This window comes from Vicia villosa, unplaced genomic scaffold (assembly GCF_029867415.1).
Source record: "Vicia villosa cultivar HV-30 ecotype Madison, WI unplaced genomic scaffold, Vvil1.0 ctg.000349F_1_1, whole genome shotgun sequence".
Classification (NCBI taxonomy): domain Eukaryota; kingdom Viridiplantae; phylum Streptophyta; class Magnoliopsida; order Fabales; family Fabaceae; genus Vicia; species Vicia villosa.
In genome coordinates this window covers 108,348-169,295 of record NW_026705156.1, presented here as the reverse complement: position 1 = coordinate 169,295, position 60,948 = coordinate 108,348, and the positions used below count along the sequence as shown (strand labels likewise).

Below are 60,948 nucleotides of genomic sequence, written 5' to 3'. Positions count from 1 at the left end.
GTCCTTGAAGTGCTTAAAAGGTTTAGGTAATGAGCTTAGCAAGAGTAAAGTCTTATCTTCATCATTAATATTCACCTTAATATTCTCCAGATCATCAATGATCTTATGAAATTATGTCAAATGCTCCATAATGTATTTGTTCTTCCGTTCGAAACGAGTAGAATATTGGTCATATATAATGATTTAATTTTTTCCCACATCAAAGTCACAATCTTTTCCCTAATTACTTCCTTTAGAACTTTATCCTTATTCATAAGATAATAGAATTTATGGACTTCTCCATAATCTTGGCCTTCTCTGCTTCTATTACACGTGAAAGTATTGATGTCTTACCCTTAAATTCTTCAATACACTTTTATGTTATGCTTTCTTGTATGTACTTTTCAAAATCCAAAATAGTTGTGTCAATTATCGATATCCTATTTACCAATGGTGCTCACTTGTAAACTAAATCCCTTTGCTCCACGGTGGGCGCCATTTACAGTGAAAACTCTAACAATAATAGTGAAAAAATTTATAAATTCAAACACAAAGATCTCGTTAAATTTAACCTTGATATTAAAATTTTCAAGAGAAAATATGTGTGATACAAAGAACAACGAAAACCAATATAAATGACCTGAAGAAAATAATCTACAATAGTGATAACAAATCCACATAAAGAAAGAGGAAGATAAAAGAGAAGAACGCAAAAAATAAATTGTTCACCCAATTTGATCAAATTGGTCTACTCTATGGGAGATAGCATCTCCATGATTCGTTATAATTCTAATAATTGTTATAAGAGACTACAAAAAAAGTTAGAAGAAAATAGGCACATAGGTTTCCAAGAACAAACTCTATTTTTCACTCCAAGTGTCTCTCAATCTCTCCAACTCTCTATATATGAATCATACAAGGCCAAAATGTTTAGAAGTATTTCACAATCCTCTTAGATACCACCAAATATTTTTCAAATTCTAAGAACACAACATTATAAATTTTTACCCTTGCCGCCTCAAAATATCTTTCAGACTACATTATGAATGTTGTTATAAAAAGAATGATAAAGACACATAGTTATAACTGTTAAAATGCAATAGAACCATAACAAACCAAAAACATGATGTTAGAATATTCAAAATATCTTATAATATTTTTATATTAATTTAGAGTATCTTACCGTGTCTCTTAGAGTCCGTTTGGTTGGAGGTAGATGGAGGGGAGGGGAGGGGAAGGGAGGGGATTTTCATAAAAATGGGTTAAATAAGTTTTTGGTCCCTATAAATATTGCAGTTTCATTTTTAGTCCCTCCCTACCTTTAGGCAACGGTTTTAGCTGGTTTTGGCAACAATTTTCTTGTAAAAATCGTTGCCTAAAGGCATGGAGGGACTAAAAATGAAAACTGGAATATTTATAGGGACCAAAAACTTATTTAACCCTTCATAAATATATGTGTTTGGTTCAATCTTTATAAGGTGGGGGGAGGGGAGCAAAATCCCTCGTAGACTCATTTTTTGCTCCCCCTCAAAGTGGGGGAATTTGGAGGGGAGGGGATATTCACTTATTAGAATTTTATTGTAATATCTAATTTATCCTCAATTATTTTTTTAATTTCAAAATTATCCTTATTGAATTATTAAAACTAGATTTTTTATTTGATGTTTCACGTTTCACAGTGTGCTGCTGCTATTTGCTTGCTCTTATTTCCGGTGAGTTTTTCTCTTTTATTTTGTTGAATTTTTCTTTTTGATTATAATTTATTTATTCATTCTCATAGATTAAGATATTAATATTGAAAAAGAGAGATGATCACATTTTAAAAGTTTACCGTTCCGTCAACAGCAGTACCGCCACCATTATTATTTGCATGTATAATTGGTGTTTGTTTGCTTTTTATTTGCATATCCAACCAGATGGCTCAACGGTCCCTCATGAAATTTCAAGTAGTTATAGATTCTACCCATATTTTAAGATAAAATTTGTTATTGATAAATTATATTCCCTACACAAAAATACTAAAATTAGTAGTCATAGATTTTATTGATAAAAGAATATTATATTGTGTTAGGATTGTGTTGGTGCAATAGATGGAACACATATACGTGTCAAAGTATCCGCAAAAGATGCTCCTAGATATCGCGGTAGAAAAGACTACCCGACACAAAATGTTTTAGCAGCGTGTACTTTTGATTTAAAATTTACTTATGTGCTCGCGGGATGGAAAGGTTCTGCCTCTGACTCGAGAATAATAAAGAATGCATTAACACGTGAAGATAAACTTAAAATTCCTCAAGGTAATACAAGAATAACCTAGACTTATAGTTATTTATATTATATATTTTAAACTATCACATTTATTATTTACCTTTACTTTTGGAAAATATTATCTTGTTGATGCTGGATTCATGTTGACAAGTGGATTAATTACACCTTATAGAGGAGTTCGGTATCACCTGAAAGAATATTCAGCTAGAAATCCACCACAAATTTCTAAAGAGTTGTTTAATCTTCGACATTCATCTTTACACACTGCAATTGAAAGAGCTTTTGGTGTATTGAAAAAAAGATTTGAGATTTTATCTAATTCAACAGAGCCAAATTATGGAGTCAAAGCTCAAAAATTAATCATTTTTGTATGTTGCATTCTTCACAATTATCTAATGAGTTTAGACCCGGATGAAGACCTTATAGCAGAAGTAGATACTGAACTTACAAATCAAAATGTATCTCATGACAATCATCAAGGTTCAAGAAGTGATAGAAATGAACTTGCTATGGGCGGGGTTATAAAAGATAGTGTAGCACATCAAATGTGGTTAAATTATCAAAATAATAACTTAACTTAAAGAGTTTGACTTGTATTTTATATTTATTACTTTTATGTTTGTTGTTCCTTGATGAAGCAGTACCAAATTTATTATGATATTGCGAAGTTTTCGTTAATTATATTTATTAATTTTGTTGTGTTATAATTGCTCATTTTTATAGTTTATGGCATCGAATAAGAAATTACCAATTAATAATGGTAATTCCGGAACGTTGACTTGGAATAGAGTCATGGATGATGCTCTTGTTGATGCTTTTATGCATGAATATGAAAAGGGGAACAAAGTCAACGGTACATTCACTACATCGGCATATAAAAATATTGCAGCTGAACTTCGTGCATTGTTTGGAAACAAAGTTGACAAGGTGGAGATTAAAACCCGTTGGAAAACTTTAAAAAAAATTTCACTGAATATTATGACATTTTTAAAGGTGGTATGAGCGGCTTTTCTTGGAACTCAACTACACAATTATGGGATGCCGAGTCAGAAGTATGAGATGCTTTAATTGAGGTAAATTTTGATGAACTTTTTGTATTTTAAAATATTTTATTAAAAAATAATTGTATAATTTTTATTAATCTTATATCTTTTATTTATCATACTTTTTCAGTCAAAACCAAAAGCATCAAATTGGAGAAATGTACCACTTCCAAATTATGAGAAGATGTTGATACTTTATGGACCTAACCGAGCTGATGGAGAGGAATCTGGAACTTTAAAAGAGACAAGAAAACAAAAGTCATCAGTCACCAAAGAAGACTTTGCTGAAACTATTCAAGATATTGATGACCATGTTGCTCGAAATGAGGTGAATTTGGAAAGCTTTGATGCTACTTCCGATTTTTCTGTACCTGAAACACAATCACCAGATCCTGTAAGTGGTAGTAAAAGGAAGAAAATGAAAGTAGTTAAAAACAAAGATACAAACAACGATATTACTGAACTCCAAGAATCAATTGTCTTGGTTGCAAATGCACTAATAGAAGGAAATGCGGCAATACGAGAAGGAAATGAAATAATGAAAGAGCGTCAGAAATATGAGCTGCCTCCAATTTCAGGGGAAAAAACATGGAATTTAATAAAGGAGTGTGGATGTGATGCAAAGTCATTGCCTCAGATATATTGCACTATCATGAAAGATTCTGACAAACTTATTAGGATGATTCTCCAGTGTCCACTTGAAGCACGCAAAGCAGTGATAATGCAAATGGTCTTTGGCTCATCTGATTGATGATCTTATAATAGCCTTACGATTTTTATGAATATTTTATTTACAATTTAATATGTTTCTGAATAATTTGTTTAAATTTAATATGTTTCTAGATATTTTGTTTAAATTTGTGTGGTTGATAAATTATCAAGTTTTTATTTGGTGAAATTTACTCAAATATTTTTATTTAGAATTATTTTTACTAAGTACAAATGAAAATATTTATAAGGATAAAAATGTAATTTAATTTTAAATTCCATCCCCTCCCCTTCTGAACCAAACATATATGTTGTTAAAAACCCCTCCCCTCCCCTTCCCTCCTCTTAGTTGAACCAAACATATATTTATTTAAATTCCCTTCCCTCCCTTCCCCTCCCCTCTCCTCAGTTGAACCCCTTAGTATCTCACATGAAATTAGTAGATATTTAAATTTTCTAACACACGGTCCATCAATGAACTGATCGGCTATCTAAAACGACCATGTTCGATTCTCGTGAATCACCTAAACCAAACCCGATGCTCGAGGATCGTCTGCTGCCCATACCCGACTGCCGCCTCCACCGGTCGGACTTTGGGGGGACCAATGTCGCATTGTGGACCATCGGCGCTAGCTACTGTGACTTTGTCGCTGCTACCGGAGTTCTCACGTCCTTCGTCGACCTTTCTGATGCTTTTTTGCTTTCTGCAACTTTGATTTCTGATAGTCTCAAAATACGAATTTGAGAGTTTTGTAAGATCCTTGAGTAGAACAAAGGATCAAATAAGGAACCAATAGAGTCAAGTAAAGACAATTGTGAAATGGAAGCTTGAAGTAGAACTTTGGGTCTAGCAAGACATTTGGTCAAGATCAAGTGAAAAACTTGTGAATTCAGTTGTTTTAAGTATTTTGTTACAACAAAAGAGACATCCAAATTAGACCTATATTGGATTAAGCATTAATTGACTTGAAGTGTTTAGTGTTGTCGTGATTACCCGTTGTAACAAAAACTTTATATCTTAATTCGCCAACTAGTGGAAGACCAAAAAATTTTAAGTGGTTTCGCCATTGAAGACTAGACTAAGTGTAAAGCGATGAAGAACACATTGAATCAGTATAAATTTACACATACATGCATTGACATAAATCTCGACCCATATTATCACCTCAGATGGACCAGAGCCTAAGCCTAGGAGCTCTACTTTTCTTACTCTCCAACATCTGTTTGGATGTATGCATTCAAAAAAAACATTATCATCAAACTTGTGCAGCATTCTAAACCTATACCTTCCGGTGAACATGGGTTCATGTGTTCATAATAATAGTACGATGAAGCAACAAATGCACGACACATTAGGATTCAGAACCTATCTAGATTCTTCACAATCTACCTATATGGACGGTTTACATCATAATTTGAAAGCCCAATAATATTAGCTAGCACCAAAACACGTATAACTTGAACTATATTGATATTGAATACAGCTCACAAACACAAAATGATTATGAAAACCAACAGCAAACAATGGAGTCAAATCACACGAACTTTAGCTACAAAATTTAGAGATCTCTCAGTTCTTTTGTCTAATCTCTTAGCTATAATGTTTTCTGTCGCTTATGATTGAGACTTTTATGCATATATGTAATCTTCCTCTTACAACAAACCACATTACCGACAAAAACAAAAGGTAATATTTCGAATCACAAAATGTGACATGTGTTTTTTGTTCCAAGTCTCCAACTAGAATCGACCAAAAAGTGCACAACATGAATGGGAACAAGAGAGACCCAGGTGGTGTGTCAATACACCTTGTTTTGTCTCTCGTCTACAATAAGATATGAATAGTTGAAAACCAATTCGGCCTGCAGATTAATTTGCTTTTTTTGTGCCAAACACTATAATGGTTTACACATTATAGCATACTACAAAAGAAAAGGGGGCATACTATATATAGGTCCAAAATTGGATCAACTTTTAGTTACTATAATTTTCTGAAATAAATTAACTAATGATTAATTCTTCATTTGTGAATAGACCCTTATATTCAAAAACACTTGAATGAAATGATAAAAATCTCTTCCAGTTTAATCAGAGTTCTCGAGCCTAAATTCAACCGTGTTAAATTTTATGAAGGAGGGTTTTACCTCCTATTGTGGTATTCTCTTACTCAATAGATTAATCTATACAACTGCATACAGAGGATTCTCAATTTATAAAAAAAACATAAAAATTATGGATATGCATAGAAAATCTTTTATCAGAATCAGTTACGATGGTTCGATTGTGGGGGCATATCAACATATTAATGCTTTGATTGAAGTTAGTATAATGATTGGACCAATATATGTTTTACGCAAAAAATATTCGCTAAACAGGTCAACTATTATTAAATTTGTATTTACATATTAAAAATATTATTATGGCGTCCTAGTTATGCTGTCGACAATACCAAATTCGAAAGTAAAGTTCCCCGATTATAATACTTAAATTGTAGCCTCAAAGTAATGCTATAAACTTTGTTCCTACTATATAATAGTAGTAATCAAATATTGTTTTTCACTTCTCCATAGGATTATTTCTCCGATTAGAAGAAAAACATATTTAAAAGAATTTTTTTTAGTTCACATTTTTTTCGAAAATCTAAATCTGAGTAGCAAACCACTTCAAGAAATTATAGTATAATTTTGGTGTTGTGTAAGTACTAAAGGACTTTCTCTATAACTTTTTCACTAAATCATTTAGAAGTTAGATTGATATAGACCCAACATTCTATTATTAAATATGATTTGTCATGATTCAATTCGATATAAATGAGAATCCTAATTCGCAATCACCGTATATATAGGCTATGATCCTCAATATCCTAGACATAATCATATTATTTGTTCTCTCTATTTGAAGAGCGTTCAAGATATTAAAAGTATCAGTTAAAAAAAAACCCACAAGCCAAAGTTGTTTTTTTATAAAGAATCGAACCCATAACTTTTAAACAACATCTTAAGTTTTTACCACTAGGTCAATGTACATCTATGACAAATAATTTTTATTATTTCTAGTAATATTAAATGATTCTGAATTTAAAATATAAAATATAAAATTTGTATCAATAGATCTCGAACCTAAGTCTGGTAGTAAATGAAAATCACTTTACAACTAGAGAAATCAATTTTTATGGTTAATATTCTTAATGATAAATATTTAACTTAATAATTTAAAACAAACATTTATTTATTTTAAATAACACACAAATAAATATTTACTAATTTTAAATAATACATAAATTTAAAAATAAAATTAATAAAATGTAGATCCTCAATATATTTAAAGAAATAGATATAAATTAAATGATATTTAATTGAAATTAAATAACATACAAATAAATATTTACTTATTTCAAACTAATTCAAATTAAATCATAATTAATTAATTCAATAGTAATTTAATTAATTGTAAAATATTTAATTAATTTAAATTAAATAATCAATTAATTTTTAAAATTATTTAGTTAATTCGAAATAAATAGAAATCAATTTTTTTAATAGTAATTCAATTAAATATTAATTTATTTATTTCTAATTGATTAATTATATTTAAGATTTACATTTTATTAATTTTATTTTTAAATTTATGTATTATTTGAAATCAGTAAATATTTATTTGTATGTTATATGAAATAAATAAATGTTTGTTTTGAATTATTAAGTTAATTATTCATCATTAGTATTAATGTTAACAATAGAAATTATTTATTTGTATAGTTGTAAAGTGATTATCATTTAACCTAAACGGATTTGGGTTCAAGACTTCATTGCTATAAATTTTGTACTTTATGTTTTAAATTTATAATTATTTAATATTACCATAAATCATGAGAATTATTTATCTTGAATGTACATTTAATATTTTGTTTGGATGTCTTCGGTTCAATTCCTTTTAAGAAACAATTCTAGTTTTTTTATATTATTAATTCATAATTATTTAAAAATAAAATTAAAAATCTATTTAGTATTTAAAAATAAAAAATAAAATTCAACGGGGCAGTTTAGTCACTGTTTAAAAGTAGGAAAAAGAAACAGGTTTGAAAAAAATATTAACAGAAGGACTAATATAGTCCAGTTAAATTTTATAAGGGATAAAATCGGACCCTTTATTTTGTAAGGAATTAAAATAATTTGTGTAATTTTTGTGAAGGACTAAAATGAGTCCTCACTCTCTAATTTATATGTCTAATTTATATGATCATAGTTATATCTACGTGACTTTGTGTGACTGAATGTGATTAAAAACTTTTGGTGTTTTAATGTTGTTAATATTTAACAATTTTATTTTAAAAATTTTGGTATTTTTAATGTTGTTATTATTTAACAATTTTATTTGAAAACTTTTGGTATATGTTTAGACGTACATCAAGCTCCCAAATCCTTCTATAAATTTTGAATCAGATCTATGGCTTCACTATAGTGTAATTACTCATGTGTCGCACATTATACAAATATTCATTTAGATCGAAACCATAGAAAGAAATGAATAATTACATATATGAGAATACATTGAGTTATAAGTATCATTTAAGAGGAAATTTGTGTCATATAAAAGTTAGAAACATTGTCTATATTTCTTATGAATACAATAAAGGTAAACAAAGTTGTTTTAACAATCATATTATTACTTAAATTTGATTATTTAGTTTAGGTCAACATAATCTCACCCCTAATAAACTCCCATCAATTTTACAATTCAAGTATACAAAACAAAATATACTTCCTTATACTCCCTTCTTCTTCAATATATTGAATGCAACAACAAACATGAGAGATATCCAAGTATCATGCAAAATTTTAGTTTCTAAAAAAATTTTGATCATTGGATCTAGTGTAAATTATATAACCCTTTGTTAAAGTCTTTGACGGATGTGTGACCTAAAGGTAATTCACATTTTGATATATTTTTCTTTTAGTTGGAGGAGGGATATCATTGAAGAATAAAAACAATTTTATTACAACTCTCTGGCCGGTGCTTCTTGGCTTGAAGCGCAACTTAATCTGTTGTTCGTTGGGCCCATCGGTCCTATATTAATTAGATATTTAGAATAATTTTCCCCCTTAGTAGCGGTAGTGGAGTATGTCTTTCCTATTATTTGATTTTATTTCTTAGTTCTAACATTATCTTATTTATACACGACAACATGATATGTGTAGTATTAAATCCACTCAAGTCCACCCTAATTTTAAATAGGGGGTGATAAACGTACATGGCCGTCAAATTTAGTATCATCCCTCAAAAACTTGTAAAATTTACGGGAGATTTATTTAAAGTCATAGCAGAATTTTACATGAATTTGGTCCAACATAAAATTTATGTACACCTAATAGGATTCAATCTAAAATTTTAAAAGGAGTACATTTTTATAATTTAAGTCTACGCCACTAAACCAATCTTGGGGTTACAAAGTATAGGGCTTAAAAAAATCATATGTTAAATATTTTGATTATTGAACTCATACTTTGTTCTATTTCACTTTTTAATATAGTGGCATATGTTAAATATTTTGATGATTGAATCTATACCTATTCTATCACTTTTTGATAGTGGTTAATTGTATGTTTTATTTAGGGAATATTATTTAGTATAACGGGTCCTTGGCTTATAAAACAAGGGAACTAAAGAGTAAAAGAAAGGTCTATTTGTGTTGTCATTTTTCCAGTAAATAGGACACATGGGATGGGAAAGGAGAAGACAAGAGTGGAGAAACCAGACTAGAAAGCCAAAGCCAATCAATTTTATTTTGGCTTCACATAGCATGCTTGACTCAAAAGTTATTTTCACATGAACATATATGCGAGTCTATGCACTTTTAACCCTACATGAAAAAATATGTTTTCTTTTTGGAGGAGTAGGGTCTTATAATTGAGATAAAGTGCACACTCATGGTTGTTTTTGTCGTGTATCAATATGCGTATTGTTTGGTAATTTGAAGTTTAAATTATCATCCAAAATATATAAACTAATCATTAGATGATGGTGGATTGCTATGTTGTCGTACGGAAACAATTGCTTATTCTCTCAATCATAGAAAACAATTGCTCATCATCAATTAATATAAAAAAAAGGATACCAAATTATTCAAATAATTTTTATTGTTGTGGTAGCCTTACATCCACATAACAAAAAATTAGAATTAAGTAAGCAGGGCAATATATGAGACATTATTGCATTGGTTGTGTAAGATTCCAAACAGATTGGTTGCACTATTTCAATTAAACTAATCGACAATAGATTCTTGAAAAGGTGGAGTCGTGACCATGAAGTCAAGAGTGGACCATAAAAAGAATTAGATTGAGAAGTTATAATGGTATTGTGTTCCAGGCGATTTTGAAGACTAATGAATAAAGACTCAATCACGGGATTCAATACTAAAATATAGACAAGTAGAAATCTCACCCAAGTATGAAGTATGTGATCCTGAGTTCCGTCTACGACCTATCATCCACCGTCAGATTCAATCGAACAATGATCTGCACAGCATATGTTGAGTTGAACGGAACAGTTGTAATTTTTAACCGCTCACTCTATATAAATTTTATATCAGTCAATTGCATATATCTTTTCACTTTAACTAAGAGTGTGTTTGGATGAGGTGATTGGGAATTTTTAAGAAATTTAAATTATAAGCAATTCAAATGATTTAATTGAAATCCATTCAATTTTAAATTATTTTGTTTGAATGGAGTATTAAAAGGATTCATTGTTAAATTTTTGGGTTCATATTCATAAATTTTAAAAATTTTGGGCCAAATTTAAAATATGAAAAGTATGGACCAATTTGCAATTTTTGCAAATTTCAAAAGACCAATTTTTAAAATTTGAAAATTATTAGAACTTATTTGCAAATTTTTGGAATAAATTTGTAATTTTCATAAAATATAAGTACTATCTTGTAAAATTTGAAAAACTAATAATAAACAATTTAACATTCAAATTATGGAGCAATATCAAATTATTTACTTTTTGGTTGTCATTTAAAATTTCTTAAATTTAACTTAAATAAAATACTTTATAAATTTACATCACTGACTTTGGCGTTAAAGTGTTAACCTTACATCCACCATGTTCTACCATATCAAAAACATCCTTCATTGCATCAAAAGATCTCGCCATGATCTTGCTCCCTATTCCTGATTTCATAACAGAACAATATGAATTTAAGACGCTTACAACATTTTTATTAAAATAATCTTAGGGTTAATAATTTTTTAAAGGCACCATGTAGAAAAACACAAATCTCCTCCATTTTATTTGAAGATTACCTCACTATAACCATTTAGTAAAATTAACCAGCAAAAATGATGATTTGGCATTACCATGTCTTTTTTTTTAATTTTTAATTTTTTTAAAGTTATGTGATTGCAACTTGGCTTTCAATTTTTTTTATTTTGATTTTTTTAAAACATTGAGAGATTACTGCATAAAATGATGTTGCAAATTTCAACAAAGAACAAATAGAAATGTTACATAAAATAATGCAACAAACACTAATACTTCTTCTTTCATTGTTATTCTTGTCCAAAAGGTAAATTTTCTATTGCCTTTCATGTTAATCACTAGAAACCAAACCATTAAATTGTTGATTATGGCACATCGAATCACATAACTAGGGACATAATGTATTTACTATTTACCAGATACATTCTTTATCATGACGAATCTTTTGTGCAGATGGTTCTACCTTCAAAGTGGTTGGTGAAGGTTTAGAGATTATCTCCAAAGATATTACTTTTGATTCAATTTAACATGTTCCAAAATTAAATTGATGCTTGCTATTTATCTATAAATTAACCGAAAATTTGGGATGTATTGCTAAGTTTTTACTATATTTGGGTGAATTTTAGGATATGAATTTGGAGAACATGATCGACGATGCTTTGAATAATGCAGAACTTTACTACTTTAGAGTTGAAGAACAAAATAAGAGATCATACATGGTTTCCCTTATGTGTGCATCAAAGAGTGAGAATGATGTAATGTTATGGCATTATCGCCTAGGAAACCCAAATTTTATATATTTGAAAAATATGTTTCCATCAATCCTTAATAAAGATTATGGTTTTTTCTAATGTAAAGTGTGTGAACTAGCCAAACACACCAAATCTCATTATTCCATACAACCTAATAAGTCATTTACACCTTTCACCCTTATTCATAGTAATGTATGGGGATCTTCACGAGTGAGCAATATTATCGGGTCAAGGTAGTTTGTCACATTTATTAATGACCATACAAGAGTCAGTTGGGTGTTTCTTATGATATAAAAAGTCAGAGGTATAAAGTATATTTGAGAACTTACATAAAATGGTTCAAACTCAATTTCAAAGGCAACATTCAAATTTTAATAACTATTAATGGGGGGAGTACTTCCACCATACCCTTAGTACATACCTTGCCAAAAATGGAATCATACACCAAGCTTTATGTCCATATTCTATCCAGAAAAATGGAACAACATAGAGAATAAATACAATTTCAAAGACACCTATTAGAAGTCACTCGAACTCTCATGTTGTCCATTAATGTACCTAGCCATTTTGGAGAGATGCAATTATTTTTTCATTATCGATAATAAACCGTCCAAAACATTCAACCTAAACACACCTCACAAAATACTCTTGTTCTTTTATCCTTCGACCAAAACTTCCCACAAATCTCCTACCAAATATTTTTGGAAGTATTGCATTTTTACATGATCAAAAGCCAAATTACAACAAGCCAAATTTGATTTTTAAGTTGAGATTTTCATTACTTTTATCATTATTTTTTAAAATTTTAAAAATTCATATTTAATTCTTGTCATTTTAAAAAATTCTAAAATTTAACAAATAAATATTTTACAGTATTCTAAATATGTATAAAAAAATTATTCAAAAATTTAAAAATTAAAGGGTAATTAAACAGTTTTTAAAATTTTAAAAAATAGCAGGGACTAAAAATGCATGAAAAAAAATTAGAAGGACCATTCATTGAAGAAAAATTTTTTAGGGACTAAAATTAAATGTTTGTTTATTTATAGGGACGAAAAACTTATTTAACCCAATGCTATTTCCCTTAGTAAAAACCAATCTATCACGCTATAAATTTCACATTTTATGAAGGCAATACCTTTTATTCCAAGGATGACATTTAGGAGAGGAAGGGACAATTGATGAATATCAACCTTAGGAAATTACTATACCAAATACGTCCCAGGATCTATTCCGAAATATATCTTAAAAACTGTACCAGAATCTATCCCGCAAGAATTTGTCCCAAAATGTGTCTCAACGGTAACTGGCTCAACCACTAAAATTTTAGAATATGCCCAAATAGTACTTGAACCTGAAATAGACCAACAAGTAGCCACTCTTGAGTTTACCAAGCCAACAAACGAAGGAAAATAACTATATGTATACACAAGGAAGAAAAACAAGCATCAAACTCTTAAGAAAGTATAAACATGCACTCTTCCATAGTAGACCCAATGTTTTTTCCATGATTCATATTTTAAACCTACTCACAAAAATTACCATGCATTAACTCATCTTCTAATTTATTGGATAATGACACTTATGACCAAAACTTAAAATTATATATTTCCATAAGAATGGGAGTAGGGTCTTATACCAATTGAAAACCATGTTTCTAGTGAAAAATTGTCGCAAAATGCAAGAATTTCAACAACTCAATGGACAACAACCACATTCCTTAAATCTTCCATGAAGTTATCCTAGTTCCAAAGTGGATGGTTGCAATTGTCGAAGAAATCAAGGCACTAAAGAAGAATGGTAAATGAAATACATGTCACCTACTAGAGGGAAAGAAGTGAGTTGGATGAAAATGGATATTCTTAGTGAAGTATAGTGTTGAAGGGATTGTGAACAAATATACAGCCCAATTTGTGGAAAAAGGATTTACCCAGTCCCATTAGGTGGACTATGAAGAGACCTTTGTGCATGTATCAAAATTAAACTCAATTTGTGTTCTCTTTCCCTTGGGAGTAAATTTGAATTGGCCACTTCACCAGCTAGATATGAAAAATGCTTTCTTAAATGGTAAACTCAGAGAAGATGTTTACAAGAGAATACCACCTGGACTTGAGACCTCAGAAAACTAAGGCAATGTATGTAAGCTCAAAAAATCACTATATGGACTTGGTTTAATAGGATTACATGAGTGGTTAAGATGCATTATTTCTCTCAATGCCAAATAGACCATACAATATTCTTAAAGCATTCAGAGGCAGGGTAACCATATTTATTATATACGTAGCCAACATTATTACTATAGGTGATGACTATACAAGAACTGGGGGGCTAAAACTGTTACTAAATAAGGAATTTAAAGTCAAAGACGCTAGTCAGTCATGATTTTTTTGAATGGAAGTGGCACAATCAAATTTTGGAATTTATTTCTCTCAAAGGAAATATACTCTTGATTTACTTCAAGAAACGAGGATGTTAGGATGTCGGTCAACAGACACTCTAGAATCTAATGTGAAAATAGAAAAGGAAAAGAGAGTCCACCAAGTGATAAAGAGATGTATCAAAGGTTGGTTAGGATACTTATCTACCTAACCCATACACGACCAAATATTTGCTTCTCTGTCAGCATGGTTAGCCGATACATGAACGCCTCCAAAGAGGCTCACATGAAAGCAGTTAACCGTATTATGTAATATCTCAAAAAGGCACTAGGAAAGGAGTTGCATTTCAAAAAGGACACAATAAGAAATATTTACAAATGCAAATTGGTTTGGCTCAGTAACTAACAGAAGACCAACCAATGGGTATTGCTCATTTGCATGAGGCAACTTAATGACAAGGAGAAGCAAGGAAACAATTTATGATTGTAAGAAGCAATGCTTAAGTGGAATTTAGGTCAATGGCTCATGTGATTTACAAAGGTATGTGGCTTTAAAGGATGCTTGTAGAACTACAAGTTCATGTTTACGATGAAGTAAGTTGCCTTATGTATTGCCAAATATCATGTGCGACGCAAAAGGACAAACCGTGTAGAAATTTATAGATATTTCATCAAGGAGGAGGTTAACAATAAATTAATTTCTCTTTAGCACACACCCTCAAGTCATCAAACAACTTATATCTTAACTTAACAAAGACACTTCCTAGAACCAACTACGAAAACTTAATATTCAAATTAGGTATGATAGACATCTATGACCCAACATGAAAAAGAGTGTTGGTTGTTGATCTGCAGCCAATAAGAAGACACATCAATATAAAATTTTATTATCGTATTATATGAATACATTTATTTTTATTCACACAACCATATAGAATATTTCATTTTTTTTAAATTGAAATTAATTTGAGTTAATTAGAATTTAATTAGTTTTTTTAGTTAGTTATCACTAGAACTGATAAAACAGGTTATGCCTGCCCTTTTATTCCTTCATTTTAGATGGACTGAACTAAGATTTATAGCACTCAAAGCTACCACTTGTGATAATTAAAAAATATATAATTAAAATTATAAAAACAATTAAAACCCAAACCATACACAAAGGTTATAATTATTAAAAAAAAAAAGTTCAAATATTTATTTTCAATTAAGTGCTTCTTAACATCACCACAAAGACACTATATAACCTGTCCCCAAACCATACACAAGACCAGGTGCAAACCAAAGAAAGAAACCTCAAAACCCAAGTATGGCCTACATCACCAAGCTTGACGTTGGCACCACCATGACCTCAGTAAATTGCCAGAAACAAGTTCGTTCATGGAGGCTTCTTCGTTCACTCATTCAACTACTAATCCCCACTTGCAACTGCACCTTAGTAGAACAAGAACAAGAACAAAACTACAACAACAATTCAATAAACCGTCACAAAAAATATCCATCATCATCACATTCACTCATTCCCTCTACAACAATCACCGGCACAATCTTCGGATACCGTAAAGGAAAAGTAAGTTTTTGCATCCAATCCAACCCCAACTCCACCAACCCAATTCTCCTCCTAGAACTAGCTATCCCAACAAGTGTTTTAGCAAAGGAAATGAGAGGAGGAACTCTAAGAATTGTGCTAGAAAGTGTCACTTCAGGCTCTTGCAGTAACAGTAACAATCTGTTTTCAACTCCTCTTTGGATTATGTACTGTAATGGACGAAAAGTTGGGTATGCTGTTAAGCGTAAGCCTTCGAGAAGTGACATCGAAGCGTTGAGTTTGATGCGTTGCGTTTCTGTGGGTACTGGTGTGATAAACGGAAAGGAGGGTTGTAAAGAAGATGATCAGCTTATGTTTCTTAGAGCTAACTTTCAAAGGGTTAGTGGTTCATCTAAAAATGATTGTGAATCTTTTCATTTGATTGATCCTGAAGGAAGCATTGGCCAAGAACTTAGTATTTTCTTTTTTCAATCAAGGTGAAGAAATCATGGCTAGTACTTGTTTTTCTTTTTGTAAGTAGATAAGCTTCAATCATTCAACATGATTAATTTTGTATACCTTTTTGAGCTGTGCCAAGCTATTGTGGTTAACCATAGCAGTGGCATTGCTTTATAGTACTTGTTTAATAAGTTTAGTTTATTGTTGTTTTTGAAAATTAATTCCATGTGAATTTTACTTTTTTTTTGGTTATGTACCTATTTTCCATGGATGCCATCTCCAGTCAAATATACTTCAATTCATCTTTGATAACTATTGCCAAAAGATTAATATTGATTGCTCAGTGTTCTCATTGACGAATGGTTTCTCGAACCAAAACGAAGAAACCCAAAAAGACTTGAGCCCCGATGAACCGAACCATCCACCAGAACCAAACTCACTGTCACACCGCCGACAGCGACTCAATCTCTTAACTGATTTCTCTTTCTTTCTTTTTTTTTTCTTTTTTTTTTTGCAATGTCAAAACATGTTTTATTTCTATTCATCACTTAAGATTTAGGATATACTTCAAGATACTTTAAGAAAACACCTTGGTTAATCTTTCCCATGTGTCTTTCCAAGAGTATGGTCATACTGGCTGTCTTATTTCCGGAGCTTCTCAATCCACTTCTAAAATCCTGAATTTATGGTAAGCATCTCTCTAGTAGTACAGTTTAGCATTCTAAAGTATATTGGAGGCGAATTGAAAACTCCATATTTTTTATCGGAAGTTTATTACTTCTTTCATTCTCTTACACATATCAATGCAACGAATAAATTTTAGTAGGCTTTAGATTGTCTTAAAGAAACAGCCATGGCACGAGTTATTTCAGACTCCTCATGTTGCATGAATTTCTATGTAGAATGATCCTCTAGTCTTATTTGAATAGACCACATGTAATAATGACTTTGAATATCAACCAAACTTCTAAGTTTCATTTGAGTGTGTATGCATAAAAAATGGTACACAACCTATACTGTTGCATTCTTCAACTTCAGTTTTCCTGCAATGTGTACCAGATGCCTCAAATATGCTATTAATCCAGGTAAAATTTGAATCACAAGAAGTGAAGACAAAACCAGGTGAAAGCCAATCCAAACAATCCCAGAGTGTATATGTTTTGTTTTCTGGGGGAGTTACCTGCCAAACAAACAGCCATTTTGTTAAAAATATCATAAATATATCCGCAACCGCAAATATATGCTTCTTACCAAATTGAAGATAGTTCTTCCTAATGTTCCATTCAAAATCCCAGTGCTCCCTATCATTCTTTATAGTCCAATAACACCAACCAAACGACACTGCATTATACACATCTAACTGCGCCTTTCCAAACTCCAGATAATCTGTTTGGGATCCGCTCACCACATTCCACTCATTCACCCACTCTCCTGAAACCACGATTATCGATTTGAGGTTAAAAGTTGTGAATCATCTAATGCATTTAACAACTATTATGAAGTTGATTGAGATTTAAAATTGTGAAGCGTCTAGTGCAACTTCAGGCAAACAGAAAGGAGAATTGTCGTACCTATAAAAACGAGTGGGCCGTTTGAATTGTTGAAGGCCTGCAACATATCTTCCCTACTTTTGTATATGTATTGTATATTATCCCGGGCACTCATATTAACAAAGAATGCGTCAAAAAGATTGTAGAAATGCAAATCCAAAACTAAATTGGTAGATCCTATGTTGGCTTCATAAAGCTCCAAAGGATCTGCGTTGCCGATTCTCTGGCACATTATCGCATAAGCCGACGACGAGTATTTCCGAACAATTTGATAGCCTTGCTTGTAGTAGGAAAGTAAAATATCTAAGGAAACTGTGCCAGCAGATGGTTCATTCAAAAGTTCAATTCCAAGCAAGGCAGGATGCTTCGCATATCTGCAAATGAGAAAGTCTATTCAGTAAAGGTCGATTCATAGGTTTGCGAAGCATATATGAATCTATATTCAGTAAAGGTCAACATATTTACTGATTCTATATTCTAACACGAGTTATGTTCAATGGATGAAATAGTTAAAAGGAAACAACTTTACCGAGAAATTAAAAACTCAATAACATGTAACGACTTTGAAATGTAATCGGGAGAAGTTGGCCATCCTGTAAATCCATCTCTGCTTGCACTATGTTCCATCCCATTTTGTGAACCAGGAGCAGCATGAAGGTCAATTATGCATTTTATATCATATTCTCTGAAACATAATATTTAGGCATACTGTTACGGAAAAACGAAGTTTCAATTGCGACAAAAACAATGAAGATACACAAGGAGAAATTAAGACCTACTGTGCCCATGAAAATGCATTATCTAGAGCTTCAAGACTTCCTCCAATAAATGGACTTGGAGGATCAGGATCAAAAGCAATCCACCACCCAACAGGTATCCTCACTGTATTTATTCCATGTTCATATAGAAATTTGAAATCCTCTATTGTAATGAAGCTATTTCTATGTCTCTGCAGTTACAGAAAGCTCAACAATTAAATAGTAAACAAAATAACATTGTGTATGGCTCTCACTGAGAGAAAATATATTGCATAATTATATAGAGAAATATTTACAATATAAAATTTTACCCTAAGAACATCCTCTGCGCTATCATGTCCATAGCCATTTGCTAGCTGATAATCTCCATGAAGGTTATTTGATACAATGGTCATTTCAAATGTGGCTGAGTTATCATCCCATCCCGGTGCGCCAGGATAGTTTGCTGTGAGCTGGTTTCCAGTTGTAACCTATAAAGATAATGGCATAAGCATACGGTTTGCCATACTAAAGCAGCTTCTTATGACATCTTACAAATTCTTAAGAGAATGTTAAATGATTTGTAGAGAGACCAACATGGTGGAAAACACAATTACTATACTTTTTCATTTTATTCTTGTTATGACAAGAATTCGGCACAAAAACATCATCACATTTTTTATAGACCTAATCGAATTTCAAGTTAGTAGAAAGCAAAAGGACAAATACCTGCAGATAGGGCCCGTTCTTTATCTTGATGTGAATCCTATTTTTCTCATTACGCTGAACTTCAAATGTCTCTGATGTTGAAGGCGATTTTGCTGTTGCAGAGACAATGCAGCCTCCTCCATCACATGTAAGAAACTGGCCTTGTACGGTACGGAATTGAAATTCAGATTGTGACACTCTCCACAACTGCATCAGAAAAAATATATAATCTTTTTATAAAACTTCAAGTTCTTTATGCATCACTCTAACAACTTCAAATTAGAATGATATTCAAGTTCACAATCAAAAAGGATTATGCAACCATTCCTTCAAAGCGTAATTAGAATTGTTGCATAATATAATGCTGAAGAGAAAATGAAAACGAGACAATAGACATCTTACCCTGAATGTTTCCCATGAAGACGGAACATCCCTATCAACTGTCACATTCATTCCTCCCCCATTGTCTGCAGATACATATTTCTGTAATGTCACCGACTTAAACTGCACCTCAGTCCCATCCTACAATTTTTACATATCATCAACACACCGATCATCCAAATAAGTCATTTTACTCTCTCAATGTATGAGGCACATTCAAAACATCCTTGAATGTGTCTTCTGTTAGTAATTTTGTGAGCCAGAACGGCTAACAGAAGACACATACGAGGATCAAATTAACCAACGAAAGACACATTCAAAGATCAAACTGAGTAACAAAGAGAACATGAAGCTGTGCTTTTGTAATTTTGATACATTCAAGTTCTAGAGTAGAGGATCAATATTGCTATTTACTCAAATGAGGAAACAAAAGTAAGGTAACTCACAAGCATGTCTCCATTGGCAATGCCATCAAACAACGAAGGCTTGATCCAGCCTTCAATAACTAACCACCCTCCTAAGTTCACTCCTCTAACTTTAGAATCTCCAAGTAACCCCTCCACTTGGAATAAACAAGAACAATCAATTCAATACAAGAAACAAGAAATTGGGATTGTAATGAAAACTTTGAAGTTAACAGAATTTACAGTACCTGAATATCCTCTAGAAGTGATGAGAAAACAACAGAGTAAGAATGTGCATGACCATTTGGTAAAAGCAAGTTCCATCAAGAATGCGGGCTTCAAAAGCACCCAGAAAGCAAAAATGCATAATCCATCTTTGCAATTCTTTCCTTATCAGTCAGGTAATACTCTAGGTAGTTGTGCTTGGGAATTGGTTCACTCAATTCATCAGTTACTGTTTCGGTTATGTTTATGTTGAAAACCGCAGCCAATGAGGATGGAAGAGAAAAGAACCTTGAAGAGTATAAGATAAGCATAAAGTGTCTCAAAAGGGAAATTTTACTTCTGGGTTATGAAAAAATGTTGAATATTTTAATTAATAAGAAATACTTATTTTAAAAAATTAAATATATTTGTAGTATTCCTATATATTAATCGTTTCACTTTGATCACTCAAAAAAATTTTAAAACATACCTTTAAGACTCAAGCACTCTTTCACTAGACCAACCTTCTTGGGTAGGTGGCTTTTTTTTTCAATGTTTCTTTTCAGGGTGAATTTAATTGGATGAACAATATATATTCAATATGGTAATTTCAATATCATCTTCAAAGACAAATTCACCAAAAGCAGCGTCCATGTCATCCACATCAGTAAAAACTTGAGCTAGACATTTGTGTGATTGTCATAGTTGTATGATTTCATATCAATGCAAGAAATGACTCAATAAAAGAAGACTTTTTTGGAGATGTCTATTTTAAATGAGTGATAACATATGTGATTTGTTCATATGGGAGCTAAAGCTGAAAATAAAATGGGACCAATATGAATGAGTTAGAAGTTGTTTGTTATTTGAAGGAGTTATACGAAGATTCAATTAGAAGAACAAGAATAGCTCCAAAATAAAAGAAGAATAAAAATTTGAAGAACAAACTGAAATTTTTTTGAAGGAATAAAAGTAAAATGGTCAATATTTAGGGCGACTAAAACATATTTAAGCCTTATTTTTATATATAAGAATTTAATTGAGACATTTAATAGTTGATTTATTTGAAATATTAGATTTTTTACATTAACTACATTTAATATAATACATTTGAATGGTTTTGAAGCATTGATGGTATTAAAAAGTTTATCCACATTAAAAAATTTATCCATATTGTGTGTCAATATGCTCAAGAGTTTGTGTATCAATTATGCGTTGATCAATAATTAGATTCAAATCAAAAATCAAATCAAGTAATATCTCAAATTTGCTAAACACAAAAAAGGGAAACTAAAATTGCGATGTCAGTAACAATGTTATCCTCTCTTTTTTTTATATGATTTTTGTAGTATTTTTTGATTTGTTGTAATTTGATTTATTGATTTGATTAAATTTTGGTTGTATTTTGATCATTTGTTGTAAATTGTACCTTGTGTCTCTCCTTACATTCAATAAATTATATTTGACCCATTTCAATGTGTTTTTTTATCATGAGTAAGTTATTTAAAAGTCAACATATATGTGTCTTAAATCATAAGTCAGAAACTTAAAACATAGTGTTTTTAATGTTATGATTTGAATCAAGCTTGAAGTTGATTCGAATCAAAAATGCATTTGAAAATCAGGATTTTGGCTCTGTATTTGTGATTCGAATCAAGAAAATCACTGACTCGAATCAGAAGACACAATGACTTAAGTCATGATTCTCTTTAACTTGAATCATGACCAAACAAACTTTCAAAAGTTAACCATTCGAATCAAGTAGCTTCTTGACTCGAATCACATATATTGTATCATGATTTGAATCAAAGCTTGCCATTTCCATATTTTATCACCTTGATTCAAGTCATTCTTTCCTCTAATTTAAATCATAACTGTATAATTTAACTTAACCCGGTGTTCATTTCCTCTCACTTTTGTGCCTAACCTCTAGCACCTATATAAATTATTTTTTGTCATTTTCCCAACAAGAAAATAAAGAACTAATCATTCTTAACAAAACTCCATACTTTTTACATATCTTGAGAAAGACCCATGTGTGTTCTTCTTTTCACAAACACATCTTCTCCTTGTTTCAACCTTGTGAAAAACTTCCTAGAACGCATCTTTTCAATATATATATATATATATATATATATATATATATATATATATATATATATATATATATATATATATATATATATATATATATATATATATATATAGGGCATATCATATGAGAATGTCTTTTTTATATGAGAATGTGAGAATGAATCTGAACCATTAGATTTTAAAATAAATGGTGGAGATTATGTGTGAATACTTTTTTATCTCTCCTCCATTATTAAAATAAAAGATTTAGGAGAGAGAAAAAAAGATTCACACATAATCTCCACCATTTCTTTGATAAATGGCAGATTTGCGCATGTCAATAGGATTGAAGAATCAAAAGAAGTCTTGGCAAGATAAAATAGGGTTATTCATGCTCTTGTTCTTGATCATGTTGGTCCATTATCTGACCCTTCTCTTTTGTTTGATGGTTTGTTGGTTGTTGCTGCTAAAGCCTACTTTGATGGATGGTTTAGAAATATTATGGCTGACTCCCAGGCTAGAGAGACCCGTATTCACGCTCACATTAATTTTGTAGCAAGTGAAGCCAAGGAAATGGAAGAGAAGACAAGAGATGAAGCGAATGAAGCAGAGATTTTGGCTGAGCTCATTGTTGTGAAATGTGCCATAGATCACCCTCAAAGTTACACTCTTCTGTTTAACCTTGACATTGATGGTGTTGCTGCTCCTAATCCTCCCTCGTTTAATTTACCATAGTTTTTCATGCAACATTACATATAATCATTTGCATTTTATTTTGTTTTTATAAATAGGCTACAGATATTATCTTCTATTACTCAAAATATTGTTGTTGGTAATATATATTTTGTGACATAGGTTTGGCCTTTTTTTATATTTTGATATGTTGTTTGTTATTCTTATTATTATCTCTTATCTCTCATATTTTCTAAAACTGCGTCTATTGCTTGGTATCATGCTTGCAAGCAATTTTCTGGTGATTAATTAATTCGAGTGTATGAAATTGTGTTTTAGGCTTTTGTTTATCATGGTTATCTATTTGCATTTTTTATCTCTTTTTGATAATTGTCAAAGTGGAAGAAGTTTTTTTCCGAGCTAGTATTGATATTTACATGCATTAAGTGTTTAGTGTTGGGGGCGTGAGTGGTCAAGTCTCAAAGTGTTGTACTACGATTTGTTGTGTGTTGCTGATCAACAATAAAAGTGGACTCGCGGATTTACATGATGGACTCTTGAGTTTATATAGGTCCATATCACAAGTTTGTTAGAGAAAAAGCTTTAAGAAAATAGCCCAAATATCTTACTAAGAACAAACTAAAATACATGCCAATAACAAATCATAATTAGCTAGTAAAAATTAAATAACAAATTATAATGTAACAATTCTTAGAAGTGTAGTAAACAAGTGAATTATTTTCTCCCTCTGAATAGACTAGTTTGATCGAATTGAATAAACAAATTCTTTATGTTCTTACCCTTTATATTCTTCTTACTTGTTGTAGATTTGTTTACATTTAGCAAGAAGTATTGGACCTACAAACACAAATAGAAAGAAAAAAAAAAGACAAATTCTATTAATTTGCTTGAAATTTACAGGATGGACTCTTGAGTTTATATAGGTCCATATCACAAGTTTAAAAATTTAACCAGCCACCCCAGCTTATATTTGGCACCCCATATTGTGTGAATATAGATTATTATATTATCCTTCACAACTTTAAAATTATTATTATTCTAAATCCGCGCAAAACTCGTGTATGTCACAAAATTTGTTTGGCGATACCATAAATCTTGAAGATCATATCGACAATTTTATCAAAAGTAAAATTTTTTTCCAACTTTGATGCTTTCTTACCGGCAATGTTAAAATATCTTGTAAAAAATCATAACTTTTATAAGTTTTTACTGAAATTTTTTGAAATTTTCGGTAAAACTCATGTATTTAAACCATAAATTTTAAAAATGTCAATATAAATATATGAGTTCTTATCAGGGATTATAACATTGTCGATATTTACTCATACATATATTTATACCAGGCATTTTGAAAATTCTGGTAGTTCAAATTTTTAATATAGTATCGGGTATATTGAAATTCACTATATAAATCCAATATGCGCGAAAGTTTGTTTAAGAAACCGGTATAATTTATCACCAACAATTTTAAAACGATCTACCAGAATTTTGTCCATGAACAATTTTAAAATTAATGAAATATTTTAGTCCAATTTTGTCCATGAACCATTTTAAAATTAATGAAATATTTTAATCCAATTTTGTCCATGAACAATTTTAAAATTAATGAAATATGTGAGGTTTCAAATATAATCTCGAGAGTGGCGGGTCAAATTCCCCATTAATTTATCAAAAGAAAAACTCTAACAGAATAGCCCAAATCCTTTATCAAGAACAAACTAAAGAAAATTTCTTTACCCATCTTCCTATCTTCTTGGTCACCTTTGGTGAAAAACCTAAAATACCCTCAATTCGGAAATGCATTTCCTAAAAGTTTTTTTTTTTCAAAATTTATCTTATTTCGGAAATGCACTTCCGAAAATACGAAAAAAAGTGTTTTCGGATATGCATTTCCGAAAACACCCCTTTTATGGGTTTTCGGAGATGCATTTCCGAAAACACCTTTTTTTGGGAGGGGGTGTCTTCGGAGATGCATATCCGAAATATTCCAAGATTAAATTGGTCGTTTCGGATATACACTTCCGAAAGAATTCAATAATTATTAAAAAATTAAAATCAAGGTGAATCAATACAATTAATAGGTATAAAATGAAGGTGAATCAATAAAATTAATGTGAATCAAAATTTCCTAAACAATTTTAAAGTTAAAAATTATTTTACTAACTTATATAAATCAAATATATTTTAATTCCATAAGTAAATTTTGAATTATATAGAATTAAATATAAAATTTGTTCATTAAATAAAATCAAGACAAAATCTTTTTTTAATTTTTTTAAACTAAATAAAAAATTATAACTAATTTTTAATTATGAATCAGAATAGAAATATATAAATATATAATAATAATTATTAATTTTGTAAGTGAAATATATTAATATATAATATATAAATATATAATAATTAATATATAAATATATAAATATATAATAATTATTATAAATTAAAACACTCATTTTTTTTAATTTTTATAATTATTATATAAATATATAAGTATATTTATAATTAATATATAATAATTATTATATAAATATATAAATATATAAATATATAATAATTTTTATAAATATATAATAATTATTATAATTATTATATAAATATATAAATTAAAACACTCATTTTTTTAATTTTTTTGTAAATACATAATAATTATTTTAAATATATAAATACATAAATAAAAAATTATAACTCATTTTATAAGTGAAATTATTTTAGTTTTTTTAATTAAAATTATTTTAAATTTTAAAATATGAATTAGAATAGAAATATATAATAATTATTATTCATAACTCATAAATTATATCAAAATATATAATTATTATTATTTATTACTCATAAATTATATCAAATTTATGATATATGAATTAATTAATATCCTAAAATTAGTTTTTGGGATTTTTAGATTTTTTTTTTGTTTTTTCGGAGATGCATCTCCGAATTAATCAAAATCCCAATTTTTAGGATTTTTTCGGAAATGCACTTCCGAAGTCTGGAAAAATTTAAAAAAAAAAATATTTCGGAAATGCATTTCCGAAGAGGGGGTAAAGTGGGATTTTTGCTGGGGTGGCCCCTATAGAGAGTTGGGTAAAGAAAAACATTACAGTAAATACATGCCTATAACAAATTCTAGTAAAAATTTAATAACAAATTATATTGTAACAGAACTCTTAAGTCACACATATATAGTATAATTATGTGAGATTATTAAAATAATTTTTACGTGATACTTAGTTTTTTTTTTATTGGAAACTAACTTAATTTTTACGTGATACTTAGTTTAAATAAATAAGATTGAATATATAGATCATCAAAATTAAAAAATATTAATATTGCATAGTCTAATTAAATAAAATTTAACATCTAGGATGTGTTTGTTTCATGGCTTAATATTATATTTCTTGGAATACTATTCCAAGGATTATTATTCCCGGGAATATTGTTCCAATCTACGTGTTTGGTAGAAATTTAGATTCCTAGGCATAATAATAAAATTTGTTTAATTTTAAATTATAAAAAAATAAAAACAATAATAATCATGTATCAGGGGCGGAGCCAAGGCCCAGCTAGCCCGTGCAGGCGCCCGGGCTCAACCTTTATTTTCTTTGTACACTCCTTAATTTAATAGTCGATTTTTAGACCGAATCATGGGCTAAATTAGGGGCAAAATTAGTAAAAATAGGATGTGAAAATTAAAATGGATGAATAATCAATGGTGTTAAGTTTTTGCCTAGGCTATCTAAAATTTCTGGCTCCGCCACTGTCATGTATGATAGTTGGAAGTTAGAGTTGGTTTAAGTTATTCCCATGGAAATATTTTATTCTCACCCTTTATGTCTTGGAATAAGAATTGAAAAACTATGTGTAAATAATATTCCTTGGAATAAAAAATTCCTTGGAATAACTTTTTAAAACTTGAATCAAACATGAGAATATTACATTCTCATACTCATATTCCCAGGAATAATTTTGGTAACCTTGAAACAAACACACTCCTAGATCATCTAAATCAAAAAATTTAAGTTGATTAATAAGATTCGACATTTGGATAATCGAAAATATAATTACATTTTATTTAGTTTTATAAGACATTTGTATCATTGAAGATATAAAATTAAAAATCTTAAATCGTATTTAATTCACTCAATCGGTATCTTCCAAAACGGAAAACATTTCGCCTTTATCAAGTACCATACTCTCTGCAGTATTTTCACAAACAGGTGAAGTGCAATCAGGATAATCCTAAAATCCAACTTGGGCGTCAACAACTTCAAATGGAAACAGAAACCGGAAAGAGGAATGATCAGGGATCACGTTTTCAGCACCTAAAATCCGGGTATGAAAAACAACAATTTTTATTATTCGAATAAAAGAAAATTCAACAAAGCACCTGTGGCCTAATGGATAAGGCGTTTGACTTCTAATCAAGCGATTGTGGGTTCGAGTCCCACCAGGTGTGTTCTTTTGTTTTTTAGCATTTCACCATTGATTTTTTTTTTCAATCAATAAATATTTTTCTCTCTTTTCGTCACAAACCGGTTGGAAATTGGAATAGCCACCACCGGAGTTTTTCATTCTCATTCGTATTCAATCCCAATGCGATTTTCGGCCGTCGCAACAAAAAGCAACGTACCAGCGATTCAGTTCCGTCGAACCACTATCCCCGATTGACAGCATAGGTATAGCGTTAATTTCAATTCCCCTCTTCAGGTTCGAAACCAATTCGATTCAACTTTTGTTTTCAAGCTTTCATTCAATTTACTTCTATAACTTTGTTGACTCACTCCAGCAGAAATCTCACACAACAATACTGAACAATGCTGGGATTTTCTTATGGAGAAATATTTCTATTGCTGGGAGCCACTGCTGCTCTGATTGGTTGGTTCATGCTATTCATACTTATGTTATCATATCGAAAATTTAATACTAATAGATGTGGATTGTTTAACCGCAAAATCCATGCGCAATAGGTCCAAAGGATTTGCCAATCATATCCAGAACAGCTGGGAGGATAGCCGGCCGGGCTGTTGCATATGTACAATTGGCCCGAGGACAGGTTCAATCTGTTATGCAGCAATCTCAAGCTAACCAGGTACTCTCTCTTTCTTCGATCAAACTTGTCTTTCAATTTTTAGAATAACATCAAGGATCGTCTGTATGTACTAAAACGCGGTAAAGTCATCATTGCGTTATGAGAAAATTGCATTCTAGTTAATGACATAACTTTTCTCTTTTAGCTTCATAAGGAACTTCACGGACTGATGTCACAAGTAGATGCTATTAAACATGAAGTTCGAAGTCTATCATTCATAAATCCTGGCCCTTTAACTCGGAGCCTTGATAATCGCGACCAGCCATCTATCTTAAATGGTATTGTTTACATCGATGCACAATTTAGTCGAAGCATTGCTGATATTTTGTATAACCGTGTTATCCTCTGTTGTTGCATATACAGACCACAGGAAACCGGAAGGTGCTGGGGTGAATCTCTCAATATCGTCTCTTACCAAGGTTTAATGACCAGATACAGAAACTGAAAATTCTATAGAATGTACTCCTCTAGGAACCGTGTTTTCTTACACATCTAATTGTTTATAGGATTCGACTCCATTGCCGTCCAATTCATTCAATATGCAAAGCCAAGCAACTACATATGCCAGGTTGGCCGAGGCTCCTTCCGTAAAGAATGGTCCATTGGCAAGTAGCGCTGAAGTTGAGAAGATTAAAGATGGTCTGCAGCTTATTGTCTTGCCAGTTTCCGCTGAAAGTACTGGATTCTTACCAAATCGCAGGGGTAATAATAATTAATGTTGTGTAGTTGGTATACCTTATCATGATTGTCTGTTATCTGCATTGCATACTATGTTATAGAGATTTTTATGCAGATTTTTTATACTTACAGTTCTCATGTATTATTGATGGGTTTCTATTTGCTCTAGAATGATATCTGAATTTAAACAAACTTTTGTTGTATTAGGAGCTGATGTGAAAGGTTCTGACATAGTCCAAGAAGCAATTTTGGAAGCAGAGGTAGCTCATAAAGCAAAGGAGTTCTTTTCTCAGCCCGAGAATCAGCCTGAAAATCAAAGATGATCGATATAGTAATCCTATATAATACCTTAACTTTTTCAGATGTTAGCATTTGTAGATTCACAATGATACATATTTAGTCTATATTTTATCTTGAAGGTATTGGTTGATGCATTGTCATTTCTTTAAGTTTCTAGGTCTTGTTCCTCAGGGCAGAAAATCTAAAGGATTGTTTGTGCTTTAACAATTTGAAGTTACTAGATCTTCTATTGATGCCATTTCTTAATAACTTCCACCACCATGCTTGACACCATGGTTATCATTCAGATTTTTTAATGTAAAGAAATATTTTTCAAATTGTGAAGTGAATCTTATTATGAACCATAAAGATATATAATCAATAAAAATGTGATACTTTTTTAAAATGAGAAACGGTGTTGCTCCATGTCATTTTTTATCTTGACTGTAAAGTATTTGCTTATCAATCCCTTTGCCTGTATTGTGTCTGATTATTAATGAAATGTGCTGATTTACTCGCTTATCAGGAAAAAATAGTACTAAGGAAAAAGCCCAAGTTGATAGAATGTTGAATAATTCAAAATTTAAGTCATAAATCTAGATGGAAAAGGTGGTTGCCTAGACAATGTTTATGGGCAAGTTGTAGTTCACCAGAGTTAACTAGGATTCATACATTTATTATCCAAAAAAGATATGCATAGTGATTTATATTGATTATGTTTAATTTTGTTTTGAATTGAGATACATTTGCATGTATTTTAATATGTTCATAACCATGCTTGATGCTATTTGTCACGACTAAGCACTTTCCCTTTGTATTACTATAGTCAAAATTGATTACAACCATTAAGGTGTATACTTGTCCAATCAACAATACCTTAGATTTACATCACAAAAAATATGACTTAAACAAGTCTCATTGTCTTCTCAAGGATACATGCTTCAGCTAAACTCTTTGAGGAATTACATCTTTGGAATTAAAGTGTTTGAATGCATGCAAAATAACTCTGAAAAGTGAGGTTTGAAATAAGTTCAATACACATTTTTAAATTTCGAAAGGAAGTATTTGAAATAAGTTTCACTTGATCATAAATGTATATGAGAACTTTCTCTTTTAATTTATTTCTTCTCAAATATTGCAAATAATGACTTGTGAATTTGCAATTTGATTTGTAGTCTTGAGTAGTATACATATATGATCTTGATTATATTATAGAAGGAGGCATTCTTTTGAATTTGAGCTATCGAAGGACATGTATATAGTGTATGGAATGTCACACACAACTTATATTATTATACCATTGTACTATTGCCTTTTGTCCCAATTTGAGTCCATGAAGGTTTATGCTCTTGTAAAAAAGGACTCAAACTCAACTTTGGAGACAAAACAATCAAATGAAGCATATCCAAAGGAAACACTTGAAGCAAGGGAAGGAATAAAGTCCCCAGGCCTTGAATAGAGAAATATTCAAATGAAGAATTTCTACAGTTTCTTGAAATGTTAAAGGAAACACTTTAGCTTCAATAGGAGTTACCTCGAGAATTGGTTCCTCATAAGAAGGGTACTCATTGGGAGCATTAGAGAAGAACTTTATGTTTTGAGCATTGTTGTCCTCCTTCAGATTTTGGGCCCAAAGGAAGAGGGTTTCCACTGTCTGTTGGAAGGCTAGAGTGTTTCACTCAGCCATGTTCAAACCTTGCACTTTTTTTCTCTTCAATACAAACATGATAACTGTTGAGCTAAGAAAGCTGTTAAGACAGTTGGTTTAGTGGTTATGGTTAGTTAAAGTTATGGTTAGAGTAGTTACTAACTTGAGATGTGAGTTAGTTTGTTATGTTTGAACTTGAATGATGAAATGCCTCGTCTTTGAATTGTTTTCATTTGGTGTTGATGCAAGCTTGAAACTGGATATTTGAATGTGTTGATGATGCATTGTTTCTAAATGTCTTCACTTGGCTACGAATTCTGACTTTGATCCGTGCATGTGTATTGTGACCGAACTGAACACGTGCTTACTTTGATGTGAACGTAAGTGCATTTTGTGAGAACTTTGTGTATGTATGTTGTCATGATAAGTCTGCTTTGATCCACATCACCTGCAGTACCTTCCCTTATGTCATTCCCCTGTTAGTGTGTGTGCTGGCTACTGTGGACCTGTACTGGTGCATACTGTTTGAACACTTGGATGATTACTTTGCTTCGAATGTTCGTACGATGGCTGTATATTGCTGCATGTTTTGAATTCATGTTGAATTGAGTGGGTTTATGGTACATACAGGACTTCGCATGATTTGCATGGAATGGACATGTTTAAGATGAATTTGACATTTTCTCTTTGCATTGTTTTTGGATGCTGCAGGCCTAATGTAATGAATGGTATATGCATTCAACTGATTTTCTTAGTGCATGATTAAGATTTGAGCTTATTTTCTGAGTTTTTTTACCTGAATTGGATGCATGTTTCTGCATTTTCCTCGACAGTGTTGCCTTGATGAAAGCCATGATTGGTGTGCTTCGTTTGAATATGGGTCTATTGCAAAGCATGTACGTTGAAATGTTTTTTTTTTTTTGAATGAATGTGAATGAATTTTGGAAATTGGATGTTGTGTATTGCTGGAATTTGAATGGCTTGGTATTGAATGTGATGAATTTCTTATTTTTTGTGATATGTTGCAGCATGATATGTGTATATATGAATTATGGTATAGGTTTTGCAGCAAGCTTGGCATGGCACTGTATTGAATTGTTTTGTTGGTTTGTAAATGGAATTATCAGGGCTGTACTGAAATTGCTTTGACATCAAATGTTTTGGCAGGTTGGTAGCATGGTTATGGACACGGCATACTATTGGTTTGTGAATGCACTTGAAGCTAGGACTTGATTACTTGAAGAAGCAGCAACATGGTTATGTAAAGAGGAAGTGAAAAGGAAATGGAAGCTTTGAAGTGGAGCTGAGCTGGAACAGGTCTTAGGTAGTCAGAAAAGTCAATGGTCAACAGTTAACCAAAGTCAACTGTTTCACAAAAGTGTGTTTTTTCATGTACTTCAAATTTTGTTATGTAAATTCCATTTTTGCAATGTATCCTTGAATTTGACCTTGACCTTTGTATGTTTAACTTCTCTCTTGTTTCTTGTAGTTGATGTAATTAATTTAAATGAACAATGATAGTCTTGCTTCTTGAATAAACCTTGAGCCAAAAAAGATGCTTAACCAAATAATATGGTCAAAAAGTCAACCTCTCATGGTTGATTTTGATCAAATGTCAAAAGTTTTGCAAACTGACTTCTAATTGTATCCTTTCTCATCAAATATGCCTCAATAATCAAATTCCAAAAAGAAATTTTCAAAGTCTTGGTCAAAAGTCCACTATAAGGTTTACTTTGACCCAAAAGTCAAACATGTCCCTGAATCAATTTTATTCCAAGCAATCACACCAAGAAACCCTAATATCTTATCTAATAGTATTTAGTTGAGTGACCATGTTGTACCATAAGTGACCAAGAGAGAACCAATTATAATCACCTGACTAGATCATCAATACCTTAAGTGTGGAGACATCAAATTACACAGTTGAAATCCAAACATTATGAATCCTTCGAACCAATAATTGTTACATACAGATAAATAGAAAAAACGGATGATTGAAATGCATATGAGATGATCTAATGGAAAGTTATGCAGATGAAATGAGAAGCATAAGTCATATGGATTGAAAAAGGTAGGACAAATTTGGGATATGACACACTCTCCCCCCACCCATTTTTCTTATTTCCAAAATACCCCTTTTCAAAAAAAGAATAACATTTTCAAACTAAATTGTCGGTACATTGATCAAAATTTCTATTATCTACTACATTTCCGATAGTTCATTTGAAAGTTTCAGCATGTTACAAATTTTTTTAAAAATTTCAAAATTGACCAGTCTGTACCGGAAATTTAGTTGATACCTAAAATTTTCAGTAGTGTATTTTGACAACAAAAAATTACGCTCAGGATTTTGCCTTTAGTTTTGTAGGGTTATGATATCTCCGACAATTTTGTGTGGTCTAGAATGAATCAAAATTTTATAAATAAGGGCATATGTTATAGGAAAAGACATCTAAAAAAAATTATCTTCCTCAATTTTTGATTAAGGAAGAAGTGTATTTCAACCGAAACAATTCTCCTGTTGAGTTCAACTTTCTAGATGGAGCCTCATCTCTCGGCAGCTTGACAGATAAGTTGAATGAATTGTTGCAAGATACCGAGAACAAAAGGGTAAGAAAGATCAAGTTTTGTAAAGATTGGGTTAATAATAATGGAAGAGTGAAATACAACCTTATTGAGTTGAAGACTGACGAAGATATGACGTGAAGGAAAATCACGATAAAATACGCACTAGAAATTAAAATATTCCTTTAGTGATCCTTACGAATGGGCATAATCAGTGATAGAAACGGTTACTTCTTGTGGCGATTGAAACCTTTGATGCTGAATCGAATGAGTGATCACGAGCGTTAATGAAGAACAACGCCTTTACTCAGTCCACGCGAACAGATCCCTTCAGTCTCAGTGCTAGCTGATATGAATGAATGCTTTGAGTGAGAGAGAAGAAAATACGCCTAGAATTTCTCAGACCAAATTTTCATCAAATCAAATGCTTCAGCACAAGGGTTCTATTTATAGAACCACTTGTGTGGGCTACAAGCTAAAAGCCCAATTAAGGTTACAAGCTAAAAGCCCAATTAAACCTTATATCACTTAAGCGCGTGGTACCTTACCACATTCCGAATTCACTTAAGTGTACCGTACCTTACGGTGTTCCTTATTTACTATATCTCTCATCAACCTGTCCTTATGTGTGTTGTAACTGTTGAAAGAGTATTGTGGTGTACTTTTCGTTATTATCGTATCCACAGGGATTATTGCGATATCACCGCCGTTCTATAGCCTATTTTGTCTTGAGTTAATGTTACTTTAGTTTTAGGTTTGCAAAAGATCATTCAATTCTTTTAGTAGCAAAGAGTAAATTAATGAAAGTTCTAAGTTAAAGAAAATGTATCAAGATTCGATTTCATCGACCTAAATTTGTATGTCTCCTTATAAATATACGTATATGAACATGGTAACGATCAACATAATTACGTATCGACGCCTATATCATCCGTGTCCGCAATGATATAGTTAGATTTACCGTATTGTTTAACCGACGATTTCTCCATCCTTTAAACAATACAAATAACGTTTTAAAACCGATACTAAGTAAACATCAAACGCTAAATCCATGTCTGCAATTTATAGTTTGATAGATGATAAAGTTAGATCTAGATACAAATATTGATGTCTCAAACACTTATACCAAAGAAAAAGCTTTAATAAACAAACTAAACCATCTATATTGATCATCACTTGTTCATACATAATATATTCACAAGAACACATACAAAAAGCTAGGAAGATTACATCTTATCTTGATACAAAAGAGATTTAGCTATCCATGAGAATGGTAGCTTGCTCAAGAAGTAAAGGATGAAGATCAACAAGCATCAAAGGCGATTAATCGACGATCAAAGCTTCCAATCTTCAACTATTAGTTTGCTACAGTGATTAGGGTTTATGAGCTCTTAAGAATAATTGTCCACCTTCCAAAAATCAGAATTACTCTTTATATAGTAAAACCATTTTCTGTCCAGGGCGCGTCGCGCCCTCCAGCGCGCTTCGCGCCATTACACTTAAGAAATTTAAACCGCCCATGCGCGTGACGCGCGCAACTCTCTGTTTTGAAGCTCCAAAATATCTTGCCCAGGGCGCGACGCGCCCACATCTCCGCGCGACGCGCGCTAACTTCTGCCAGGCACTCTCTTGTCAAGCTCAAAACAAGCTCCAAACTTCCCCAAAATTGGCTAAAACCTACAAAATCATAACTAAAACACAGTATTAACATAAAATGAAAGCTTAATATTATAAACTATAAATAATTATCTAAAACTTCAGGGAATTGTACGAATATCCGATAAAAACGGTCGAAAGGTGCCATTAATTAAACTAAATATAAACACATTTTGGCACCTAACAACTCTCCCCAACTTAAACTCTTGTTTGTCCTCAAACAAAACAATGATAAATTACCGGGAACACAAAATATCACAAATGAAACAACAAGGTAGAAACAAGAACAATTGAATGGTTCAAATTCCAAAAGTACACAAAGATCAATCCTTACCAGTTTTCATCAAAGTACCATGATAACAATGCTAATCCTATATACAAATTCTATGTCAGAAATTCCACAAAACAAAAGAAGTTCAAGAATGAATCACACCTACGTATTTCTCTACTGAGAGAACAAAAATGGAGGATCCTAACACTCACCAGACAATGACGCAAACATACCGAATTAATTATAAACTCATCTAAGCACAAGACATATAAAAAGTATATAAGCATGAATCACTAAGGACTTTCGGGTTGTAGCTTGGCTTGGTTAACAAGGAAGTGTCTCATATCTCACGGCCATTGAATCGAAAGTGTCAAAACCTAAGAGAGCATTCAAATTCAATTATCACAACCTAAACAACCAAGTTTACCACATTATTCATTACTTGCTCAAGGGTCACAACTTTTTTCTTTCTTTCTTTTTCCTTTTTTTTTTATATATATTTTTTTTTTCTACTCTTGGTCTTTTCTTTATTATAAACATAAATATATACCCCTTGAGCACTATCTTTTGATTTATCCTCACCAATGTACACCTTTATTTCATTCTCCCCAACTTGTATATTACCAAGACATCACTAAGAATGCTCCCTATTCTAAGGCAAAAAGGAATCAATCCTTACCATATCAAATGGCAACAGTTCAAGGTAGAAAGAAAAGAAAGTCATCAAGATTCTATCAAAAATCGGTATAGAGATCTATATACAACATAAGCTTAACCGATAAGAATCTTGGAAAACGGCTCAAAGTGGTTAGCAAATACTCACACACTCACCGGGTAGGTTACATTTGGATTGGAAGTTTTTCTCATAGTGCAGAACAAAACGCCTTGATCACTTTCATGCTTAACACAATTTAATAACAATGCAAGATTAATCATAATAAAAACGAGTTAAAACGCACATTGCTGGTATCCAGCACAATTTATATATATACACAGTGGAAAGTCTCCTCACAACTACAGCTAGGCTAAAGTGATTCACAATTGAACTAATTTTATCCACAGAAATTAATGACACCTAATTTGTACAATTAAAAGCATCACAATCAAAGGTACTTGATAAATAAAACGATAAAGGATGTACCTTGCGCGTACAGTTTTCAACTTATATCATCACCACTCAAATTGTGTTGCATCATCCAAATTCATCGTGGCAACAAAAATTCGTGTTCCAGCTAATTAATCATCAGGACAACTTATCAAACCATTATTTCTAAAATATAAACACTAAACTAAAATAAACTACTTAAAAATAAATAAATGCAAAAATAAAATAAACTGAACTTATATAAAATAAAAACCACACCAAACGGTGTTAATTATCCAAAGGCGTAAACTTAGCCTTTTCAAAGTACCTCATCCAAAAGGATGGAACAAAATTATAAACATTAAAAACAAAGTAACTAAAACATTGTTCTAACATAAAACTAAAAACAATAAAAATAAAACAGTAAAAATAAAGCAGAAAAACTACTCCTCATCGGAAGTAACCTCTTCATCATCAGCCATCCCCTCCTCAGGATCTGGCCTGCCCTCAGGCCATGAAGCATAAGCAGATAGATCATCCCGGGTACCAACAGGCTGCTGCAGAGAAAGCTGCCGGATAGAATCCTGCAAAAACATAAACGCTCTCTGATGCGCCATATGCATCTGATAGTTCCAATCACTTGCATCACCATACTGTGGACCAGCAGGCGGTGCAGCAGCAACCGGAACAGCTTGAGAAGCATCGGGAAGGTCAGATGCACCAGCAGCAACACCAAAAGGACGACCTCCAGGCAAACAGTACCTGTTAGCAAAAATATCATCTATAACACCATCCATGGGAATCCTACCACCAGGTGGAAACCGGACATCAGCCTTCCTGCACAAACCCATTATTAAACCAGGAAAAATCAACCTACATTTCACCCCATCTCCATGAAGAGTCCCATTCAGGGCGACTCTTTTCAGCTCGTTCGCCACAATCCTGGACACATCAATGTTATCACCATTCAAAATACCCTGAACCAAACCTGCCGTATCAATGGTGAGGGAGGAAGTGTGACTCCGTGGCCTAATGTTGTAAAGGACCACCGAAGTCACCAACTGAGCCTCCTCCGTCAACTGACTACGAGTAAAAGTCTTTGGCAGCCCAGCTTTAGTCAGAGTATAGGTGAAACCAGTCCTGCAAATCCTCTCCCTAATACTCTCCACGTCCCAGTTTCCTCTATTCAACCTGGGATGGTACTGGCATTCTTCTACCAAAGCAAGAGGGTTATCCAGAAAATCAAAAATAGCCTCTTTGCTAAAATCAATGGCCTTACCTCTCACCCATGTTTTAAACGGGTAAGCTTCAGTACCTGACCAACCGCTCGGAGGCAAGGCGTTTGCGTAGAATTCTCTGACAATCTCCACCTGATAGAATTTTGGTGGAGCGAACAACTTGTCCCAGTATGTTTCAGACAAAGCAGTCCACGCCCTTTGGAAAAGGCCGTGGTCAAGTTGGAACCACAGTGTGTTCACTCCACACAACTCGGCTTTCAAGCTCATGGTACCTCGCCTCTTGCTCCGGACCTAGAAACTTCGTCCGATCAAACCTGCCAGCTTGTGAGGAAGATCCCTCACCAGAACCAGTCTTCTTTCTCTTCAAAAAGGGTGCCATTCCTGCACAAATTCAAATCAAACCAAAACACACAAAATTGAAACAAAGTTAGCATATGCTCAAAATTAACAGCACAATTCAAGCCACAGTCATCATCAAAAGGATGTCTTCTACCCTAGTTTTTCAAAATCTATCAAAAATTCCTAAATCTAAAAACCTAAACTTCTAAAACTTAAACTAATGGAAATAGAAGGGAAGAGAGAACATACCTTTGATGATGATAACAATAAAGCAACGAAAATAGTGAGGGAATGCAGTATAATGCAAGAACAAGGTGGTGTTTTGTTTGAACTTTCTTGACACAAAGAGGAAAAAGGGTTTGAATGGAGGCAAAGACCTCCAAAAACCCTACTAACTCTTCTGCCAACGAAACCGGGTCGGGCCCAGCATGGGTGGGCCCAAATCAAAATTATTTTTTTTTCAAAAATATACACAGCGCGCGACGCGCGCAGAATTGGCGCGACGCGCCCTCATCTCTGCCAGGAAGGGGTTCTTGAATTCACCCAGCGCGCGACGCGCGCATATGGGTGCGGCGCGCGCTACACCAGAAACAGCAGAAAAACTGCATTGTTTCAGCACGCCCAAAAATACCGGTAGATCGTTTCTGGCTCGACGACAACTCAAAAATCCCACCTGCACAAAGAACACAAATACAAGTGAATATATACAACTTGGGGTGCCTCCCAAGAGCGCTTTGTTTAACGTCGGTCAGCTCGACGGTCAAAGGCAATCAAGGATCGCCAAACGATAAAACGCAAGTTTCACGATTAAAATCGCTTCCTCGATAAACCTTCAACCTCTGACCATTTACTACCCACTCTTGGTTTGATTTTTGGTCCTCTATCACAATAGCCCCTTGGCTTCTCACTTCTTTGACCAAAAACGGTCCGGACCATTTAGATTTCAACTTTCTCGGAAAAAGTCTTAACCGGGAATTGAAGAGTAAAACTAATTGCCCTACCTTAAAGTCCTTCATTCTAACCTTACTATCATGATAGAATTTGGTTTTTTCTTTGTAAATTGAATTAGACTTATAGGCATGCAATCTCATCTCTTCCAACTCATTTAATTGGATTTTTCTTCTCTCTCCACACAACTTGTGGTCAAAATTCAAAAGCTTCAAGGCCCAATATGCCTTATGTTCTAGTTCTACGGGAAGGTGGCAACTTTTACCATACACCATTTGGAATGGTGTAAGACCGATCGGTGCTTTGAAAGCGGTCCGATACGCCCACAAGGTTTCATCTAACTTCATTGACCAATCCTTCCTAGAGCTAGACACAGTTTTCTCAAGAATTCTCTTAATCTCTCTATTGGTCCTCTCAACTTGCCCATTAGTTTGTGGATGATATGGAGTAGCTACCTTGTGCTTTACTCCATATTGCTCCAACACTTTTTCAAGCGGAGCATTACAGAAATGAGATCCACCATCACTAATTATCACTCTTGGCGAGCCAAACCGCGAAAATATATTTTTCTTCAAAAACTTTATCACGGTCTTACCATCCGCTTTGGGTGAAGCAATCGCTTCCACCCACTTAGACACGTAATCCACAGCTACCAAGATGTATTCATTTGACATTGAGGAAGGGAATGGTCCAACAAAATCAATGCCCCAACAATCAAATACTTCTACTTCTACAATACTTTGGATGGGCATTTCCTCTCTTTTCCCTATTCCACCAGTTCGTTGACAACTGTCGCATGAGGCAACATGGTGGTAAGCATCTTTGAACAAAGTAGGCCACCAAAATCCCGATTGAAGGACTTTTGTGGCCGTACGCAAACCATTAAAATGACCACCATAAGGCGAATTGTGGCAATGCCACAAAATGCTTTTTGCCTCCTCATCCGCGACACATCTTCTCAAAAGATTGTCACTACTCAACTTAAACAAGTGAGGATCATCCCAAACATAAAAATTAGCATCGTTTAAAAACTTTTTTCTTTGATTCCAAGTTAGATCCTCCGGTATCCAGCCAGATGCTTTGTGATTAGCCATATCTGCGAACCAGGGTCTAACTTCTTGTACCATGTACAGTTTTTCATCGGGGAATTCTTCCCTCACTTCTTTTTCATTGTTTGTCACCTCGGTATTCACTAACCGAGACAAATGATCCGCAATCAAATTTTCTGTACCTTTCTTATCTTTCACTTCAAGATCAAATTCTTGAAGCAAAAGAATCCACCGAATAAGCCTCTGTTTTGAATCAGGCTTGGTGAGAAGATATTTGATTGCGGCATGATCAGTGTAACACACCACTTTAGAACCAATGAGGTAAGAGCGAAACTTTTCCAATGCAAATACAATTGCGAGCAATTCTTTTTCGGTAGTGGCATAGTTAATCTGTGCCTCATTTAAAACTTTGCTCGCATAATGTATAGCATGGAATTGTTTGTTCTTCCTTTGGCCTAAGACCGCACCAACCGCATAGTCACTCGCATCGCACATGAGTTCAAACTCAAGCGACCAATTAGGAGCGACAATTATGGGTGTGGTGGTCAAATTTGCTTTAAGTTCTAGGAAAGCTTTTAGACATGATTCATCAAAATTAAATTCCATACCTTTGTTGAGCAAATTACTCAAAGGCTTTGCGACCTTGGAGAAATCCTTGATGAATCTTCTATAGAACCCAGCATGTCCCAAGAAGCTCCTTATGCCTTTCACATTCACCGGAGGGGGAAGCTTTTCAATAACTTCAATTTTTGCCGGATCGACCTCAAGCCCCTTTGAAGAAACCTTGTGGCCAAGAACAATCCCATCCGTTACCATGAAAGTGCACTTCTCCCAGTTGAGAACCAAATTTGTTTCAATGCATCTCTCCATTACCACATCAAGGTTCTTTAAGCACAAGTCAAATGACGACCCGTACACAGAAAAATCATCCATGAACACCTCAATGCTTTTCTCGATCAAATCTAAGAAGATAGCTTGCATGCACCTTTGAAATGTTGCAGGAGCATTACATAGTCCAAATGGCATTCTTCGGTATGCGAAAACGCCAAAAGGACATGTAAAAGCAGTTTTCTCGTGGTCCGCCGGATTCACTGATATTTGATTGTATCCCGAATAACCATCCAAGAAACAATAGAAATTTCTTCCGGCTAACCTCTCTAACATTTGATCCATAAAAGGTAATGGAAAGTGATCTTTTCTTGTTGCTTGGTTCAACCTCCTATAATCAATACACATACGCCACCCGGTCACCGCTCTCGAAGGAATCAACTCGTTCTTCTCATTTCTCACAACTGTCAATCCACCCTTCTTAGGAACCACATGCACCGGGCTCACCCATTCGCTATCGGAGATGGGATAAATCATCCCCGCCTCTAATAACTTCACAACCTCTTTTCTAACAACTTCTTTCATGGTTGGATTCAATCGCCTTTGAGGTTGTGCCACGGGCCGAAAATCATCTTCTAACATAATCTTATGCATACAATAGGCCGGACTAATACCCTTCAAGTCGGATAAAACCCATCCTATTGCTTCTTGATTCTTTGTCAACACTTCCTTCAATCGATGCTCTTCCTTGTTAGACAAACCACTATTAATGATAACCGGCTTAGTAGAATTGTCACCGAGAAACACGTATTTCAAGTGAGATGGTAACACATTCAACTCCACCTTTTGCTCTTCAACTTTAGGTTCATCCTTCAACTCTTCAATTTGAGTTTCAAATGGATTCATCTCCTCACAAGCCTCTAAATTTCTCAAGCAATCTTCAATTTCCTTCTCTTGATCTTTGGTGAGAACTTCGAGAGCTTCCATTAAAGTCTTCTCAAGAGGATTCGACAAGTGCATTTGATTCTCCACTTTCATAATAGCCCTTTCGGTAGCATCGATTCTAAAACAATCATCCTCATCACTAGGATGCTTGATGGCTTCAAAGAGATCAAGACATAATTCTTCATCTTGGTACCTTAATTTCATTAAGCCATCATCAATATCTATCATCATTCGGGCCGTCTTCATAAAAGGCCTTCCTAAGATCAATGGAATCTCAGGATCTTCTTCCATGTCTATGACAATAAAATCAACAGGATACCAAAATTTGTCAACCTTGACAAGCAAGTCTTCCGCAACTCCATGAGGATGAGCTGTGGATTTATCCGCTAATGATAACGTCATTCTTGTCGGCTTCAAATCGTTGATTCCTAATCTTCTCACCATAGACAATGGGATCAAATTAATGCTAGAACCGGTATCTACCAAACCTTTGCCTATGTGAACATTTCCAATAGACACCGGTAAGGTTACCCGCCCAGGATCATTTGATTTTATCGGAGTAGTGCGTTGAATTAACGCATTACAACAAGAGCTCACCGTTACTACCTCCGGATCCAAGAATCTTCTCTTCTTAGTGATGATGTCTTTGATGAATTTTGCATACATCGGCATTTGCTCTAATGCCTCGGAAAAAGGAACATTAATTTGCAACTTGCTAAAAATATCCAAGAACCGAGCATAGTGCTTTGCATCTTCTTTCTTTGACGGACCGGGAGGGTAAGGTAATTTCTTCACTTGTATAGAATCATCCACCTTCTTCTTTCCCTTCTCACTCACACTCAATTTTTTTCTCTCTTTTTCTACAACCTTCTCAAGAGTTTCTTTTTCCACTAATTCTTTCTCTTTCTCATTTTCAACTAAATCACCCTCAACATTTTTTTCTACTTCAATCACCCTATCTTTTTCACTCTCAACAATTTCCTCCTCAACTATCTCTCCTACACCCATATCAATATTTCTACCGCTACGAGTTAGAATTGACTTACAATGCTCACGAGGATTTTCTTGTGTAGTAGCCGGAAAAGGACCTTTGTTTTGATCGGCAAGTTGCTTTGACAATTGCCCGACTTGAGTTTCAAGGTTCTTTATTGCGGCATCCGTACTCTTTTGGCTTGCAATTTGCAATTGCATGAATTGGCTAAGAGTGTCCTCGATTGAAAGCTTTGTTTGTTGAGGTTGTTGATTGTAACCGCCTTGATAAGGATTTTGACGATTCGATGGGCCCGCTTCCGGCCTCCATCCTTGTTGATAACCTTGATTACCTCTTTGTTGGTAACCTTGGTTATTGTTGTAAGGTTGTTGTTGTTGTCTCCCACCATATCCTTGATTAGGATTAGACACATAATTCACCTCTTCACCCGGTGGAGGACAAAAACCTGTTTGATGGTCACCCCTACACAATTCACAACACATCACATGTTGATTTTTAGAAGGGCTCCCATTTATCTCTTTGATTTGTTGAGGGAGTTTTGACATTTGTTGAGTGAGCAATTCTACTTGTTGTGTCAACAACTTGTTTTGAGCAAGTATTGCATCACTAGTATTCAATTCAAGAACTCCCGGTTTTCTTTGCGATGCACTACGGTTGTGTTGCCCTTGATGATCATTCAAAGCCATCCTATCAATGATAGCAATTGCTTCAGCAGCTGTTTTTGACATCAACGAACCACCCGCGGTAGCATCTAAAAGAGTTTTTGGTTGAGGTTGGAGTCCATTCCTAAAGATATGGATTTGAGACAATTCATCAAACCCATGACCTTTGCACTTTCTAACCATGGACTTGAACCTCTCCCATGCTTCATTGAGAGATTCATTCGAACCTTGAGAGAACACCGCAATAGAAGTTTTCGCTTCCATGAACCTATTGTGAGGAAAGAACCGATCCAAGAACTTCTCTTCTAACTCGTTCCAATTTGTCATGACATTATTTGGTTGATCAAGGTACCATTCCTTAGCTTTTCCAATTAAGGAATGAGGAAAAAGTCTCCTGAACACCTGTTCTTCTTGGTCTTCCGGAGCACCAATTGTTCCGGCGATCTCGTAGAACTTTGTTAGATGAGTAAATGGATCCTCGTGATCTGCCCCTGTGAACGGATTTTGGTATAATAATTGAAGTAACCCCGTCTTCATCTCGGAGTTTCTTCCATTGGCTTGATCACGAGCAAATTGTGCATTGAGTCGAGGGCTATTAACACAAGGCCCTCGAGCTGGAACATTAGGGATCTCTCCTGCCATTTCTCCCTCAACTAAGTTTTCAACCGGAGTTGAAGAAGAAGATGCCTCTTGTTGTTGTCTTCTTTCCCTAGCTAGTTGTCTCCTCCTACGAGTTTTGCTATTCTCTCTACGAGCAGTCCTCTCAATCTCAGGATCAAAAAGGAGTTGATCTGCAGGTATACGTCCTCGCATAAACTGTAATCTGAAAAACTAACCAAGCAAATTAACAAACACAAGGAAAATAAATTTAGAAACAAGATATTAATTATAAGACTCAATACAAAACAAACAATTGCAATGCTTGCAATATCTAAACAACAATCCCCGGCAACGGCGCCATTTTGTTGAAAGAGTATTGTGGTGTACTTTTCGTTATTATCGTATCCACAGGGATTATTGCGATATCACCGCCGTTCTATAGCCTATTTTGTCTTGAGTTAATGTTACTTTAGTTTTAGGTTTGCAAAAGATCATTCAATTCTTTTAGTAGCAAAGAGTAAATTAATGAAAGTTCTAAGTTAAAGAAAATGTATCAAGATTCGATTTCATCGACCTAAATTTGTATGTCTCCTTATAAATATACGTATATGAACATGGTAACGATCAACATAATTACGTATCGACGCCTATATCATCCGTGTCCGCAATGATATAGTTAGATTTACCGTATTGTTTAACCGACGATTTCTCCATCCTTTAAACAATACAAATAACGTTTTAAAACCGATACTAAGTAAACATCAAACGCTAAATCCATGTCTGCAATTTATAGTTTGATAGATGATAAAGTTAGATCTAGATACAAATATTGATGTCTCAAACACTTATACCAAAGAAAAAGCTTTAATAAACAAACTAAACCATCTATATTGATCATCACTTGTTCATACATAATATATTCACAAGAACACATACAAAAAGCTAGGAAGATTACATCTTATCTTGATACAAAAGAGATTTAGCTATCCATGAGAATGGTAGCTTGCTCAAGAAGTAAAGGATGAAGATCAACAAGCATCAAAGGCGATTAATCGACGATCAAAGCTTCCAATCTTCAACTATTAGTTTGCTACAGTGATTAGGGTTTATGAGCTCTTAAGAATAATTGTCCACCTTCCAAAAATCAGAATTACTCTTTATATAGTAAAACCATTTTCTGTCCAGGGCGCGTCGCGCCCTCCAGCGCGCTTCGCGCCATTACACTTAAGAAATTTAAACCGCCCATGCGCGTGACGCGCGCAACTCTCTGTTTTGAAGCTCCAAAATATCTTGCCCAGGGCGCGACGCGCCCACATCTCCGCGCGACGCGCGCTAACTTCTGCCAGGCACTCTCTTGTCAAGCTCAAAACAAGCTCCAAACTTCCCCAAAATTGGCTAAAACCTACAAAATCATAACTAAAACACAGTATTAACATAAAATGAAAGCTTAATATTATAAACTATAAATAATTATCTAAAACTTCAGGGAATTGTACGAATATCCGATAAAAACGGTCGAAAGGTGCCATTAATTAAACTAAATATAAACACATTTTGGCACCTAACAACTCTCCCCAACTTAAACTCTTGTTTGTCCTCAAACAAAACAATGATAAATTACCGGGAACACAAAATATCACAAATGAAACAACAAGGTAGAAACAAGAACAATTGAATGGTTCAAATTCCAAAAGTACACAAAGATCAATCCTTACCAGTTTTCATCAAAGTACCATGATAACAATGCTAATCCTATATACAAATTCTATGTCAGAAATTCCACAAAATAAAAGAAGTTCAAGAATGAATCACACCTACGTATTTCTCTACTGAGAGAACAAAAATGGAGGATCCTAACACTCACCAGACAATGACGCAAACATACCGAATTAATTATAAACTCATCTAAGCACAAGACATATAAAAAGTATATAAGCATGAATCACTAAGGACTTTCGGGTTGTAGCTTGGCTTGGTTAACAAGGAAGTGTCTCATATCTCACGGCCATTGAATCGAAAGTGTCAAAACCTAAGAGAGCATTCAAATTCAATTATCACAACCTAAACAACCAAGTTTACCACATTATTCATTACTTGCTCAAGGGTCACAACTTTTTTCTTTCTTTCTTTTTCCTTTTTTTTTTTATATATATATTTTTTTTTCTACTCTTGGTCTTTTCTTTATTATAAACATAAATATATACCCCTTGAGCACTATCTTTTGATTTATCCTCACCAATGTACACCTTTATTTCATTCTCCCCAACTTGTATATTACCAAGACATCACTAAGAATGCTCCCTATTCTAAGGCAAAAAGGAATCAATCCTTACCATATCAAATGGCAACAGTTCAAGGTAGAAAGAAAAGAAAGTCATCAAGATTCTATCAAAAATCGGTATAGAGATCTATATACAACATAAGCTTAACCGATAAGAATCTTGGAAAACGGCTCAAAGTGGTTAGCAAATACTCACACACTCACCGGGTAGGTTACATTTGGATTGGAAGTTTTTCTCATAGTGCAGAACAAAACGCCTTGATCACTTTCATGCTTAACACAATTTAATAACAATGCAAGATTAATCATAATAAAAACGAGTTAAAACGCACATTGCTGGTATCCAGCACAATTTATATATATACACAGTGGAAAGTCTCCTCACAACTACAGCTAGGCTAAAGTGATTCACAATTGAACTAATTTTATCCACAGAAATTAATGACACCTAATTTGTACAATTAAAAGCATCACAATCAAAGGTACTTGATAAATAAAACGATAAAGGATGTACCTTGCGCGTACAGTTTTCAACTTATATCATCACCACTCAAATTGTGTTGCATCATCCAAATTCATCGTGGCAACAAAAATTCGTGTTCCAGCTAATTAATCATCAGGACAACTTATCAAACCATTATTTCTAAAATATAAACACTAAACTAAAATAAACTACTTAAAAATAAATAAATGCAAAAATAAAATAAACTGAACTTATATAAAATAAAAACCACACCAAACGGTGTTAATTATCCAAAGGCGTAAACTTAGCCTTTTCAAAGTACCTCATCCAAAAGGATGGAACAAAATTATAAACATTAAAAACAAAGTAACTAAAACATTGTTCTAACATAAAACTAAAAACAATAAAAATAAAACAGTAAAAATAAAGCAGAAAAACTACTCCTCATCGGAAGTAACCTCTTCATCATCAGCCATCCCCTCCTCAGGATCTGGCCTGCCCTCAGGCCATGAAGCATAAGCAGATAGATCATCCCGGGTACCAACAGGCTGCTGCAGAGAAAGCTGCCGGATAGAATCCTGCAAAAACATAAACGCTCTCTGATGCGCCATATGCATCTGATAGTTCCAATCACTTGCATCACCATACTGTGGACCAGCAGGCGGTGCAGCAGCAACCGGAACAGCTTGAGAAGCATCGGGAAGGTCAGATGCACCAGCAGCAACACCAAAAGGACGACCTCCAGGCAAACAGTACCTGTTAGCAAAAATATCATCTATAACACCATCCATGGGAATCCTACCACCAGGTGGAAACCGGACATCAGCCTTCCTGCACAAACCCATTATTAAACCAGGAAAAATCAACCTACATTTCACCCCATCTCCATGAAGAGTCCCATTCAGGGCGACTCTTTTCAGCTCGTTCGCCACAATCCTGGACACATCAATGTTATCACCATTCAAAATACCCTGAACCAAACCTGCCGTATCAATGGTGAGGGAGGAAGTGTGACTCCGTGGCCTAATGTTGTAAAGGACCACCGAAGTCACCAACTGAGCCTCCTCCGTCAACTGACTACGAGTAAAAGTCTTTGGCAGCCCAGCTTTAGTCAGAGTATAGGTGAAACCAGTCCTGCAAATCCTCTCCCTAATACTCTCCACGTCCCAGTTTCCTCTATTCAACCTGGGATGGTACTGGCATTCTTCTACCAAAGCAAGAGGGTTATCCAGAAAATCAAAAATAGCCTCTTTGCTAAAATCAATGGCCTTACCTCTCACCCATGTTTTAAACGGGTAAGCTTCAGTACCTGACCAACCGCTCGGAGGCAAGGCGTTTGCGTAGAATTCTCTGACAATCTCCACCTGATAGAATTTTGGTGGAGCGAACAACTTGTCCCAGTATGTTTCAGACAAAGCAGTCCACGCCCTTTGGAAAAGGCCGTGGTCAATAGGAACCACAGTGTGTTCACTCCACACAACTCGGCTTTCAAGCTCATGGTACCTCGCCTCTTGCTCCGGACCTAGAAACTTCGTCCGATCAAACCTGCCAGCTTGTGAGGAAGATCCCTCACCAGAACCAGTCTTCTTTCTCTTCAAAAAGGGTGCCATTCCTGCACAAATTCAAATCAAACCAAAACACACAAAATTGAAACAAAGTTAGCATATGCTCAAAATTAACAGCACAATTCAAGCCACAGTCATCATCAAAAGGATGTCTTCTACCCTAGTTTTTCAAAATCTATCAAAAATTCCTAAATCTAAAAACCTAAACTTCTAAAACTTAAACTAATGGAAATAGAAGGGAAGAGAGAACATACCTTTGATGATGATAACAATAAAGCAACGAAAATAGTGAGGGAATGCAGTATAATGCAAGAACAAGGTGGTGTTTTGTTTGAACTTTCTTGACACAAAGAGGAAAAAGGGTTTGAATGGAGGCAAAGACCTCCAAAAACCCTACTAACTCTTCTGCCAACGAAACCGGGTCGGGCCCAGCATGGGTGGGCCCAAATCAAAATTATTTTTTTTTCAAAAATATACACAGCGCGCGACGCGCGCAGAATTGGCGCGACGCGCCCTCATCTCTGCCAGGAAGGGGTTCTTGAATTCACCCAGCGCGCGACGCGCGCATATGGGTGCGGCGCGCGCTACACCAGAAACAGCAGAAAAACTGCATTGTTTCAGCACGCCCAAAAATACCGGTAGATCGTTTCTGGCTCGACGACAACTCAAAAATCCCACCTGCACAAAGAACACAAATACAAGTGAATATATACAACTTGGGGTGCCTCCCAAGAGCGCTTTGTTTAACGTCGGTCAGCTCGACGGTCAAAGGCAATCAAGGATCGCCAAACGATAAAACGCAAGTTTCACGATTAAAATCGCTTCCTCGATAAACCTTCAACCTCTGACCATTTACTACCCACTCTTGGTTTGATTTTTGGTCCTCTATCACAATAGCCCCTTGGCTTCTCACTTCTTTGACCAAAAACGGTCCGGACCATTTAGATTTCAACTTTCCCGGAAAAAGTCTTAACCGGGAATTGAAGAGTAAAACTAATTGCCCTACCTTAAATTCCTTCATTCTAACCTTACTATCATGATAGAATTTGGTTTTTTCTTTGTAAATTGAATTAGACTTATAGGCATGCAATCTCATCTCTTCCAACTCATTTAATTGGATTTTTCTTCTCTCTCCACACAACTTGTGGTCAAAATTCAAAAGCTTCAAGGCCCAATATGCCTTATGTTCTAGTTCTACGGGAAGGTGGCAACTTTTACCATACACCATTTGGAATGGTGTAAGACCGATCGGTGCTTTGAAAGCGGTCCGATACGCCCACAAGGTTTCATCTAACTTCATTGACCAATCCTTCCTAGAGCTAGACACAGTTTTCTCAAGAATTCTCTTAATCTCTCTATTGGTCCTCTCAACTTGCCCATTAGTTTGTGGATGATATGGAGTAGCTACCTTGTGCTTTACTCCATATTGCTCCAACACTTTTTCAAGCGGAGCATTACAGAAATGAGATCCACCATCACTAATTATCACTCTTGGCGAGCCAAACCGCGAAAATATATTTTTCTTCAAAAACTTTATCACGGTCTTACCATCCGCTTTGGGTGAAGCAATCGCTTCCACCCACTTAGACACGTAATCCACAGCTACCAAGATGTATTCATTTGACATTGAGGAAGGGAATGGTCCAACAAAATCAATGCCCCAACAATCAAATACTTCTACTTCTACAATACTTTGGATGGGCATTTCCTCTCTTTTCCCTATTCCACCAGTTCGTTGACAACTGTCGCATGAGGCAACATGGTGGTAAGCATCTTTGAACAAAGTAGGCCACCAAAATCCCGATTGAAGGACTTTTGTGGCCGTACGCAAACCATTAAAATGACCACCATAAGGCGAATTGTGGCAATGCCACAAAATGCTTTTTGCCTCCTCATCCGCGACACATCTTCTCAAAAGATTGTCACTACTCAACTTAAACAAGTGAGGATCATCCCAAACATAAAAATTAGCATCGTTTAAAAACTTTTTTCTTTGATTCCAAGTTAGATCCTCCGGTATCCAGCCAGATGCTTTGTGATTAGCCATATCTGCGAACCAGGGTCTAACTTCTTGTACCATGTACAGTTTTTCATCGGGGAATTCTTCCCTCACTTCTTTTTCATTGTTTGTCACCTCGGTATTCACTAACCGAGACAAATGATCCGCAATCAAATTTTCTGTACCTTTCTTATCTTTCACTTCAAGATCAAATTCTTGAAGCAAAAGAATCCACCGAATAAGCCTCTGTTTTGAATCAGGCTTGGTGAGAAGATATTTGATTGCGGCATGATCAGTGTAACACACCACTTTAGAACCAATGAGGTAAGAGCGAAACTTTTCCAATGCAAATACAATTGCGAGCAATTCTTTTTCGGTAGTGGCATAGTTAATCTGTGCCTCATTTAAAACTTTGCTCGCATAATGTATAGCATGGAATTGTTTGTTCTTCCTTTGGCCTAAGACCGCACCAACCGCATAGTCACTCGCATCGCACATGAGTTCAAACTCAAGCGACCAATTAGGAGCGACAATTATGGGTGTGGTGGTCAAATTTGCTTTAAGTTCTAGGAAAGCTTTTAGACATGATTCATCAAAATTAAATTCCATACCTTTGTTGAGCAAATTACTCAAAGGCTTTGCGACCTTGGAGAAATCCTTGATGAATCTTCTATAGAACCCAGCATGTCCCAAGAAGCTCCTTATGCCTTTCACATTCACCGGAGGGGGAAGCTTTTCAATAACTTCAATTTTTGCCGGATCGACCTCAAGCCCCTTTGAAGAAACCTTGTGGCCAAGAACAATCCCATCCGTTACCATGAAAGTGCACTTCTCCCAGTTGAGAACCAAATTTGTTTCAATGCATCTCTCCATTACCACATCAAGGTTCTTTAAGCACAAGTCAAATGACGACCCGTACACAGAAAAATCATCCATGAACACCTCAATGCTTTTCTCGATCAAATCTAAGAAGATAGCTTGCATGCACCTTTGAAATGTTGCAGGAGCATTACATAGTCCAAATGGCATTCTTCGGTATGCGAAAACGCCAAAAGGACATGTAAAAGCAGTTTTCTCGTGGTCCGCCGGATTCACTGATATTTGATTGTATCCCGAATAACCATCCAAGAAACAATAGAAATTTCTTCCGGCTAACCTCTCTAACATTTGATCCATAAAAGGTAATGGAAAGTGATCTTTTCTTGTTGCTTGGTTCAACCTCCTATAATCAATACACATACGCCACCCGGTCACCGCTCTCGAAGGAATCAACTCGTTCTTCTCATTTCTCACAACTGTCAATCCACCCTTCTTAGGAACCACATGCACCGGGCTCACCCATTCGCTATCGGAGATGGGATAAATCATCCCCGCCTCTAATAACTTCACAACCTCTTTTCTAACAACTTCTTTCATGGTTGGATTCAATCGCCTTTGAGGTTGTGCCACGGGCCGAAAATCATCTTCTAACATAATCTTATGCATACAATAGGCCGGACTAATACCCTTCAAGTCGGATAAAACCCATCCTATTGCTTCTTGATTCTTTGTCAACACTTCCTTCAATCGATGCTCTTCCTTGTTAGACAAACCACTATTAATGATAACCGGCTTAGTAGAATTGTCACCGAGAAACACGTATTTCAAGTGAGATGGTAACACATTCAACTCCACCTTTTGCTCTTCAACTTTAGGTTCATCCTTCAACTCTTCAATTTGAGTTTCAAATGGATTCATCTCCTCACAAGCCTCTAAATTTCTCAAGCAATCTTCAATTTCCTTCTCTTGATCTTTGGTGAGAACTTCGAGAGCTTCCATTAAAGTCTTCTCAAGAGGATTCGACAAGTGCATTTGATTCTCCACTTTCATAATAGCCCTTTCGGTAGCATCGATTCTAAAACAATCATCCTCATCACTAGGATGCTTGATGGCTTCAAAGAGATCAAGACATAATTCTTCATCTTGGTACCTTAATTTCATTAAGCCATCATCAATATCTATCATCATTCGGGCCGTCTTCATAAAAGGCCTTCCTAAGATCAATGGAATCTCAGGATCTTCTTCCATGTCTATGACAATAAAATCAACAGGATACCAAAATTTGTCAACCTTGACAAGCAAGTCTTCCGCAACTCCATGAGGATGAGCTGTGGATTTATCCGCTAATGATAACGTCATTCTTGTCGGCTTCAAATCGTTGATTCCTAATCTTCTCACCATAGACAATGGGATCAAATTAATGCTAGAACCGGTATCTACCAAACCTTTGCCTATGTGAACATTTCCAATAGACACCGATAAGGTTACCCGCCCAGGATCATTTGATTTTATCGGAGTAGTGCGTTGAATTAACGCATTACAACAAGAGCTCACCGTTACTACCTCCGGATCCAAGAATCTTCTCTTCTTAGTGATGATGTCTTTGATGAATTTTGCATACATCGGCATTTGCTCTAATGCCTCGGAAAAAGGAACATTAATTTGCAACTTGCTAAAAATATCCAAGAACCGAGCATAGTGCTTTGCATCTTCTTTCTTTGACGGACCGGGAGGGTAAGGTAATTTCTTCACTTGTATAGAATCATCCACCTTCTTCTTTCCCTTCTCACTCACACTCAATTTTTTTCTCTCTTTTTCTACAACCTTCTCAAGAGTTTCTTTTTCCACTAATTCTTTCTCTTTCTCATTTTCAACTAAATCACCCTCAACATTTTTTTCTACTTCAATCACCCTATCTTTTTCACTCTCAACAATTTCCTCCTCAACTATCTCTCCTACACCCATATCAATATTTCTACCGCTACGAGTTAGAATTGACTTACAATGCTCACGAGGATTTTCTTGTGTAGTAGCCGGAAAAGGACCTTTGTTTTGATCGGCAAGTTGCTTTGACAATTGCCCGACTTGAGTTTCAAGGTTCTTTATTGCGGCATCCGTACTCTTTTGGCTTGCAATTTGCAATTGCATGAATTGGCTAAGAGTGTCCTCGATTGAAAGCTTTGTTTGTTGAGGTTGTTGATTGTAACCGCCTTGATAAGGATTTTGACGATTCGATGGGCCCGCTTCCGGCCTCCATCCTTGTTGATAACCTTGATTACCTCTTTGTTGGTAACCTAGGTTATTGTTTTAAGGTTGTTGTTGTTGTCTCCCACCATATCCTTGATTAGGATTAGACACATAATTCACCTCTTCACCCGGTGGAGGACAAAAACCTGTTTGATGGTCACCCCTACACAATTCACAACACATCACATGTTGATTTTTAGAAGGGCTCCCATTTATCTCTTTGATTTGTTGAGGGAGTTTTGACATTTGTTGAGTGAGCAATTCTACTTGTTGTGTCAACAACTTGTTTTGAGCAAGTATTGCATCACTAGTATTCAATTCAAGAACTCCCGGTTTTCTTTGCGATGCACTACGGTTGTGTTGCCCTTGATGATCATTCAAAGCCATCCTATCAATGATAGCAATTGCTTCAGCAGCTGTTTTTGACATCAACGAACCACCCGCGGTAGCATCTAAAAGAGTTTTTGGTTGAGGTTGGAGTCCATTCCTAAAGATATGGATTTGAGACAATTCATCAAACCCATGACCTTTGCACTTTCTAACCATGGACTTGAACCTCTCCCATGCTTCATTGAGAGATTCATTCGAACCCTGAGAGAACACCGCAATAGAAGTTTTCGCTTCCATGAACCTATTGTGAGGAAAGAACCGATCCAAGAACTTCTCTTCTAACTCGTTCCAATTTGTCATGACATTATTTGGTTGATCAAGGTACCATTCCTTAGCTTTTCCAATTAAGGAATGAGGAAAAAGTCTCCTAAACACCTGTTCTTCTTGGTCTTCCGGAGCACCAATTGTTCCGGCGATCTCGTAGAACTTTGTTAGATGAGTAAATGGATCCTCGTGATCTGCCCCTGTGAACGGATTTTGGTATAATAATTGAAGTAACCCCGTCTTCATCTCGGAGTTTCTTCCATTGGCTTGATCACGAGCAAATTGTGCATTGAGTCGAGGGCTATTAACACAAGGCCCTCGAGCTGGAACATTAGGGATCTCTCCTGCCATTTCTCCCTCAACTAAGTTTTCAACCGGAGTTGAAGAAGAAGATGCCTCTTGTTGTTGTCTTCTTTCTCTAGCTAGTTGTCTCCTCCTACGAGTTTTGCTATTCTCTCTACGAGCAGTCCTCTCAATCTCAGGATCAAAAAGGAGTTGATCTGCAGGTATACGTCCTCGCATAAACTGTAATCTGAAAAACTAACCAAGCAAATTAACAAACACAAGGAAAATAAATTTAGAAACAAGATATTAATTATAAGACTCAATACAAAACAAACTATTGCAATGCTTGCAATATCTAAACAACAATCCCCGGCAACGGCGCCATTTTGTTGAAAGAGTATTGTGGTGTACTTTTCGTTATTATCGTATCCACAGGGATTATTGCGATATCACCGCCGTTCTATAGCCTATTTTGTCTTGAGTTAATGTTACTTTAGTTTTAGGTTTGCAAAAGATCATTCAATTCTTTTAGTAGCAAAGAGTAAATTAATGAAAGTTCTAAGTTAAAGAAAATGTATCAAGATTCGATTTCATCGACCTAAATTTGTATGTCTCCTTATAAATATACGTATATGAACATGGTAACGATCAACATAATTACGTATCGACGCCTATATCATCCGTGTCCGCAATGATATAGTTAGATTTACCGTATTGTTTAACCGACGATTTCTCCATCCTTTAAACAATACAAATAACGTTTTAAAACCGATACTAAGTAAACATCAAACGCTAAATCCATGTCTGCAATTTATAGTTTGATAGATGATAAAGTTAGATCTAGATACAAATATTGATGTCTCAAACACTTATACCAAAGAAAAAGCTTTAATAAACAAACTAAACCATCTATATTGATCATCACTTGTTCATACATAATATATTCACAAGAACACATACAAAAAGCTAGGAAGATTACATCTTATCTTGATACAAAAGAGATTTAGCTATCCATGAGAATGGTAGCTTGCTCAAGAAGTAAAGGATGAAGATCAACAAGCATCAAAGGCGATTAATCGACGATCAAAGCTTCCAATCTTCAACTATTAGTTTGCTACAGTGATTAGGGTTTATGAGCTCTTAAGAATAATTGTCCACCTTCCAAAAATCAGAATTACTCTTTATATAGTAAAACCATTTTCTGTCCAGGGCGCGTCGCGCCCTCCAGCGCGCTTCGCGCCATTACACTTAAGAAATTTAAACCGCCCATGCGCGTGATGCGCGCAACTCTCTGTTTTGAAGCTCCAAAATATCTTGCCCAGGGCGCGACGCGCCCACATCTCCGCGCGACGCGCGCTAACTTCTGCCAGGCACTCTCTTGTCAAGCTCAAAACAAGCTCCAAACTTCCCCAAAATTGGCTAAAACCTACAAAATCATAACTAAAACACAGTATTAACATAAAATGAAAGCTTAATATTATAAACTATAAATAATTATCTAAAACTTCAGGGAATTGTACGAATATCCGATAAAAACGGTCGAAAGGTGCCATTAATTAAACTAAATATAAACACATTTTGGCACCTAACAGTAACACCCTTCTAAACCCCCACGACAATTATAATAATCAGAGTAAATAAAAAAAACAAGGGTGCCACAATTTAGAAAATATGAAAACCATAAGTCGTTCGTCATGCTTTATTAGGAACGATCCATAAGATATTAAAACATATGATCAACACAGCGGAATATCATTCAACGGTATCGTAATACATCACCAAAACATAAACCAAACGATCCATAATCCAAAACAGCAAAATAGAGTATCATAAGTAACTCTTAAGTCTATTGTTCCCCAATGTTACAAATTAGAGCATGACTCGACACGAACTACGGACTAGTCTATGAGCTATCCTCACCAATTCAAGATGCCGCTACTCCTTAATCTGAAAATGTCAACATGTAAGGGTGAGTCTCATTCGAAATTAATAAGTATTATACATTCATAAGTAATAAAACATCATAGCATTATCATTCACCCAATCACAACATGTATTCAGATTTATAACAACTAATCAAGCACCAAAATCAAACACATCACCAAGTATAATACACAATCATTTGATCATACTATATTATCATGCACATGAATAAACTGACACTATGCATGTGGTACCATACATGGGCTAAACCCATCCAACTGATCTTTTCATCATCAAGATACAGTCCAACCGGCACAAATTCCGCACAATGGGAATTATGCCCACCATTTGATCCACAACATCATCGGGATCCATCACCAAAATGCGTATGAATGAATGCACACATATGACATACTTATAACATCACTGATCCGATGCTTGGCATCGTCTCATTACAACTCACAATTTCATCACCAGTAAGCATGCACATGTATTAGCAATCATTCAGTTATATCACATATAATCATGTCAAAACACATCCCAATCACAATGAATTCAAAGTGGTTACATCACTATAACAACACATTGTTACATTCACACATATATGTACACAATGCTACAATCCATCAATTAAATTAAATCAACATTTAAAATAAAATAGGGCCACTGCCCATTTCATCAATTCATCATATACAGCTTTAAATCAGTTTCACAACGCTCAAAATGGATGTACGGTTTGAAAGTTATGGCCTTCGGACAATTTGTATGATGTACGTCGACGCACAAGATCCATAGGTCGACGCATAGAATTTTCTGTCCCCCTCGGGTTTGCTCAGGCCGACCCATGAGTCGACTCATGCTTGTCTTTTGGGAACCTGTAGGTCGACGCATATATCTCACAGGTCGACGCACGCCGCGCTGATGCAGAATTTTTTTCTGCGATTTTTACATCTTTCCTCTCCTAATCTCAATCAAATCGCATCATAACAGTTCCCACAACAAAACATCATCAAATAGCATAACATACTACAATTATAACATATTTTAAAGGTCATCTAACATTAAAATCATTCATCAATTCATCAATCACATCAATTCAACAAAACAACCTAAATCTCCCAAAACCCCAAAACCTAAACATGCAATCGAATCAAATAACAATCCTAATCAGTTCTACTACCCTTGATTGCATAATAATCGCTAACCCGAAGAGTTCCCCCCTTACATTAGCCAAGTTCTTGATTTGGTCCTCTTCCTCTTTGGTTCCTCCTTCACGTTCTTCAGTTCTCTCCTTCAGCTTCTCTTTTCACGTTCTAACTCCTTTTTCCTTATTTCCTTTTATTTTATGAAAACATAAAATAAATTAGTAATGGGTTCACTCACTTAGCACCCCCACATTACTAACACCACCACTTGGCCCAACGACTAACATTTTATAATTTTCCAATAATTTCAATAAAATGCTAACTCCAAATAATTAATTTAAAACTTAATTAAATTAATAAATAAGAATTTACGGGGTGTTACAACTCTCCCCCACTAAAAGAGCGGTATCTAGCAACAGATCACAGCTACCTAAGTCACGAAAATGTCATGTGATTCGACAAAAACCTTTCAGTGAAAATGCTTATGTGTATAATTACCATTTTGCCCTTATGTCTTTATTGAACACAAGGCGTACACCGTGTCACCCTTATCCAGTTTAATATTGGACCCTTAGACATTTATCCTATTACGCAGGATGGACAAACTTCATCTAGGTCACTCATGTCCCTCAGCATGCTTTGTGAAGTATCCATCAACTGTCGTTATGGCCATTCAGTTACGGACAGTGTTTGATCAACAATAAAGCACTTGACTTTACATCTAGGGTCCATAGTGGTTTCAGGTCGTATACACCACTTATCACCATGAGAATAACTTATGACACTTTGCATAATATTCTATGTAGTATTCTCATAGCGAGTCAATCAAGTATAAATATTACTCCTAATATTTATACCTATGTCAAGACTTGATAACTCCTTATCTATGATTCATGAGATGTGATCATAGTCTATCTTCATAATAGTCTTGATGCTTTAATATTATCCCGCTTCACAATAAAACTCGACTATGGATACTTTAAGAATAGTGTCCTTATGTTTAATGAGATCTCAAGATTAAGTCGCACTTAACATTTCATTAAACAGACTAACTATTATAGGGACTTTATTATTTTGGAAAAAAAACATAATAAAGAAATTCCTTTTATTATTAATAAATAATTCAATACAAGTAACAAAAGTATTGGCCTCTAGGGCTTACACCAACATGACGGCCATATGAAAATCATTTCACCATAGGATAACTATGGGGTCGATCGAGTTTGATGCGCAGATTTCAAGATCTGTCGACGGCATAATCAAGATGTTGAAACGTCCATAATCATATGGTAGTACTTATGTTTTCATGTTTAGTTATATTTAATATATGCTTGATGTACTGTTTTATGTTATTTTCATCTACGAATCGAAACATATAATAACCAAAATATTATGCAATAAAAATAATAATGATAAGTATTTTGATACACAAAATATACAAATATGAAATCAAAAATCTAAATAGGCCCCCCACGAACTATGTGTGCAAGCCGAGCTTATCCTGTGAAAACCTCATCATCCGGGTATACCAAACTCATGAGGTTATCTATAATAACGATGATCATCTAGAGACGTTCCTGGTCATCTGATCATGGTGGAGGTGATGGTGGAGGCATGTGGTCAGCCGGTACATCGGGATCAGAAACCCTAGCATCAAAAGACCCCCTAGCATCTAAAGACCCTGTAGCAGGTGGTATGAGGCGAGGATATGATATAGTGAAATAACACTCTAGATAACCATCCTCACACTATGGAGGGTGTTGAAACCTCACTGCTCCTGATCTAATATCACAGGAAGAGTTGATGATGTGGCTCTTATAGCATGTTCATCTGATCAACTTTACAAGATTATATCTTTCTCATTATTGCACCAAATTTGGTAAACAAGGGCTACATTTGTAGAGGACATTTGATATTACAAGATGATGAAAGATTGGAGTTCAAAAGAGGTTCACAAGTGGTTCAAAAATTAGGCTAAAGTGAGGCATCCAATTAGGTCAAAATTGTTGAAGTACTTAGAATTTTTCTAAGTGTCAAACAATTGTGAAGCTTGAAGTTTGAAGCAAGATATCTTTTTATACAAGCCCTTTCACAATGAAGTTCCAATATCAAACTTGCACATTGTTATCCTTCTCTCCAATGACACAAAGACCATGAAAAATGAATATTTGAGTAATGAGATGAGGTTTGTTAAAGTTACTATGATGATCATACAAAAAAAACAGTCCATAACTTGAGGCAATACTTGATTCACAAAGCTTTATTTCAATTCACTCCACTTGCTCACATGCCACACTCCAAACCAGTTTAAAAATACATCATAACTTGGTCCAATTACTTGCACTACATCAACACAAAGCAATGCCAAAAACCTGCCCTGTTTCCAATCTAAACACGGGTTGCTTCATCAACAAATCAGTTGGAAAATTATCAAAACAGAAAATTGGAAAAGGATGCAAAGCTTGCTCAACAATCTTCAAGTGGCAGCTCACATAACCAATCTTTCCCTTACCTAAAAATAAAGCCAAACCGAGCCAAAACTACTTGAATCCAAGCCTGAAGCCAACTCTAAACCGAGTATGTGCATTGCTCATGATTTGAGTTTCTAACAAACTCCAAACCAAAGTTGAACTAACTCCAGACCTGTGCTTCATGCCACGCCTAATTCCAAACCTAATTCAGATCGTAACAAAGCCACTATAAGTACAAGTTCCCTCCAATTTGCTTTAATCACCATTACCATTCAGAAAAACTCTAAACTCTCTCAACTTTCGAATCTCATTCTCTCTCTATTTTCTCTGCAAATTCTTCAATAATTCTCCATTTACAAGTAACAAGGAAGCTACTGTATGCAACAGATCTGCTCTGTAACTCTCCAATCTCTCCACCCGAACTCAATTTTTCTCAAGATACAAGTGAAGTAGGATCAAGTTCTATAGAAAAATTCAAACAAAGGTGGTCATATTTTCGTACTCTTGAAACTTATGTGGAGCTTTTCCTCTGGTTTTCTGATCAATTCGCGTCACAAAAGAGGCAACAGACCTTGCTCCGTTAGGTACAGTTACCCCTACTAATCATTTCATGTGAAACTTATTTCTATTGTATGTGAAATTGTGTATTGATACTTATATGCAATTTAATTTGAAAATTGAATAGCTAGGGTTTAGAGTTGTTTTTGTGCGATCGTTGAAAACGAAGAAGAATCAGAAGTGGAGAAGGTGATTTTCATGATCAGCGTGATGAGACGAAGCTAGAGACGTAATCCTTGGTGATTTCTGGTAGGATCTACATCGTCGCCACCCCTCCAGTGACCGACGTGGTAGAGGGAGTGATCGGAGAAGAAGAGATTGAGTGAAGCCTTTGGTGCCTTATTTTTTGTTTAAATTTTTAAGGTGTTGATTCCTCATTGGTCCACACATTTTCTTTTTTAGTTTTTTTTTTGTTTAATTAAAATAAAATGATAATAATCAGAAATTGAGTATTGTTTATGCTTGCACTTTTGGCACTCCCCTATTGAGCCCAGTAACATGCTTTTTGGCACAGCCGAGTTGGGGTTTATTTTTGTAAATT

General features: G+C 34.5%; 3 protein-coding genes and 1 non-coding gene across 9 annotated transcripts; 3 read left to right on the top strand and 1 right to left on the bottom strand.

Moving 5' to 3' along the window:
* The first annotated feature begins 15,642 nt into the window (after positions 1-15,642).
* On the top strand, positions 15,643-16,790 carry LOC131627096 (protein MIZU-KUSSEI 1-like). The gene has a single exon (XM_058897923.1). The coding sequence runs from the start codon at positions 15,700-15,702 to the stop codon at positions 16,417-16,419; it is 720 nt and encodes a 239-aa protein (XP_058753906.1). The 5' UTR covers positions 15,643-15,699; the 3' UTR covers positions 16,420-16,790.
* A 143-nt stretch (positions 16,791-16,933) lies between these two features.
* On the bottom strand, positions 16,934-20,703 carry LOC131627095 (probable glucan 1,3-beta-glucosidase A). The gene is made up of 10 exons (XM_058897922.1): positions 20,406-20,703; positions 20,200-20,315; positions 19,775-19,894; positions 19,394-19,579; positions 18,997-19,155; positions 18,707-18,876; positions 18,457-18,612; positions 17,949-18,301; positions 17,629-17,808; positions 16,934-17,557 (listed from the first exon to the last, which is right to left on the bottom strand). Exons 1-10 carry the CDS (start codon positions 20,479-20,481, stop codon positions 17,475-17,477), a joined length of 1,599 nt encoding a protein of 532 aa, XP_058753905.1. The 5' UTR covers positions 20,482-20,703; the 3' UTR covers positions 16,934-17,474.
* Positions 20,704-27,510: 6,807 nt separating this feature from the next.
* On the top strand, positions 27,511-27,583 carry TRNAR-UCU (transfer RNA arginine (anticodon UCU)). The gene has a single exon. It is a non-coding gene; the product is annotated as a tRNA-Arg (tRNA).
* A 34-nt stretch (positions 27,584-27,617) lies between these two features.
* Positions 27,618-32,360, top strand: LOC131627123 (uncharacterized). Of its 6 annotated transcripts, none has more exons than XR_009291395.1 (8): positions 27,618-27,803; positions 27,917-28,002; positions 28,095-28,216; positions 28,362-28,494; positions 28,580-28,635; positions 28,723-28,918; positions 29,102-30,191; positions 31,989-32,360. XR_009291395.1 is itself a non-coding variant. In XM_058897953.1 (8 exons), the coding sequence occupies exons 2-7, from the start codon at positions 27,942-27,944 to the stop codon at positions 29,215-29,217; spliced, it is 684 nt and encodes a 227-aa protein (XP_058753936.1). In that variant the 5' UTR covers positions 27,618-27,803; positions 27,917-27,941; the 3' UTR covers positions 29,218-29,258; positions 31,989-32,360. The 6 variants fall into 6 exon arrangements, 5 of the variants coding, with proteins under 5 accessions (XP_058753936.1, XP_058753935.1, XP_058753933.1 ...); XM_058897953.1 differs by having other exon boundaries at positions 29,102-29,258; XM_058897952.1 differs by having other exon boundaries at positions 27,620-27,803; positions 27,914-28,002; positions 29,102-29,225.
* The last annotated feature ends 28,588 nt before the right edge of the window (positions 32,361-60,948 follow it).

Excerpts from the sequence above, each read along its gene's own strand:
- LOC131627096 (XM_058897923.1), top strand. The coding sequence starts at position 15,700 with ATGGCCTACATCACCAAGCTTGACGTTGGCACCACCATGACCTCAGTA.
- LOC131627123 (XM_058897953.1), top strand. The coding sequence starts at position 27,942 with ATGCTGGGATTTTCTTATGGAGAAATATTTCTATTGCTGGGAGCCACT. Across the intron at positions 28,217-28,361 it reads AGCAATCTCAAGCTAACCAG|CTTCATAAGGAACTTCACGG; the intron begins GTACTCTCTCTT and ends TTTCTCTTTTAG. Across the intron at positions 28,919-29,101 it reads ATTCTTACCAAATCGCAGGG|GAGCTGATGTGAAAGGTTCT; the intron begins GTAATAATAATT and ends TTGTTGTATTAG.
- LOC131627095 (XM_058897922.1), bottom strand. The coding sequence starts at position 20,481 with ATGGAACTTGCTTTTACCAAATGGTCATGCACATTCTTACTCTGTTGT. Across the intron at positions 19,580-19,774 it reads CTTCATGGGAAACATTCAGG|TTGTGGAGAGTGTCACAATC; the intron begins GTAAGATGTCTA and ends TTTCTGATGCAG. Across the intron at positions 19,156-19,393 it reads AGAACGGGCCCTATCTGCAG|GTTACAACTGGAAACCAGCT; the intron begins GTATTTGTCCTT and ends TTATCTTTATAG.